This window comes from Ascidia mentula, chromosome 6, assembly GCF_947561715.1.
Source record: "Ascidia mentula chromosome 6, kaAscMent1.1, whole genome shotgun sequence".
NCBI lineage: Eukaryota > Metazoa > Chordata > Ascidiacea > Phlebobranchia > Ascidiidae > Ascidia > Ascidia mentula.
In genome coordinates, this window is record NC_138571.1 from 6,398,527 (window position 1) to 6,467,440 (window position 68,914).

Sequence of the window (68,914 nt, forward strand, 5' to 3'; positions counted from 1 at the left end):
GCGTACATGCGTGGTATATTTATATGGACTCATGCGAGCCATGACACGTAATTCCCCTATAAAACCGACGCCCAACAATTCTCTTAACGTTATGGGCGGAATATATGTAAATGCCTAAGCGTATGACGTAACCTTTCCACGCTTCATTGTAACAATTTTGCATTGCATTTCTATCAACACAAATGCATTGTTTAACTTTCCATACTCGTTTAATTGCAATAATTTTTTGTTTTGCAACAAACGTCAAAATCGTTTTTACGCCTTGTTGGAAATAAATCTTAAATGCCGCACAATTTCTATCAAACGATCATCTTTGTTTCGGCCGCTTGGCTTTTTTATCATCGTGCACGATACAAACTAAATGGTTTGATTTTTGAAAAAAAATCAAAAAAATAACACCATTTTGCAATCGTCATGCAAAAGCACTGTGGTGGCGTCCACAAGAAAAACGTATATTCTATAAACTATCATTTGATAAAAAAATAATTTCTTATCGCATTCATTTATCAGTGGGTGCCATCTATATATCAGCAATGCATTTATATTCAGCAAATATTTCAGAAGTAACTTCACGACGCTTGCAGATTGTTACCTGGAGGTTCGACATGACGTTGAGTGTAACTGTCTTCTTGTTGATATTCGGTTTCAAACTGAACCTTTGCTTCTTAGAATCCTGATTACTGATCTGTGAGCGTTTTACGAATGATGGTTACGCTCGCACCCGCACCCCTTATATACACTCACGGTTGCCTGGCAAAACGCCACCGAAACTAACATAATTTTTTTTAAAACACCTCCACTAATTGTTCGTTTCCTGTGGCCATCGGCCCCTTCTACGTTTGTGGAATCTTTGCCAATCTTTGCTATCTCACCTAAATTGCCAGAGGGCAAATTCAGTGCGTTTTTCACCTTGCTCTTGGGCGGCTGTTGGGAGATTTTTGAATATTACAGCCATGGATTTTTTCGCCACTTTCTGCGCGCTTCGGTTGTGGGCAATTGAAAACAACAAACAATCCGGCGATTGTGTGGATGCTCGCCACTAAAATCCACGCAAAAAAAGTTTTTCCATTCGCTGAATTGTGATTAAACTATTAAAGTTGTGACGAATTGCGTCATCTAATCGGATATCAGATTTATTTTCGGGTCTTGTGTAAAATGGAACAGTGGCAGCATTGATATTGCATAATTCTAATGTTTAATATAGACTTGCTGTGGTGTTGGATTATCGACCTAATCTGCAATTATAGCATTGGAATGGGTTTGGCGACATGACCACTTGTGCATCTGTTGTCAGTTTGAAACAAATTCCCTCACCTCAACCTAATTATCAGGTTATGTTTTATTTAGATTTGAATATGTTTTAGGCGGATACGGAAAATGCAAAATCTCCATGATGAAATCAACCAATATTTTCACGTCCCCGTAAATGTAACAAATAGGTTTCGATCGCCTACAAAGGGTCTTCTTCCCCGTGCTAAGCACTCTAATTGGGTGGGCGGATGTGTTTAGTATGATTTTCACTTTAAAATCTCAACGCGACTTTCCTCGGTTCAAATTGAAGCTTGGTTAACTGTATCCCCACATCGCGTGTTCACAACGGGTTGTGGACAATAATTTTGCCGTGAATATTCGTTATTAATGCAAACGATACTGGAGAAATAAACAAGACATCTTCCATTAAAGGTCGCACTAACCCCCACCCTGGTTCGATTCACGGAGTTTCGGAGTAATTTTCGGCGCTCATCGTTGGAGAAAACATGTTGCCACGCAACAAGTGAAACTTTCCAGGACATATTCGGTCATTTTATCGCTCCTGCATCTTTTTAAGGAGTTGCCTCATTCCACTTTGAAGCAAGTTGATATTTGCATGTCAGTGTATGTTGTTTTTACACTTTGCAAGTAGAAACCGTATGCCCTTTGCTACGGGAAACCAATGCATTAGCATAAATTTTCTGTGCGAATTAGTTTAAAAATGGATGATATTTTTACCAATATACAACATCACCAGACAAATATACGCGACAGTACGTCAGTGGCAAGCTGCGGAACAGTTGCGGAAGTTTCTGCTTGGTGACAACCTTCCTTGGTTGCGCACAGGCATACCACGTCACGTGCACGTTGGCAATAATGTATTCGCAAAAGACAGGTTATGTATGTCAGCTTTACAGTTTTAAGCCGTTCAAAAATGTTGGTCTCATTTTTTGTTAAAGCTGCAGCTTTTGTGTCTGTGCAATATTTCTTTTTAGTAGTTTGCACAAATCGTGTAATTTCATTTACAATCAGTATCCAGTTTTATATAAATGACCGACAAAACCCATGTAGTACCTGGTGTTGTGCCGGTATACGATTTTCAACAGTGACACTGTCGATTATTATGGTTGGATCGAATAGTTTTAATTTCTTCTGGTTTTGTTATTTTTTTCATAGCATTTACTTGTAAAATTTGAACGCAAATCAAATTCTTATCAAAACGAGGTTAAATTTGACAAAAATATTTTTTGCAATATTTTTGCGTTTTCAAATGTCCGATTTTATTTTTATGTCAAAAAGAAACAGGCTACGTCAAAGTTTAAAGTGGCGTGTCACTATAAGTAACCGAAGGAGGGGGAAAGATTTATCCTACAAGCGTAGAGCAGACGCACTTGGAGCCGCCGGTCGCAATTAAATCAACACGTACCATTAGATCGCGAACGCCCGAATTTCTCGCGGGTTTTTCAAACTGTTGCCAGCAGTTTCACTGGCCCGGTTTCGTGTTTCGCCGCACAGAAAGTGTGAGCACATATGGAAATTTAAAAGTGATTTGAATATGAACGGCCCAACCCCAATCCGGCAAAATTCGAAAGACTATCGTTATGGAGTTGCACTCAGATCGATTAAAACACAAATCCAGGGGCGAATGTCTTCCTATTGATTTTACTTCGGCAAAGACGAATGTCGCCTGTCTCGAGTGTTCGTGCTCCTCAGCTGCATTTAAAGTGGAAAAAGGCTGTTTTTTCGAATGAGCAAAGTTAACATGGCTGATTATTTTTCCCTGACACGACATGTGCAACTATTACCACAATTTTGTTAAAAAATGAAGTACATTTGTATCGAGAACCAATTAAAGGCATGTTTCAAAACCGTACCAAGGTTATTCAAATGTGCATAACTTACTAGATCCAAAACAATCTTACGCTTTCACTTATTTTGCGTAAAACGGTGCAATGATTTGAATGCCGTGTAGACGAAAAATACAAAACTAACACTCTGATGTACACTGACTGTTTGATGTTATCCTTGAACAACATTTGAACTAACACACGCCTTTGTTAACAGACATGTCGCACGACATATCGATATTGCAATAAATGTACAGAAATTTGTGAAAGGCCAGGAAAGTAACACGGAAAGATTAAAAATTTCTTCAAACTTTTGCAGAAAACTTTAGGACACACTGCGATGTTCTGTGTTGCGTAAGAACACAAGAACTTAAATAGCTTTTCTAAAAATAAAACTGTAAGCGAAAACTTGTGTTATATTTGGTCTGTTGAAAGGAGATTAGACGGAAGATAATAATGCTTGAGGCTTTACGTTGACCCCACGTATTTACGTTGCCATTTGCGAATCGTATGTCTGGATATTTTGACTAAAAACCTGTTTTTGAAAAATGGATCATGAGATAAAACTGTGTCGTAGGTTGGACAAATTACTCCATGTTTTTGTCGAAAGTCTATAGAAATATTTGCATTCAGTGGCTTGGTGACAAATAGCTGTCTGTATACTGTTGTTTTTGTCGTCGCTGTCCCGTCCGAGTCGTGAAAAGTGGTGTCGAGATTTTCAAAAATAATATTTACTTTCTAAGTGTTTGTGCTCTCATTAGAAACAGTCAGGATAAGACAATTTATTTGCAATATTCACGTTGGATACTTTTCTAATTGCCTTAATTGTGCTTTCTGTAGTGATGGTTTTGCTCATCACTTTGGCGGATCTAACAAATTACAAACAGGCTTGGCAAGCTCCCAACCAACTATCCTTTGGTGTCAAAGGCTTTTATTTGTTCCAAATATGTTTTGCTGAGTTTTACAAACAAATCATAGCTTATGATTAAAGCCTACGCACAGGCTTGCCATAATTTATAAGGCAGAACTATTTTAATCATTAGATAAAGTATCGCTATAGTCGTTTACACAACAGAAATGGAAGTATTGCCCTATGTAATTGTTTGAAGTTTGACCTTGAAACAATTTCTCCAATTCTCCTGTTTCCATCAAACGTTGTTACTTATGTACAGGAAGTTGCACAGATGTCGCTTTATGCTAATTCCATTATTTCATTGGCATCAAATCCAAAAAACGTGGACACGCTTACCCTTAACCCGCCCATCAAACCTATGTTAGAAAGGCAATTAATTTCATTAGGAACAGTTGATGCTCCGCCAACGCACTGCACCCAGCGGTGTTGAGAAAATGATCTTTGGAAAGCAAACTGAGTTGAGTCACAGCGAGATGCCACAACTTCATGAGCTTACGTCACCACAGATGCTTTATCTTTAACGGGCGGTATGTAACAGCGGTTTACGTCGCGCGAGGCTGCCGAATTGTAATTTGCTTGCAACAGTTTACCGCGGGAAGTTCGACACCAGCGTCAAATCGCGCGTTTCCACAACAAACAAAAACTATTGTTTCTTTTCGTGCCAGGTTTGTGGCCAAATTCCCCACTTTTTAAATAGTGACTAGCTTATCCACGTGTCTTTTGGCGTGACGTCAGTTCACGACAGCTAAAAGCAGGCGAGACACAGAAGTCGGGTTTCATCACAACATGTGGTGACGACACGCAAGTTTTTACTCACAGTAAAACCAAATGAGGTACAACATGCCTTCAGCATATATCGCTCCGAGTTTTTTCGGACATTCTGTTCTGCTTTTATTCTTGTAAATAGATATGGATGGCTTATCAATGGCGTCAACACATTTGTACTTCGAATAAGGGATGTTGAAATCCAATAATTTTCTTTGACGCATTTAGTCATTCACAATTACTGCAACGAAACATTGCAAACAATTTCATTGGTGTTGTGAACTTTATTTGTTGCGTGCAACATTTTGTGTTGTTTGTTATGCTTGCGTTGGGCAGTTTACATTTTGCTTTAGTATTGAGATAGTAACGAATTCACGTAGTGCGACCTTTTCCAAACCCATTCCTCTTCCACTTTTGGTTTTGCATCGTACTGAGGTGGATTGCAGCGTTTGGCAATCTACAAAATGTAAACCACGGCGACGTTAAGTGCGCGGCATGTAATTTTCTCATTCCAGGCACGCTCCACTGCAGACAGCGGTATTAGGAGAAACGGCGAATGACGTTTTGATGCCGATTTGCCAGCAGGAAGGCTTACCTCTATATATTATGCGCAAAGGATTTTTTGCGGCCATATTCACTTATTCGCGCATGAGAAGGTTACGGATTGGGAAGTTTTCATCCCAAATCGTGACATAAATTTGCTCGGAAGGTTTAGGAATTGGAATTGACGGCGAACGTTGCATACGCAAGGACACCACTATATTTTCGTCACATAAAGTTAAACAAAGTACCACCGCATGGGAAAATGTATTTAAGAATTGCGTAGAAATTAGAATATTCACATATACGTTCATTACGTTTTTTTCTCATTTTTAAACACATTATCTCAGAAAGTGTTACAAGCGTCATCACTTCAAAATGTTCCAAATCCAAAAACCTCTTTTGTAATTAAATTTTTGAGGTTCAAATGCTACACACGGCACCAACATAGCGTCTGCAAAACTATCAACGCCTCAAAGCTTTTGGCTGGCTTTGAACCAACAGCAAATTTTCAGAGTTGCCGCAATAGGTTTTGCGCAGCATGGTGTTTCTGATTTATCCTATATGCAGTAGGATTATAATTGAGCATTTAGAACAATTGGGGAATGGCTTCTGGAAAGAAGCTACGATGGAAAAACGACAGTTTTGGGTAGATTTTGTACATTTAGCATCAAATACTCCTACTTTATAACAGGTAAAATATAACACATCGCTTTCCAAACCACATTTGTTGAAACATATGCAAAGTTATATCTGTTGAGTTTAATACAAGACAATTATATTTCGCTAAAAACACCGTCAGTGTTTTGTTCAAATATAAATTCTTTACCCAAATTATTTTTTTCTTGCACTTATTGATATCAGAGGTTGTCCACAATTCTCAACACGTTTTGATGCATTTATTTTTTACATTCAAGTTGATGCATTTGTTTAATAGGGTTAAGTATAAAACGTTAAAAGTTTCAAAACGGGGTTAAATGTAAAAAAGGAAGTAATAGACGCTCAGAACACCTTCACAACCGGTTAAACAGAATGTGAGAAAAACGCCTTGGAACATGAGGCAATTTCGACATCGGTTTCCTGAATGATGTGCAATGCAGCGAGTAATAGTAGAGTTAATAAATGGAACCAGTGTTTTTCTTGCATTAAACCCGAGAGAAGCTGCTTATTCTCACTGCACTACAGACGTAAACACAAATAAACAACACGTGTAATTTCGGGTCTTAAAGTAAGCGGGAAGAAAATACCGTGTTGTTTTTTAGAATCTTGCATGTTGTAAAGTACGTTGTTGCTAATATTATCAAGGCCAAAATAGTGGCCATCTGTCTGCAGCTTATACACATTATCAAGTCCGTTCAAGGGATTTTTTTGCCAGAAAATTTTAATGCGGTGCAAGGACAAGAAAAACATCGGCAAACCTGAAGGCAGTTAAATGGCTTTGAAGTGAAAATACGCAGTATCTTGTACATTGACCTTTCAAAATGGGTTTGTCTGTGGTAAACATTTGCAGCGCTTTAGCAACACCCTTCCGTTGTTTATGTAATATGACAAATGTAACATTCGCCCACAAGCATCTGGCTCCCGTCGGGGTTTCTTATACATTACAAACGCCCTAACGGGAGAAGAGCTTAAGCGCCCATTATCTGCCACACCCGATGGCTGGTCATTGTGTTCTTCTCATAATGACCACTTTGCTGTTGCTCGACCCAAACACGTTTCACATTGAGAAGGGAATTTCTTTGTTTGACAGGGAGCTCCCGTTTGACCGCTGACCGAAAATAATTCCCATTCAAATTCCCATAAACAGTTACACTATAACGAGCGGCTAACGTAGCGACGTTATTTCCTGAAGGTTCAGACGTCAGGTCGGACTTTCTGTTTCACCCACGGGCTTTTTACATATAGGGGTGCAAAAATTTTTGAGTTGCGAAACAGTTACGGATCAAGAGATATTTGGGTGTAAGGAGACGTCCATCCGCCCTTTTTACGTGAAACTTGTCAACTATTTCCGAATGCGAACTTTATACCCACTTCGAAAAAGTTTAAAAATGACCCCCATGACAGCGCAGACAAATTTATTTGCATTGTGTATTTGCTGTATGGGTAATTGAAAGTTTTCAGCGAAAATGTTTGCCGGATTCTGTTTAACTTTGGTTTTAAATCTATTTGTAAATTGACCCAAAACTGCTGGAAAGGAATTTTATTACATTTTTGCCAGACATTATTTTTTTTTTTTTTTTTTTGCTTTGTAAGGAGGTTTGGTAACATTTAAGTTGAATATCCGGAAAACAAATTGGTTTTCTGAACAATATATCAAACAAATCAAACATTAGACAAGAAAGAAAGTAATAATCCGTCTTTAGAACAAGCATTTATTGTATTCATCATACTTTCATTACTACTGACGTAAGCACATTATGCTCAAACTCGGAAAACCGCAAAGAAAATCGCAATTATTTCTGACATTTTCCGATCGCTCACGCCCGGCAAAAGTACAAGTTGCGACGAAATTTGAACGTTTGTTTAATGTTCGTACCTGCTAATATATGTATATCTCTATCCGTTTGATTAGTTGGGATTTTTGCAAATTAAATTTCAACACGTATGTCGGTGTCAGGAATTCAAGTATAAACCGCCGTCACCATGATTGACAACAGCACTGCAACCTGCTGTGCGGTTTGCGAAAAATTTTGCACAGCGTGATATGAGGATTCAACTAATGGTGTAAAGGCTTGGGTGAGCCATTTATTCTTAGGTTTGCTTGAACTTGGTTAGGTATTGGTTACGCGGTGTTGATGAATCGTACTTTTCTCATCTGGCAACAGTTTGCAAAATTTCGTTCTCCAAGAACTTTTTCCGAAAGTTGGAAAAAACATACATTCAATGAATTCCTAATGAACAGTCGAAATCGAGTCGTGCCAAGCTCTTAAATATACGCATCGCATTGCAAGAAAGACATTGATGTTTTACTTATATTGGTTTAAAAACGCATTTCCGTCGGAATTTCCGTTTAATATTTTTGAATGCAATTACTAACAAAAGGTTATAATAATAATAGTGGTTATAATAATGGTACTTAGCGTTGCTAGGTAGTGGCCACATTCTAAGAACAATCCTGGGCCTCCCAGAGGACTGGTAAGTCCTCCGAGGCAAAGAAACAACACCGACTGAACAAGCGAGTCGTGAAATGAAGAAAAAAAAATAAAAAATAAATGGTACGTACCATTTTTACCTGTGCAAGGTATTAATCTTGTGGTTCAATTCTTCAAAGTCCAAATAGTTGCAAATACGGTGACACGAACGTGAAATCAGATATGCCCTGTATATCTGCTATATTGGTTTGAAATCGTATGAGCTAATCGATGTTTGGAGGTACGAAAATGAAACTCGGTTCTGTTTACCCACTCAATATTTACTTTGCCGATATGAAAATTGATCAATTCTCTAACAAATATGAATTGATTGGTTTTATAGACGGTTTCAATGAATGTGTGTTGTGGGGTTTCATAAACACGTGTCGTAAGCATTGTAAATTTGTATGGGTTATTGACGACTTTTAAGGTTTACTTGCACTGTTTGACTTGAAATTTCACCAAACGTTTCATCACGTCACAAGTATAAGCTCTTGATTACTTCCTTTGGAAGTTTAAAACATTTAACGGCAACGTTGCTGTTAGCGTGCACAAGCAAAAATATTTTGGCAATGAAATTTATGGATTATTCGCAGTGTTGAAAGAGAAACAACGTTTGGTTCACCAGCGTCATTTTATTGATTCGGCGTGCGAGAAAAAAATGACATTGGTAATAAGTGAAACCAAGCAACAGCATGCGTATAACTACAATAATTCTAACCAAACAAACACTCCGATTCTCTACAGTTTCTACATATACGATATGTACAAGTTCGGGACAAAATAAACCCAATATGTGATATTTAACTTGACTTTTTGTAAGATGAGCCATAAACCAACTCTGTTTAGGAAAGTAACGTTAAGAGCAACAGTATTTCGAAACTTGCGCATTTTTTCCGAACTGTTTCATTACCAATTTTTACCATTTCTAGTATTCACTAGTTTGAACTCGCCAAAAGCAAAGTAGCAAAAGTGCAAAGTGTGATTAAGCCGGCGGCGTTTTTCATGCGCGAGGTGGCGCCATTGATCAAACCGCTGTTGCAGAGATTGTCGGAACAACAGATCGAACATTCCGTCTTGTTATTTGCTTTTTGGCAACTTTCTTTCATAGTTTCATCTGTACATGAATCTTGGCATCCGCGCCGATACGACATCACCCCATCATCTTCAGTCCTCCAAGTCTGGAAAAACAACTACTAGTGAGAATCACTGACGCAAGCAACAAATTTCGAATACATTCTCGGATTCACGCAGATATAATTATTAAGAAAGTCAGGGTGTTGGGATGGCAACAGAAATTTTACCCAGCATCCTTGAGAGTCCTCACAAGTCGCTTCATCATGCGTTTCCTCCTCTTGTTCCTCACTACAGGCATCTTCGCTATCGCAGGTAAAGCACTTGAGGGCATCCTTCAACAGAAGCAAGCTATTGGTTTAGGTTGGCTGTGGGACGGCGTATTGCACCATTTTATAATAGGCAGTTAGCAACTATCTCAATTCAATATGTATGATGATCTGCACCATCGGCATTAAAGAGTTTTGGACACTCGTTAGTAGAAACTTCTAGTGTCAAGCAGAAGTAAACCGTGTAAAATTATAAAAAATACACCCAAAAGTGCACTAAAAATCAGTAGAATATTTTACGATGGTGGATGGAACAAATCAGTACTTTAAGGAACGACACGGGCAATTTCTATCAACACTTCCGGCTAATGTTGCCTTTTATTCAAATGTTTTTAGCGAAACTTCCATACTGTTTCGTTTCCATCCTGCTCTTCTGCTGGTTCCGCGTCGTCATCTTGCGCATGCGCGTGATGGTGAAAGATCACGTGACCTGGTGATGGTACGGCATGGTTTTGATTCGTGAAATTTTAATTGAAATTATTAACTGTGTGTTTTGGGTCAGTTGATTGGTCGTAAATTGCTTTAAAAGTCGCAAAAACATGGTAATTTTGTTACGAAACAACACTCGCGATTTCGGCACGGACAAATTACATTATCAACGCGCAACAAACTTGCTAATTCATCCCTGCGCCTTTGTCGTGGGGACTAATGGGTTTGTAATTACAGGTCTATCACTCACGACTGTCGGCCTACCGTAGAGGACAATGGCGGCACTCAAGAAGAAAAGGAATTTCCGTTGGAACGTCATCTCGTGGTCTTGTGAGGGTTTGCTTCTTACAGTAGAGCAAAGCAAAAGAGAATTGACCTAAACCTGAAGTAGAGAAATGCAATTCGTGACAGACCGTGGTCAAATTAGTGGTTTCACGCCTGGTCAATAATTTTTTTCAATTAAATGTGTTGAAATTCCAAAACGAATGTCGCATTATTCCCTACTATTAAAAGTAAAATGATTTGACTTGTGGCTTGATACCTCAGCAGGAATAATGTTTCAGACCTTTTTTTTAGAAAAATGAGCTGCTTTTCAAAAATTGTTGGCTTGTATGAGAAAACCTTAAATTTGGAGTTTCATGGCACGTATTTTCCACAATGTCTGATACAATGGTGAACAAACACACATTCGATCGAAACTTATCGTTAAACGTCCGTAAGTCACAGATTGTCGTCCCGCAAATTTACCAGTCATAAGTCAATAGTTGTAAGTGCTTAAGTTCAAAAGTCTATATCGCCAGGAACACAAGTACAGTCGCTATTACGTATAGGCAGCGAGTCGCGACAATCTTCCAATTAATTTCTCTTTATTCGTTTGCTACAACAGTCGTTTGTGAAGCATTTTGCGATTTAAGTTCTGCGTAGGTTTCAAATACACCTGACCCGAGGTTCTGCTCAAATCATAAAATGTATCCTTTAGAAAAGTCTTCCGAACCAGCACTTTTGACAACAACATAGACCACTGGTACATCAACAAATTCATGTAAGTACACGGAATGTTTTCACCTTTCAGCACACAATATCTTGCTTTAACTTCAGCGAAAATTTTCAAATGCAGCCAAGCTTGTGAGTCGAATTTTAACTTCAAATTATTCTTTTCGCCATGATTACCATTTGGAGTATATTGGACGGTTTCGTTGGTGATTTTTATTCATTATTCATTTTGTCACAAAACAAAAGTTACATTTTGGAATGCTCGTGTTGAAAGATAATCTATTCTATGCAGTGTTTTAGATTTTTGCCATGAACCCATGAGCCATTTCCCTGCTGCAAAAGGTAAAACATCACTGGTTTCTTTGAGGCGTGAATTTAATTTTAAACCACCTGTTGCTTGTCAAAAAATTGTCAGGCGTCGAATTAATATTGGAGCAAATATGCGCCCTTTCTTCGAATAACCAAAAGTAATTGAATAAATATCTGCTGCCACCCAGCGAGCACCAATTAAAAATATTTATTTCATTATTTCAAATTTATTTAAAAATGAAGTTTTTACATAAGGTTTATAAAGTTCAGTGCCAACAGTGGAAAAGAAACACTGAAATCACCTTACACAGTGAGGCAAAAACCGTAAATGAAACTCTTTCTGAAAAATAATACCCTACAGAAAACAAAATAAGAGCGCCTGTTGGTTTTACTTTCGCTCCGTCCAAGTTAAACCCGAGATTCTGCCAGCTAACCATGGATATCAACAATGAAAAACATGTCTATCTTTTTAAAACATGAGAAAGCTATCATTTACAGCTATCTCTTTTTACTTGATACAAATCTCCTTTCCAATTTACCAATGTCGATTCGACTTCAAACAACAAGCCAAACCCTGTGTGTGAAATGATTAACGAAATACGATCGATTCACTTTCGAAGTTCGGCCTTGTTTTGATGGTCCTTCATGCCACCCCCTTTACAGCTCAACAACCACTCGTCCTTTTGAAAAACGCTACCGGACGCGCAGTTTCTTCTTATGGTCACGAGATGCGACTCCTTGCGCTCTTGAAATTTCTGTCGCAAGTTGTTTCATTGGCTGTTCCGGATTTGCTTTTGTGTTTGTTTGAAATCTCCACGGACGCGATCGGCGCTCGTAGAAAATAAACCGCGCTATGTTTGGACGCGTTTTAATTCCTTACTGGCGGGTAAAACGAGTCGGTACCAAAAAATGCGATTTTGCCACGTGCTCACTTGAGTTCCCCACGAGATATTTTTCGCGCGTCAAAGAAAGGAGAGTCAGCATTAAAACATCTATAAACGTGTTATATTGTCATGCTTTGAGATAAGTTTTACATTCAATAGATTATGTTAAGCAATATCATTAAATTATATATTTTATCATTTCATGAAATGGAAAAAAGCACTCAATCGAACATTACGAAATGCGCAATTTATCGCCCTAATCATATTGTACAGCAAATGTAATGAAGCAATATTTCTATATTTTAGGAATTCCAGTCAGTTTGGACATTCTCGCGGCAGGCACGACATCCCACCTTGAATTCCTTACGAAGCAAGGTCGTGATACCCCGCAAAGTAAGCTGTATAAACAGCGTCCAATTTCCTTGTTCCGGCCACTTCTTATATCTAAACACCATTAAAATCGTGCCAATGTGGTTAGCAAAAGTTTATTTAATCCGTCGTTGGTTTTGCATAGAAAAGAGACGCCAGTCAGTAGAGACGAGGTGGTATTGCCTTGTGACTCAACGTTTAGAAATGCTCCTGGGCCGGTTTTTCGATTCGATAATTACTCAGAAAGATAGGACGGCAAGCGACTTGGTAAGTGTTTTGTCAAACCTGTTTGGTTCCAGGTTCTGGTTGGGCACAAATTTAGTAACCCTTATAGTCAAATCTTAGTTTTTGATCACAAAGGATTTAATGGATGTGGATAACTTTTGTTGAAAACGATATTAAATGTAGAAATTGCAATATAGTCTTAATCTCTAAATAACCAGCAAATTTTACATCTTTTTCTGTTTTTTTTATCGGGAGCATTGACCGATCAGCCAATCGTCCGCTTCAAGGACCCTTTTTACTACACCGTGACTCCACAACACAGGATATCCCGGCCACAAATCCCGATCAGGTTTTCTACCAGGTATGTGGGTCGGGAGCTTGACGAATGTTGCCAATCGCGCGCCTCGATTGTCATTTGAGCAAAAATGATCATATTCTGAACACGACTGCCATCTGGTGTTAGCATTTGTCTGAACTACTTGACCTGAAGATGTCGCACTCCCATAAATTTGTTTACTACCAGGCTTGGTTAGGGCGGGAGATTGGGAGAAAAGGTCAATGCATGAACCACGCACAAAACATGATCCAAATTTGATCAACAGCATTATTGGTTCAAATTGTAGGATGATAAACTCAAACAATTGTTAATGAACGAATCAAATCAAAAAGTTTTTGTAACAAGTTGGGGTGTTATTTTCGGATATTCAGAAAAACCGAAGTATCTCATGGAAATGCATTATTTGTCTGGTAGAAACAGCCACAAAAATTAAATATTTGTCCAGTTATCGTAATCACACAAGCTAAACAGGACACTTTAACATGGTAGCGCTATTTAACATTGTCGTGAAATGCAAAGTAAAGAAAAAATAATCTCGCATGAGAATAAATATAATATGTTGAATAACAAACAGATCAAGTAGAACGTGCTACAGAATGATAAAATGATTTCATCCACTATTCTACACGTTCTTACTTTTCTATTGAGAAAAAAGGCTAAAAGTAGCGAAATTACTCAAGTGTTGAAGCAAGGAGAAAACCCTTTGCTACAAATAAAGTAGCTGATGGCATAATCGTGCTTGTTTTGGTAAAGCCAAACTAACCCCACTCTTGTAACATAACAGATACGTTTCAGTCCGAATATTTCAGTAAAACTTTGCAAAAAGGAAATTTGAACTTAATTGTATCTTACAAATATTAGTAAAAGCAATATTTTGGCCATAAAGACCTTTCAGGAATGTTTCGTAGGTGAAACTCCGAAACGTCATCCCCTTCAAGTTGTCACGCGAATGACAAGCGTCACATTCCAATTGCGGCACAGAACAGGAAATGTACACACTTTCTCTACGTGGGAAATCGTTATAGCGAAGAGTCTGACCAGCACGGTATTGGGTGAGGCTGGGTCGGGTTCACCGGTTCAATGAATTTCTTTGAAAGCTATTTTTAGTTGGACGAAAAACCGCAATCAGTTTTAATGTTATCTTTATCTAACCGAATACCGGTTACAAATAGATAGCAAACTAATGCCCGTGAGTGAATACATACGTTAAACCTAATAAAAACAATTTGGTAAGTGCCGCATCACCAATGCTTCAAGCAAGATTTTTGTTAGCTGAAATTGTAGCATTTCATTCAGTGTTAATTTTGTTTCAGTAGAAACTTCATTCAAGAAGTCAATCGAGAACACAACATCTAAAATAACCCGTGAAACCTTCTTTCCAATGGAAAATTTACTCGATGTTCACATTTCTTGGTCTTTTCATCGTACATCGTCCATGACGGCGCGCCCATATCTGATAGTCGTGTTTGAACATTGGAGCTTTGCATGACAATGTTAAACCACGTGTTGGGGATAATCCAGATGATGTATGACATGGGGGTGTGTCCTAATTCCCTTGTGACGTAACTATGAGTTGAATGTTATGCAACAAACGCATTTGTGAGGTCCACGTTTAAATTGTAAAAAGGTACGAAAAGTTGGCGACAACCAGAAGAGTTTTTAGTGAAAATCAAACAAAACGGATTAAATTGAAAACCAACCTGTTATTTTGTTCTTTTAAAATTCCTTAATTTACCAAAGTTTTGTGTAAAATATGTATTGATTACTGAGTATAAATAGACTGGCCCATATTGTTATTAACACTGTCATGTTAAAGACGTTTCGACAAAAACTTTTGTCATCATCAGTTTGACTGACGCGATTGGTAGAGCTCCATCAATATAAGGAGCTGACCTGACCGACGTCACAGATAAGGCCTTATGGAGAAAACCCGTGAGTTGTGTTCCTATGTATTGATTAGTTTTCAAACAAGCACTACGTACTGACAATCATTATATTTGTACCACTAGACGTCGCTAGAGCTGTTAAAATATTAGTTTTTGACGGCGCCACTAACATCGCAATAGAAAACAAAACACAGGTTCCGAGAAATTTCTCTCCACAAAACCGCCCACGTAGAATTATTTCGGGCTATAGATCCTCAATTCCGTGCTTCGAGTTACCTCCAAATTACCCCCACAAAATGCCACGTTCGTCCTTTGTTTTCCAACGGCAATCATTCAACCGACGAGCGAAAATACCACGCACAAAAACAGTTTCGATGCGGGATTTTCCTACTGTACCTAAAAGGCCTTCGGAACGAGCAAAACACGTCGATCCACCAAGAGGGCAGATGATGTAAATACCACCTATTCACAACTACAAAGACAAAAAAGACGAATTTGACATGTTGACAAAAGGTTGCGTTATGGAAACTTAACGTTGCTCATTGGAGCTGAAATAAGCGGCAGTGCTATTTACAGTTCTATCAATGTTTGTCGATCCAGAGCTAGATCTACAAAAGATTGACGGATGAGTTTTGCTACCAAACAAACAGATCCAGGTACTGTTTTAAGGTTGCCTTTGTTTTACAGGCAACAAAGGGGTTTCCACCAATTAACGCCTGGGAATTTCCGATTGAAGTATCAGCTTTACACATTTGTGTTTGCAGGGGAACTCTGCGAATTACCACATTCCGTGCAAAAATATGTTTATGTGTTATTGCATTTCGTTACTTTATTTTGTTTGTGCGAATAAGTTTTTCTAGATAAAGGACCGTTAGACTTCCTCGAAAAAGCCCTCACATGTTGCCCGTCAACGGTCCATTGAAATCTACATGTAGCGACACATCATTGCCACTAAATTTCCCAGCAAGTCTCAAGAAGTTCTCTGTCGGAATTTCGTGCGCCATTGAATATAAATAATGGCACCCTGTTCAACCGCCCGAAGTGATGGTCTTTAAAGCATTAGAAACATGTTTGGTTGATATTTTTAGGCGGTGAAGATAGCTTTTTCGCAAGAAGGACAGTTTATGGAAATTATACCATGCCTGGGCGCAACAGAAGCACAATATCTTACAAACGTTCAATACCCAAACACGAGTAGATGATTTACATGTTTTGTTTCGAATTAATACGTCAATTATGACTTAATATTATATTTTTTTTCTGAAGTTTGTTAATATTTTCAAAAGTGTGTGCATTGTTCGTGATTGTCAATCGCTTAATTTTGTGTGAATGCGTCTTTGTGTGTTTTGTATTGACAGCTCATTTACGGCCTAATATACGGATCACGTGATACGTGTATTGAGAAAGTATGTGGCAACCAAAAAAGGATAATCGCGACTTAGCTCCGCCCCGCTGCGGTTTAATTAAGTTCACTACGAATGCGCTAAGCTTAAATTCCTCTGGGTCGTGTTTTCTATCGGTTCAGCGCAGTTCCCATAACAATCCTAATCCTTACGCCGTGAAACTGCATGCGATATTTTAAATCCGTGAGGTAGGGGTCAACAATGTCGCATGGGGAACAATGAAGGGCGTTTGTGAATGTTGTCACGACTGAACTATAGTTTTAATGCATTGACGTTCAACTCGCCCGCAAGCACACTTTGTAATTACTGCATCTCTTTAAAACAATTAAACCGCGTACCCCGGGGACAAGTTGCAAAAACTGATTTAACGCATCGCTGTGAACTGGTGTGATTATATGTGCTATGATTATAATTTATTGTTCTTTTCGCGGAGTAATTACAGGCGAAAGCGAAATACCGAAACACAAATATTTTAATGTCCCTCTTCAGATGACTTTTTTGCCCTTCTAAGGTGACATGAAAATCGTCGCAGATAATATCAAAAGAATGAAACTTTGCCTGTGATAACAAAGTCAGAATATGCCGCGTGGTTTGCTGGTCTGCAAAACGAGTACTTAGAGAAAATACTCTTACAACCAAGTTGTGCTTGATAAAATCAGTTCGAGGAATGTTTTATTGGCAACAATTTCGTGGCGGAACACCAAAAAACAGAAATGCTGTGAGTAAATTGGTTGCAATAATAAATTGCACAAACACTCTTTCATCGTCAAAGGCACCTGAATCACTAACAAACAAAATAAGCGCCATCGACATTTAGGGATGGAAAATATTTCAACGCCTAAAACGCGCGCGCAAGAAGTAAACAATGGCGTCTGTCGTGCCGAGTTGTTGAAATTAAATGCGGTTTCGCGTTTGGCCGAATCTCAATGTTTCGCTGCCGTGGAACTTTGCAGGGAAATGCCACTCGTTCCGGGTCGTCTTTGTTACCACGCTTCCAATAACAACGGAGAATCTGGCGGAACCAAAAGTGCCTATTCCCGAAAAACAAATTATTTTTTGGATATACCGTGGTCTAACACCGAAAATCATTGTGTCGTGTTGTACATTCCAGGGCTCTTTGCCAGCAATCTGAAGAATCCATTGACCAAGTAATGTTAATTTTAAGTATTCAGATGAAATATTTTGATAATTCAAAACTGTACTTCACTGCATGATCCGATAGAATAAAATCAATCAGATACGATAAGCATTGGTTATTGCAACCATAAGATGTTTTCGCAAAAACCTTAAGTATCGACCAGCGTCAACCAAACAACTCGTTAGCTTATCTACCCCGTACACTTCTACTAGTACCTACTCGAGTTCCGCATCATCAAAATCTGCTGTCGACGGTCAAAAGCAACTCAAACAACACACAAGTTACCTCGCCGAAACTAATATTTGCGACACACACAAAAGGGGGGTATATGAAACAACACTGTTGGTTCCCGCCAATGACGGCTTGACATCGCAATAGCCTTCTGGCTAGAAATAAAATATCCAGCGCTTGTCAGTTGCCAGCGGGAGGGCGCGCCGGTTTGATAAGGTTGTTGAAATAGCCGATAAAAAGTCACCCCGAAGGGGTAATTACTAATGCAACGTGCACGAGCAAAGATGTGCCTTATCACCATGAAGGTTTGCCGCGAAAAAAACGACATCCAACCAGTTTTGTGTGTTTTGTCCCATCAATTATTATACTTAATGACAGATTGTTGGTAACGCATAATGTACATTTAGTTGTTGGAGGTAACATATAACCCAATATTGTGGTATGGGAATCAGATTTTATGCATTAACGGCAGAAGTGACGTAATCCTTAAACTCCACAAGCACATAACCCGCTGTCAATTACACTGGCTTTTGCAAACTTTTTCCAATTTTAAACTGATACCCTTAACAAACAAAACGATGTTCATCTTTGCGTCGTTTGTTAATTTTAGGTTGTCATCAATTACCCATATTTGTGATAACTTGTCAAAGTAAAATGCGAGCACAACAAAACAGTTTAACGGCAGGAAAATGGCGCAGGTGGAGGGAGCAGAGGTTTCAATGAACCTTCACAATTCAGGCACATTCTTCTTAAGCCCAGGGTGGATTTAAATTGCGGGGTTCCCAAAACCCCACAAACAAAGTGACGTTCTTTCAAAATCCCTGGATTAACTTGATCACAGTCTTTATCCAGCGGCATGTGCGCGGAGATTTCGGCAACAAAGAAAAACACGGTTTATGTTCACGCAGAGAAACACGGACCTTGTGAGGATAAAGCCGGTACAAACTATAGGGCTGCAATTTACCCTCGCACGTAATATCGGTTTGCTTGGATTTTGTTAGGATTTAAGAAGCTTCTCCAAGTACTAGTATCGTCAAACATTAACCATACAAGAACATACAAACAGTAAACAGTTTTGAAACATCAAGAGTAAGTTTGAAAACAATGCGTTGGGCTCCGGTAAAACCTTAGCGCTTGTCAAATCAGGCGCCCGTAATTCCTGTTTGACTTTTTTATTCCTAGAACTTTCTTTTATGTAACTTACATATTTAAATATAAACAGGATATGATTGTAGTGCGAATATCTTGTATTTTGCTTGTACTCAAAGAATATCGATGGTTTAAATGCATTGTATTTCCACAAGGTTCCACATCTATCGCTCATTTGGTTCAGAAAAGCATTTCCGACGAATTTGCACGAACGTTGCGGAAGTGTTAAGTAAATGTAGACTTTTAAATTAACGCCGCCAACCAAATGTCCCTATTTGGTCAAACAAGGGTACAGCCAATAGCGACGGCGAAAATTAGGTACAAGTGCTCTCTTATCTTTAGTGTAAACAGAACATAAGCATCATATACACTGCAGTCTGCGATGCGTTACCGAATTTCCATGAATCAGAAAACCATATGGATCTCCACAGGGCCTGCTTACACAACAAATACAGAAGATCTCTGTTTCAAAATGACGAGCTTGTGCAAACATGAATCAACTGAATACGGACACACTTTCGAATGTTCAGCAAACAATATTGTATCATGGGTTCCATTGTGATGGTATTGTGACGTTTCTATAAATCAGTCATGCGTTGACGGTAAACGTTCTCACTGGTACTGAGTTTGATTTTTCGATTGCTTTTGCGACGCCCATGTGTGTTATTGCTATGCTGAAGATGTGTTGAGCAGTTTGTATGGGCGATCATTTATGTGACAGTTCTTGGTATGCAAGTCCATAGCAAAGCATTTCAATTTCTGTCAAAATGCCGACCTTTTTTTATTACGACAGGTTTTGTGTCCACACAAAGTTACTAATTTGTAAACCGGTTACAGGAAAGATTATTCTGACAACACGGTAACTTATGACCAAGTATGTTATTCGCAAGCGTGTGGTCATAGGTCATAGTAATGTACTTAGGTCGCAGGGAGGGAGTATACAACTGGGTTTCTAATCTTGGATAGCCTGGATATTCTCACAATTACGTCAAGCGGTGCAAATACGGCGACAGCCACCAGCGTCAATCGCCTTTGCCCTAAACGTTATCGCTTAACATTCGACCGCAAATTTCACACTAAGCACTTTTAGTTTAAAGGTTAGTGGCAGTGAAGGATCAGGCCAACACCCCTGCTGTGAGGTTAAACAGTTCCCGCGCCAAGCTTTGGGAGGTTGGTGAAAACCTTGATTCAGCATCGCTTATTTCGACCCGTCTTTGACGTTGCGACTCATTGATTTTGAACCAAGAAAATATCTTATGTTCATAAGAGCAGCTGTCACATAGGTTAGCTTTTGGGTTTGATAAAGTAACCAAAATCGCATTTTTGTCAACGTAGTTCAGTAAATGCTTAAAAACAATCATAAAATCAGTGTTTTCGTAACCTTTCTTGCAGTATTTGTACATAAGTTGGGAAGTGGCCGTACGTCCATCACCTATAAATCATTTCATTTCTGCTATTGACGACCAACTTGAAAGGACGTTTCGGTCTTTGAATTCAATACACAAAAATTAACCGCCCTCGCCATATCCTTCCCACGACGATGAGAAACGCAAACAAAGTTCTACAAATAAGTGGGGAATCCCCAGCATTGCAGACTTCATAGACCGCATTTAAAACCAAAGCATTGCGTTGAAAAATGAATTCCTCTTGTGTTGGAAGGTTGTCTTAAAAATAGAAGTCAAAATAAAACCTATTACATGCTAAACAAAAAGCGAACCGAATACGTTGTTTAAGTACTCCTTATTCATTAGATAATGTTTGAACCCAACTTAAGAGCAAAAGAAAACAGGAGTGTTGAAAGAAAGTAAAAAGGTTTTGAAACGTAAATGAACTGCCGTTATCACTGTCGGTTATACTGTCAGAAAGACGGAAGCCCCAGGTAATCATTTTCCCTAGGTCACGTCAAGGTTGTATGACTCACAGCCCCAGTGAAGTCCCACACCCGGGACCGCCCCTTTATCTGGGGTCTGGCGAGCAAAGAGGGGGCCACAATTTCCGACCACATGACCCAATTAGATACGCATGACAGCACACGCTGTGCAATAATCATAATCGGGCATAACAGCGGCCTTGGATCAAAATCCGTTCAGAATTATCTTACTTGAGATGTATATTAACTAGCTGGTTCTTTGCGCTGAGGGATTTTGTGTTCTAACTGTCTATGGAACAACGAAACAACCAAGGTTTTGTTGCCTGCCATCCTAACTGTTGTGTGCAAGTAATGTTTGCGGGGTCTCAAATTCGCGGCCCGGCTGTTTTTTTGTGCGGCCCGTGAAGCATTTTAAATCACCGGTTGTTTTAACATGATTGCGTTATTCGAAACGAAGAAGATGGAGCTAGAAACATATACAAGACAGTACAGTGTTTCAGCTTTGTTTAGTAAGCTTGAGCTGTCGGGAATATTACCGTTGTAAGTTAGTCTTCAAAGATTGCGACTGATTTACAGATGTTTCGTCTGCTTTGCTATGCAGTTCCTCCGTTTATAGTCTATATGGAAGCACCATTATGGCAAATAAACAATACCAAATTTAACTTATAACCCAATAGGTTGGAGGCCCCTACTTTACTGGCCTACGTGATAATGTACGCCTAATATGTATAATGATGCTTGTTCGATTAAACAAATAAATTAATTGACCATTGTTACAACATATTAGGGGATTAAGATCACAGGATTGGCTCAAATACTTCAAAGGCGTGGGTGTGTTATTGTACGCACACTACACCGTACATTCGCTTTTAGGACGAAATAAACCGAGAAGAAAACGCCTAGGGCATCGAGTGACGATTTGGTGACTGTTGTGTCTGAGTCTCCAGTACATGATGTTGTGTAAAGAGCATACGATAGCCAAGGAATGCAGTTTACTCGCCTTAGCATATAAGAGGTTTACATACGCAAGTTAGCGCGAAAAGCGAATTTACTTATACTTTGTAATATGTGGGATAATTACAAATGGTGGAGGTATTTATTACAGGCTTCCTACTTCAAAGAATAGTAACAGATAGCGGCAGCTTGCAAGGCATGCACGCAGTGCCTTGTAATTTACTGGCGTTAGAAAAAAGGAAGTGGTTCGGTTAAAAGTCTAGCGATCATAGATGTTTTTCGACCAATCTTGTACAGTTATACTGGGATTATGATGTCCAACAATTTAAAAATGATATGCACTAATAAAATAGCAAAGCTCATTCGCGTAATGCCGATTTTATGCGTTTACTGGTATATTGTTTTCACAGGCATATTAACAAAGCAATAATGTCGTTTCAGTATAATTAATTACGTTCCCACTACATTCGCTAATGTCACATGATATTTTTGGGATTACAACTAATAGCATCCTACTTGTTTACTATTAAGCACCCGAAACAAACTTGCTGACGAGCCATTTCGATGACGTCAACAAACTTTCCTACGTATCACGTGGTAGAAATGCGCAGATTTGTTTTGACGTACATAAGATACATGAATGTGGTTAGCTGCTAATTCCTGCCAAGTTTGTTGTTATGAATTGGGAACTCAAGGTGCCATTCTAATGTAAACACTGTAATACTCCGAACAACAATATCATTGGACTTTCATAGTTTACTGCGAACAAGTTACTTTTCAGTGACAGCTAGATTTTCAACTAATTTACCACAGGGTTATTATTTTGAACCAAACTTCAAATGCGGTGATGAAAACTTGTTCTTTGTATCGAAACTTGTTGTCACCCAACACCACCCAAAACACGAACGGAAATTATGGGGGATTTGAAATACACCCACAAACGCAGGTTTAACTTCCTCCCTGTCACAACAGTTGGTTTAGGCTAGGGTATCTAAAAACGTTTTAGTTTTGTTCATAAAGGTCATGGTAAATTTAAGGATGGAGATGTGTTATTTGTTTAGTAAACGTGAAGCAATAGTTAGGGTGATTTTGACTTGTTGTTCTGCTACACTTTACTGACGTTTTCTACCGCAAAAATTTGACCAGAAAAACCACACAATGAATCACTTGCCACAACACTATCACCCCTTTTAAACTTGCCCTTTGTCTTGTTGCGTAATAATTGAATGTCAATTAGTATTTTTTATTGATTGGTTCTGGTGCCTAATATCAAAACGGCTTCCAGACTTGGCCGTACATTATTAATCGATGTGTGTACAGCACATATTACAAAACCACTATTGCGGACATGGACATATTGCGCGGGTCGAAAAATTACCGAAGACACACTTTTAGTTTTTCATTGTTTGCGTGCGGTTTGAACGTCATTTTATTTTCATAGTTTAGTGAAAGATAACATATGGCAGACACACATAAGGCACTTCTTAGCCTCTGGCATGGTGACAGACTTAAACCACGTACCGGGAAAAATGTAAAATACAAACTTCGTTGGTGGCCCGGACGGATAATTATAGTCAAACCACGTGCGTGCATATTATTATAACTATAATGTTTTGTGGTTTAAACCATTTGGCCTAAAGTGAAGGAGAGAAATTCAGGGGCTTTACAAATTATTGCCCATCCCCGGAGTAGAGCTATCACAACATACTTGGCCTTTCTGTGATGATCATGTAACGTAGGTGACGAAATGTGATTAAAGGTGAAATGCCATTGCGATTAAAATGGGCATAACGAAAAAGCGGAACTTGGGCGTGTTAAATACGTTATCGCCATTTAAAGTTACGACAGCCATCGTAATATCCACGCAACCTACGTCAGTTGCTGCACTGTGACGGCATAAAAAAGAACCTTTCGTAACTAACGATGCGCAACTGGGCGTGACAGCGCGCGTTGCCGTGGCAACTGCTAGTAAATATTATCAATGTTGCGTGAGCTCCTTAGTATTTCCTCCGAGATACTTTTTAAAAGGGGTTTGTGCGTAACGACGCGCTATCGAAAAACCTTCTATGCAGTCTGCGATATTGGCTTTGAGCGTACCTATAGGTTTAAAAAACAGGTATTGGGTTACACCATAGGCGTCGACTTAGGGGTGACTGGGGTGACATGTCACCCCTCACAAACAAACAGGGGTGACAACGCATGCATTGTCACCCCTGGATTTCGTTTAAATTTACGTTGTTTACCGATGTTTAGGGTGGTACGACTGACGAAATGTTTTTTGCGTGTTTCAAAAACCTGAAAAAGTCACCCTTAATATTTTACAAAACGGTAAAAAATCGACGCCTATGGGTTACACGTAATATGCTGTACGCATATTTATTTTTAATATATCCAATCAATCTCAGTTGATTAGCAGAGACGCTAGTGACTGTATATTTCATCAATCGCCCATTAAATGTCCGGTGTAATTTACGTAGGCGGCTACGCAGATAACAACGTGGTGTAATTCCCGTGCAATCACTATAGCTAATAATTCACAAACCCTTTTATCATCCGTTATATTAGCGATAAAGCTTCTGATGGTGCCTGGATCGTTTTGTTTGTTCGCTGCTGCCAGAGTGACCCAATAAAGGTCAGTTGAATGAGTGACCACTGCCTGACCAATGACCAAAGTCTGAAAAATGTTTTGCGTAATGTTGCACGTGCTGTGAACACTTACATTCCAAAGCAGACTCATCCGGCGTCCACCATAGTTTAGTTTCACTGTAAGGTTGTTTAAAAAATGTGTAAATTTCGAGCTTAATTTGTTGTTTAAAGGGCGCACTATTTTCATATCATACCATATTTGGGAAATGAATAAAAATACCTTTTTGGGTACTTGGAACAGAAAATAACCCATCATGTAGATGTGCTTGGTTCAAGCTATAGTATTGCACACTTCAAAATATGTTGTTTTGCGTAATATGAATGTGAAAGAGGGGCAGCGTAAATGCAGAAGATGCGACTGATGCGCACATCGTAACGTGAGCTGTCTATTAAAACATCGTTTCTCAGTAGTCAGCGATATCGCAGTAGCCTAGTCACGAAGTCTGCCTCGAATGCCTCGGTAATTAAATTAAGTCTGTGTTGCGTAGCAATGCCAAACACGGTAAATCGGCGCAACTCCAAACAAAGGCTTGGACATGAAATGGCTCCCCCGCGCCCTATGCACCTGTTTGTTACTCCCTAATATAGAAACTATTAACCACATTCAAGCGATGCCAAACACAAGGTTAATGTGACTTTATCGCTTCTACAGTCGCAAATTTCGTAAATTTACTACTTCGGTTGATGAAGGGGGGGGGGGGGGGGGTAATGTTGCTTAAATTTGTCAAGTTGACATACATGAGAAAGGTTGGTGCTTCGCACAAGGTTTTGTTGTTATCGTAAACACACTTTTAGCGCTACGAATTCGTTTTCTGTTCAAGGCAGTTGAGGTACAACCTAAAAATCAACGTAATTGTTAAAAGAGTAAGACGATTTTCGCAAAAAATATGTTCTGTGCGATTGTAGGGTTTGTTGGCACTCGCGACTATTTTATCCCTTCTGAGTAAAAAAAGGCGACCCCCGATTTGTGACAATGGGATAGAAGCAAGCAGTGTTGCGTGCGTGCAGCGCAAGTCGTGCATCTCACTTGATTGGTCACACAAGAGGCTGCAGCATCTGCAAATGTTGGCAACCGGTTTAAGACGTGTTGGGATAACACAAGAGGAGCGACCACGTGTAAAGTGGATCCACGACTGGATTGTTGACCTCGGTTCTTTTGTTGCATGATTTGAATAGACGGAACACGGTTACCGGACACTTTTGTTTACGCTGTTAGAGCCCGGTTTACGGGCTCTCAACTATACCAGGTTCGGGGGTAAGGGTTTGCAATGGGACACAAGTAGCTCTGTACGATAAAATGTGACTTAATAATGTCTTTTTTATTGCCATTTGCCAGAGCGGTGTTGTCGTTTCGGTAAAATGGTAACTTGTGTAAAATTGATGTCCATTACACGATGTTTGTGTATTACGTAGCGCGATTTGTAGATGCTTTTGCCTGACCAATGTCTCACCAATGGCTTTGGCTGACCAGGAGATACCTTAGCAATTCCGTTGAAATCGTAATCTTCGAAACTAGACCCAGCCCCGGGATTGTAGCTCCGAGCTGATGGATACTCTAGCGTAGCTTTTGTCACCCTACCCTTGCCAATCCCTACGCCCCCCTTCTTTGGATGACTTCACGTGAAAGATTAGAAGCGTGGGGATGCGAGTGCCCGAGACCGTCGTCCCTATTGATGCCTTGGAGAGCAAACAGCTCCTTCCGTAACCCTACACATGCCCTGGCCCTGTCAATATAAAGAGACCGTTAAAAATGAGGATCTAAAGCTAGATTAAGTGCAGGTCGGCAAGGCTTTTGTGCTGCCGTGTTTTCGGTTCGGTAATGGATCTCAGCAGCTCAAGTTAGGTCGGACTTTTTTCAGGAATGTGTTGCAATAACACACACTGGCCTACTGTGATTGTCAATCCAAACGACCCACCCCTAGTACGACCAGATACGGTCCACGGGTTCAATCTTTCACGCCTGTCGTTGCGTTATTTCGACTATGTCGCCTAAGTGTGGACACGATAAAAACATAGACGTTTAAATACATTTATAGATAGTTTCACGCCATATTGAGACACTATTGAAAGTTGTGTGTGCTCACGCGCCATTGAATTTGTGTATTGGCATTTCCATGGTAAAGGTTTGTTTCCTAGTTAAACGCATCGGCGTGTTGTGCAGGCTTGCATAGAAATAAACGGTTAGGTTTAGTTCTGAATAGCGTCTCCGGTAGGTATAATCTGTGCATCAATATGCTTTAACATTTAACATGCCAATTCAATTTTGTAAAGGATTTTATACATGTGGCCCCAAATATGGGACTATCAGGTTTCATGTATGGCGGCATGGGCACTCTATATCGGTGCCAACGATTGGACCGCAAACAAGGCACTCGAAATGCACGACTTTTATGGCGTATACTCCGTGCCGAACGCTTAGAATCGAAGTCCCTGGGCTTTGTTTTCAATTGCTGCCACTTTGCCGTCTGATCTTCCCATTTGCCGTACCTACAAGGGGCTAACGGTTGATACAGGTTGAAGCCAACGAATTTGGTTCCTTATCAAAGTGCCTGGCGACTGTCAGGCTAATGGAGGGAGCTGTTAAACCAGCATTGAGCATGGGGTCTTTTAACCTCACATCAGGTACGGTGATGACTTTTTGCTTTGGTGACTGATGGACCGGTCTTCGTTGTTTACTCTGGTAGGAGAACTGTTGGTGCAGTGGCCCGGTGTATTTTATTTGCACCTTATGCTGTGGTGCCACATTTCGGTTGACTCGTTTTGTGGCATCCGCGTAAAAACATCAGTGAGTGTTGGGAGCTGCAAGTTCCGGAAGGGTACCGATATGAATATGACGTCGTTATTTTTGTAACGGAGGCACACGTGTGAAATTAAATATTAGACATAATTTATGAGGGATTATGGCAGAAAAAAAGGCTTAAAGCTTGAGGACAGTAGACTGTCAGTACAATAAAATTCCTAATTTAAATTTTTCAATACTCGATATTATAGTGTGCACATGCACTCCGTTTATGCGCGTGGAGGTCCTTGAATATGTTATGGAACCAATGATGGAAACACCCAGTTTCTTGTCACGTGGTTACAGTTCAATGAGTTCGGATTTTCCGTTCGCCGTTTGTAGTAAAACTGTGAGAAGTAACTTGTCAAAAAAATTCTGACAGAATCGTCGGCGCCCGACCGTAAATAACAGCAACGGAATTGAGGGAAAGGAAACAATAAACCCAGAACCCCAGAAGACAAAAAGCGCGACCTTTCCGAAACCCGAGAATCTCACGGTTTCTGGTGACGTCAATAGTAGTAACGCGGATAGAGACTCAGGTTTTCCCACTAGAATGCGTGATTCACAAACTGCTTCGAGGATTTATAGAGTTAGATAGAATGCTGTTTCCTGCGAGAAATAATGTTATATTGCTTACGTTTCAAATCGTACCAATAGGATTTCCTATTACTTTAAAATGTCCATGCTGATGTTATTTAGTGGCAGGAACGAAAAATCGAACGTTATTTGATTCAACGCTCCGTCGAAATCCCTCAGTACCTTCGCGATCGAAGCTAATGGAAGTCAGTCGCAGGGGAAATTAAATTTTCATCCCTCGGCCTATGGTCCGTCTGCCTGGATATCATGCTTTGCTTTGAAAGGGAAACACAGGCAGAGTCGTTCTTTGTTGACAAGAAAATCACTCGCATTACCAAGTTAATCAGCGTAAGATTAAATCAGTTGAATATGATTGTGGTTGTGGATTTGTTTGTACATACGGCACGGTATAACCCGGTAATGATTGAAACACGCGTGTTAGGGAATGTTTCATCTCATCGTTTGTGTCAAGCGGTGTAAGTTGCGTTTTGACTGCTTTTAACAGGCTGCAAATCACATGGTCGCGGACGCGCGTAAAGTTTACGATCCCTTGTGTCACGCAACGATGTAACGAGAACTGCGATTTTATTGCTCGTTTTATCGTTTGTGTCCCGATAATTTAGCGTTTTAAACCATAGCAAACTTTAGGTGCCAGGTACTCATTGGATCTACTAACTTTGTGTACTTATACCTTAGCGCCTGTATGTGCTCCGTGGTAATTCCTCAATAGATTACTGGTGGCATACAGTTCTGGCTTGAATCTGCGCGTTTCAAAAACGTTGACTTTTAACTTTAAGTAATATTACAAAATCCGTATGTGATGTTCACGTTTTGTTTTCAATGTGTCTTAACATTGCCACCGATAGGATGATCAAAACGCCAAAACCTCGCGTTCGTAACAACACCCAACATTTTGTCATTACATCATATAAAAGCAGGAAGAAATTATATGTTCTTAATTATTGGCACTTTGTTCTTAATTATAGGCACAATAGGATGAATACGCCTGGACACGTGAATTAGGTGCACACACTTCCATGTCATGATTTCTGCCACGCGCCCGTCTATCGCAGACTTGTCGGCTGAAGAAAAAGGAAAAGGTTGTGTAGGTTCATGCGGAACCGGTCGATTTGAAAAACGCGATGTTTTTTGCTGGGGCCCAGTGTGGCAGTTCATACAAAGCAGTGTTCCGATGCACACGGTCTGATTGCTGGTGTCCATTTAAAAAAATCTAAAGCTAACATGAAGGTAATGCAGTTTGCAGAAAGAAAAAGCCAGACAACTTTGTAGGAAAGGTTTTGGCCAGACATGGTGTACCAATACTTAATAGGGAAAGTGTGTTATAACGCATACGTAATAAAATACTTTGTTTTCGGCCTCGCAAGTCAACAAATTTACTGTAAAGTATTGGCAGTGCACTTGTTAGCTGCAAAGATCGCAATGGTTTGCATTAATAGCTTGTATTTGTTTGTTAACAAATAAGAGTATAAGTTATTCTTTGTTTAGCAAAGTTTCGAATCAAACACCGCTTATAAACCAGATCGTAGTCAAATAAAAAGAACGATTCATGTTTAACAAAATAAACATAAACTCGATGAAGTAAAGTCAGCGTGAAGACCACTAACGAGGTTTTAAGACAGCTTTTGTGTCTGACTGAAACAAACCAGACCTTTATTGCGTCATACTGTTGCATCTTAGCATGAAGATTATTGGTTTGTGGTAATTCTTGTCTGGCATTTGTATCGCCAAAAGCACGTCAGAAGGTCCTTTCATTGTTTGTCAAGTTGATCAAAGCAATGAGTGCAAAGCTAAGACACACATGTAACCTGTTAAAAACTGGGCCACATCGGCAAGGGATCAGGAACGCGTGGTTAAACTTCTACCAGTCAGTCGATTTTTATTGGAGGGTGAAAGCAGTGAACCAATCCACAAGGCGTTAAAAGCCAGACGGCGATTTTATTAATGACTCGTATCTGGTTTCAGCAGAAACGGCGTTTCTTCTAGACTTTTGCTGGCAGGCATGCTTGTTGGTTCTAACAGGAACCGCACCCTTGCGTAGAACAAGTCCCTCCCATCTGCTGCCCTAGCTAGTCAAGGTGCGGCCCTTGCATCTCTGTACGGGCGTGGACAGGGTATAGACGCATTCAATCACCTTGGAATTCAACAACTTTAGAGAAATCACCTCGAAGATAGATTCATGCCAGTGTTAAAACTATTTTAAGATATATATATTAGTATTAGTTATATTTAAGTTGTGTTTTCACATGGTATGCAAAATGCACTACGGTTATTTTTTTGGGGAAAATCCATGGTTATGCCACAAGTTGGATCTTTGTTTTACTCCACCGACCTTTGAATCACGTGACATGCGAAAAAATGTCAGTCGAGGCGAAATTGATGTAGAGTTCGGCACTCTCGTCGTCCTGGACCAGAAAGTCATTACGTTGCGACGCTTTTGCGGTCGGGCCGTCTTTTGGCCCTCGGGCTATTGAAGCGGCATGTTTGGTCTGTCATGATGATTTGTGCGTTACCTTGCAACATACACCTCGGGTTATTCCGCATTTGACACAACAATGTTATATTTGTAATGGTAAAGTCCGTGCCATTGTCATCGAACGCTGCATGGCAGTAAAGGTTGCGTTAGTAATTTTAAATGGTTCCAGCTGTAATTATGGTTTCAGGATCTGTTCTATTACCGACCACACATGAACAATTACGCACCCTTCCCATGGTTGTTCGTATGCGGCCCCTCCCGTAGGTTTAATGTGGGCGGTTTGTATTGATGCTGTGGCACGCGCCAATGCTAGTAGCTTGATGTGGCAGTATCAAGCCGTCGTCGCATTCAAGCGTGCATTGCACCTCAGGCCTCGCTTCACTGGCCGCAGTGCCTCAGTGGACAGCCTGCATATGCTCAGTGAAAGTCCTTCGGCAAGCTATGTATATTTTTTCATTGTATGGTCATTACTCATAGTTTGAAAGGTGCCGTTTTGTTTATAGCAGAATAATTCGAATTGTTTGGGGGCATTTTTGTTCAGCTTTGAGTACTGTAATATGTGAAATTAAGCTTTCACAGCAAAATTAAACCACATACAAATATATTTGTAAAATTAAGGAAAGTTCTTAAGATTTGTTTTTGTATAAAAATTACCGATATTGTGTATTTCAAAGAGGCTTCAATTTTATGATCTTTGTCTAAATCTTATTCTTTGGAAATTTTGGTAACTACATGTTGTTTTCGAAACGTATGACTTTCAAGGCAAGTGTGGCTTGGCACGGTTTGTAACACTAACTAACAAAAACAATCAAGTTTTGCTACGGTACGGTTGAATTACCAGTTAACAGTATGGGCAGATTGTGAGAAAACTGACTATGTCACGTGACCAACAAACCGGTGGAGCACAACAGGCAGTGGTGCGTGCGATTTTCAGGGGTAACACGTCGCGACAATTTAAGTGTAACCTTTGACGGCGTTGCACATCTCGGTTTGGGGTTTCGTTACGTAAGCTTCGCCTTTATCGAAAGTCAAGTTTTCAGCGTCTGACAGATTATGTTTACAAGATAAATCAATTAAATGAGCGGTTATTTCAGAATAAGACTAATGTGGCGATTTGGTGTTTTTGACTTAAGTGTGACTCACCAAATACTGAACATTTTAGGTCAGGAATCCAGGCTGGCCTACATACGAAATCGCATTCTACAAGGTTGCTGCCTGAATCGGTCTGTTGGCAAAAGTAAAGGGTGTGGCAGAGTACAACAATACCCGGTAGGTTCGCCTCAAACCTTTTACCAATTACCACCGGAATCTTGACTTTGAAAGGTGGACACGCATCGTTTCGATTGCTCGCATATGTTGGCACTGAATGGCCGCTTTTGATAAAGGGCTTTCTGTGGGAACTTATAGGTTAAGTTTGTCCTTTGTGATCAACGGGTGTTCAAAGCAGGCTGTTGCTTAAGAAACTGAATTTATCGTATTGCTGTGTAACGAATTCTGAGATATGCGTGAAAGAAAAATAGCAAAAAGACTTTTCTGCTTTGTTTATTTCTGGTTCTTTTTACAAAGGCTGCTGAAACTTACACGTTTCAATAAAAGTCGTGTTTGGTGAACACCATCACTTGCCTGCTAACGAAGAGACGTAATTCCCAAATGGTTCGTCGAGTCGATTAACGACGTGTCTCGAACTGCTACGCGTGCTTCAAACTGCCTGTCGCCATTGTTTCGTCATAATTCGTCTTGTCGTGATTGTAATCATGAAAGTGAGGTGCGACGAACTGCTTTGGATTTTAGAAAGTTGTGGTTTGCCAGGGGACGACCTCTAAACGACTGCCGATGGATTTGGTGGAACGGTTTACGGGAAGTCATAACAGGAAAGATGGATTTCAGTCCCATACGTATAACCACTATTAGAAATACAGTCAGCTGTTTCAGTCTTCTGGTAGTGCGTAGATACAAGATACTGTATTAAAGTAATCAACGCCTTTAAAAATACCTTTATTTTCAACAGATAGAAGAATGGTTAGAAAAATGTAAAAAACAAACAAAACTTCAAGGAATAAAAAAAAACGCAAAATGCTCTGAAGCAAATCAACCAACAACGCAATGGATTTACGCAAAGGCGACCTGTCATTGGATGAGATCCACAAGTCCATCGAGTCAACCCTAAACTCGATCAAGCAACAGCACCAGGAGGTAAATCATCAATAATTTATTCACAAACCAGGGTGGAAATATAAACCACAACGTTGCAGTGCTTTGCTGAATAAAAAAATGCGGTAATGTTTAAATTTAGGAAGTTGTTTGATGTACTTCAGCAGGAATTTGGTACCTGTTTAGTAACAGGTAAAATGATGTTAAATCACGTACCTGTGTTTGTCAAGCAATAGCGAATTCAACGTACAGCCTCATTAACAAGTTTACTTGCAAACCGTATTTCACCCAACATTGTAAGCTTACTGATGGCGAATTGTGAAAACGATTTGTAAGGTGGTGATTAGCGGTCGTTGAAAGTTAAACAGTGTGTTTTCCCAACATAATTAGACCCCGACTAAGGTTGACAGGGTCGAGCGTGCTATTGTGTACAATGCACTTAAAGCTTACTACAGTATGGGTGGCAGCGAACGTGCCGTCAATATTTACAATGTGCCGGTGTCAGGAATCACACGCTGTAAAGTTGAGACAAGCTCCGGGATTAAGAAGGAAGGGCTGGTGTAATGCGTGTATTCACAGAAACCCTAATTTTTGACTTAATGGTTATGTTTTAAACTCCATCTTTCTTTAAAAAAAATACGACTACGATTTCAGTATCAAAAGCATTTAAATGTATCACATATTACGCAGCAAACACTTCAAAATAAATTTTAACATGTATGGACATTAATGTGCCACAAAATGGTTTTGGCTTCTTGCGTTTGCTGTTTGTAACGTATTTACAAAACAACTGATCCTGCTGTTTATTTTTGCCGCTGGTTTCGCGTTTACTGTAAAATCCTGTGATAATCGATCAAAGCGCGCCGCTGCAATGCCAGACGCGCGGTATCGCCGTGGGAATTTCACCATCCACCCTGTCTCCCCGCAAACAGTTTCCTTGTTTTGCGAGGCCTCGAGGGACATTTGCAGGAGCATAAAAACTGTACGGAACAGCACAAAAGGCTGTCCACCGTTTCCGAAGGCGCGGTCTCCGTTGCGCCATATGTCGCTGAAGTCTAAACCCTTTCATCGAACGTGCAGATCAACCTGCCTCGATTCGGTCCAATCGCCGTGTATCCCTTGGCCGCAAAGTTGGCTTTCTTTGAGCGTAGTAGAGGGTTTTCCGGCTTTCCGACATTTTCCCATTACTTTCGGCTTACAGATGTGTTGAGATATGTAGGGATTCAGATTTTTCGCCTACTTGCGGCTCGTTTGCCCTGGGCGCGTTATAAAGTAGGCGCTGGTTTTCACACGATTATTGTGTGCGTTTAAAATCACAGCGTTATTTCTTTTCTGCTCTTCATATTTGGCGAAAAACAATAATTGATATAAAAAACAAAGATGGCCGTCGCACATATGGCCAATTTCAACGTGGTCGTCTTAAAAACTGTTGTGAATTATTTGCGAATGTTCTCACATCAAACAATGATCAAAAGCAAAAAGTTAAATTTATTTCAATCAAGTTTTTATCAAAACATGGCAAAAAAACCACTAATAAATCAATTTAATTTTCAGATTGAAGACTCTGCATGTGACGTCACCCACTTGAACAAGATCGCCGAACAGATATGTCTACCCATCAGCGACACCGTGCGGAAGAATTCGGCAACAAGTCTCGACGCTCTTCGTCTTATGCTCTCCCTCCACGAGTCTGTGGTGCGCGCCACGATTACTGGAAGTCCGATAAGCGAATCAATATCGCGATTAAAGCCATATAACAGGGAAGAAACAAACAGAAGAAATGTAAACTCTGGTGTTTGTATACTCCCTCCAGTGGTTGGATCCACAAATACCCCCAAGCAGCGATCATCCTTTCCTTTGACGCGTTACCCACCTATCGTAAACCCAACCCTATCGACTTCCGGGTCACGTGGTAGCACACGATTGACGTCACCACAGCGCCGAAAAACTCCGCCTACGTCAACGGTTGCCGACGCGGCCGAAGTAAGCGAACGTCACGACGCGTTACGTAGATACGTGGATGACGTGGAGAAGTACGTCCGAACATTACAGGGAACGTTTTCGACATTCACGCAACGAGTTCTCGTTCCTCTTCAAACCTTCTGCAAACTTCAAAGATCGAGGTGAATATATTTTCGTGCTTTTAATTCGACAATCGTTTTACAGACCAAATCGCTCACAATCTGTCAAAACAACAATAAAAAAAATATTTAGGCATAATATTTGTGGAGTATCGTTTGAAAACCAGCACTTTAGAATTATGGTCCCACCTTGATGCTGCTTAATTAACCGTTAAATTGTTCTAGTTTCGTTTACCCTGGGGAAGCCTTGTTGGATAACAGGCGAAACGTCGGTCAATAAAGTTACGTTTTTAGTGTGCCAGAAAAACAGACTATTAAATTATAATATGCCTGGCAGCAACAGAAACATTATATTTGTTCTAGTTTCGTTTTGAGAAAATAAAACGGTGAATTATTCAATTTATCTAAGTTTTCGTTTTGAGAAAAAACGTATATAAATGACGCCCAGCATATCTACGGCTGCGCACAAACGTTCGACTTAAAACAACTTTTTGAACAGCGGCAAAACCCAGCCAAGAGACGGAGGTCGATCGAAGGAGAACACAGAGGACAATTTCTTCCGCACAAAGAGCGGGGATCTCCATCAGAGCGAGTTCGCGATCGTCCAAACTATGAACCGGATCCGGAACTTGCTGTGGCCTCCGCAGGAAGGAATAAACTCTGAATTGTTCACCAACACTGGGTTGTCCAAAAAGGTGTGCAGACGATTTTTGATTGGTTCGTTTCCTATAATCAACCATGCTTTCTAGTGCAGCCTATAACTAGCGTTTGTTTCCAAAACAGTTAACGTTGTCTGTGGCTTTGACATACTGTATGGGGGTTTTGTCTCAATTTTGAAACGTGACTAATAAACGTGTAAACAATCATGTTATTCACAAATGTAAATTTAATCAAATGTTTCTATTTAAACTAAAGTTTAACAACTGAATTTAAACTGGTAAAAGCAAAAAAACATTCAAAACATTCAAAATATTCTGATTTTTATTTTTTATCATACCAGGTTGCTGACTGTGTAGCTGAATGTAATCGCTTTCCCGTCTTACGTCTTCTACCTGATGTTCTTGGCAAGTTTGCGGAAGTTATACAGAAATCCAGTTTCTGGCTGAAAAGAGACGTGTTGTATACACAGAACGCAAAATCTGCATTGCACCGAGCTCACAGACGTTACGTGAAAACAGAACGTCTTTGGCAAGAGGTATATATTCTGAGAATGATCGTCTGTAATTGATGTAGTTAAAACAATAAAAACGCCTTAGTTTTATTTCTCATTCCAAAGAAATTTAAAATAAACGACCATTTTCAAGGATTTTATGTTACAAAACCCAAATTCTATATCCCTATTTTGTGGCATGCTGTTTGTTACATTAAATTAAAAATATATAATATAATGCTTCGTTACCAGGCTCGTCAGTCGCACCGTCAGCTGCTGAGCGAATGGGAACACATGAATGCTGAAGTCCACACGAATTCCACCCGCTTGGAGACACTAGAGCACGATATTGATATGCTACGAGAGGTAAGGGAAAGTAACCATGCGACACCATGGGCATTAGACTGCGTGGATACAACCGTTATAAGTAATTACCGAACAGGAAATTTGAATGTAATATTGGTTAAAATGTGAATTTTTATTGGCTAATTGCTCAAAATGCTTGATAACCTTGGCAACTAAAGATTTGTGCAAGGAAATTTTGTACAACGCGACAGATTTCTGCAATCACTTTTTGTTCATGAAAAATTTTTTTTTTTTAAATGTGCTGGCAAATTAGAAATATTAAAATTATTCACGATTTTTTGATTTTTTGCTCGCAGGACTTGGATCGATCGCAGGACCAGCGTCGAACTTTGGAAATAAAACTTCGCAACACAAACGACAACATCGACCACTTGAGGGCGCGCCATCGAGCATTGAGAAAGCGGATAATTATGCTCGGAACTAAGATCGAACAGCGCGAGCGAAAGTGAGTAAAAAAACTTTAAATCCGGACTGAAAAGAACTCTTTTTGAAAATGTCCCGAAACGGTAAATTTTTGCAAGCGAATCGAAAAAATTGCCCACCTCCTGGTTTAATTGAAATTCCAACACAACGAATATTTTCCTTGGCTTTGTCTGCGCTGAACCTCCATCTTTAAAACACCATCATGTGTGTAGTTACGACTTCATGGAGTCACGGGTTCGATCCCAGCGCGCTGACCAAGACGCGATGCAGGAGAAAATCAGGATAAGTGAAGAGTATGCCGGCTCACTGCAGGCCAAAATGGAACAATTCTACAACAGTCGTGCGGCGTGGAACCGAAGGTATTGAGCTGACCCAACCGTTGTATTAGATTCGTACAATATATGTTGTGAATGTTTTGAACACTTGGAACCCCAACATTGCGTTTTTTCAGGTACTTGGAAAAATCTGACCCTGAAATATTACGAACTCGATTGCAATCCGTTCAGTTACGAATTCCTCTTCCAGCCGTGAGAGAAAAAACCTTTATTCTGAAGTCCAGACTAGACAGTACGTTTTTTTAATAATTTTCCAGCAGAGCATTTGCTCTTTAGCATTATGCCATTATGTAAATTGTTAAAAAAGTAACAACTTATTTCATAAAGTGTAGTTTATTCATTAGGGAAAGCTATAAACTAATATGAATATAATTTAAGAACTTTTCTCGTGAGCCTTTTAATTATTCACTGTTGTTTTGGATTTAAGATCTTCGAGAAGCTTTCAGCTACATCGAAGACGGCCTGGAAGACAGTAATGTACACTGGAGTTCTCTATGTCGCCACCTGAAATGGCCTGAAGAAATATTTCTAACATTACCCGAGATCAACACGCAGAAAAACAAGGCAGCGGTAAAACCAAAAGACCTCACAGACAGCGACGATTCTTCATCCACTACGTCAGCATCGTCTACGTCAGCGGGCAAAACGGCGCCGTCGGCCATGCGGTCCGAATGGCGAGCTGCCCAACGAATAGTTGAACATATCAAGCGTCGATTTCCAAACCAAGAAAGTCAACAACGCTCATTTATGCTGCGAATGTGGCTGAGGTGTAATGGTCGTAAAGCTACCATCGATGATTTGTCAAACGGACTTCGGGCCGTTAAACTGCATGATTTGGCAGCGTACGTAGAACGCTTGGTATCTTAGGAAACTAATCATAGAGAACAAACAAAATTTGGTAATTAAGAGCAATCTTACAAAAACACGGTATTAATTACGTTCGTTGGATTTGAAAAAATTTAGCAAAAATCGTTGGACCCTTTCACAAAAAAATTGGGAAAAAAAACGTTTACAAAATTAATTCTGGTTAAAAATTTGCTCGTCATACCGCAAGACTTACATGTCAAGCACACTGCATCCCATTAAAATTTGTTATGCAAACAAACACCACGGGTTGGTTGATAAAAAGATCAATATAATCTTCGCAAATCATTTGCCCTCTTCGTACTAAGTGTTAGTGACCGTGACTTCATACTGTGGGTGATCTGTGTTTTATTGTGTTTTCGTCTTTTAACATGCTCTGCGTCTGGATTATTCTACAAAGGTGTGATAATACTCCAAACCAAATTCTAGATTTTTTTTCGTTCTGTTAATTGAATGTAAACTTTTTTGAATTGACGCGTTTTTTTTTCATACGAAATAACCCAAGTCGCAGTTTATGTAAAACTTCATTTTGCAATTTAGCAGTAGTTGTTAATACCGTAATTGTGTTTCCCATTCTTACAATTCACAAACGTGATGCTCTAGTGATCGATTTGTAGAAATTAGATATTTTTCATCTGTTTTTAAATCAGTCATTGCATGTCTAACATATCCTGCAACTCATCATCAAATTCCATACATAGGAAAATGGCCTTAAGGAACAATTCAGAACTCCTCGTCTTCCTTTTTGTGTTGTGAAATTTAAGCGAAGCCGGAAACTGCCCTCATTATTCAACACCCTTTGCCAAGATAATAGCATTCATATACCGCCTGTTGTTAACTTTGCTGCTAAGAAGAATCATCTGCTCAAAAACTGCTGCTAGTGGTGGACCGAATTTCTGCCTACATAGTATGCCTATCACCGCTGCCGTCCCCACTGAACCGTGCAATCACGTGGCATTCGCCGTAACCAATTCTCCAATGTCTTCCGGTAATAGGTTACCTCCTAATAGAGCTGCAGTCTTGGTATGTAACTGCATCGCCCACGCTATGTTATACATTTTACTGCAGACGAGGCGCAATTCGTTTTCAACCTGCTTTTCAAATTTTGTTTCATGGTGTCGGAACTTTTTGATTTCTTTCGTTATGGGTGCTGATTTCGAAAAAAAATTAAAACCATTGTCATTTTGTATAAGCTGCAGACAGATGGCCACTGTTTCGACCCAAAAGGTCTCATCAGTGCAGCTGGTGTGACTATAAGACGACTTTGCTGACCAAACGGCCAAGCAAAGACTTCCACTTTGTGGTGACTATACAATCACCGTCATCCGTTGGGCACCAAGGTGCAACCAAAACGGAGAAAACAAGGTGGAAACACTATGGCCAAGCAAAGCTCAACCAATAGTGCCGTCAGGCCCCGTGTCACATTCATATTATTGGCTCCACATTGCTTATCGTTGTCATTTTGTTGAAAACGTGCTCGATCAGGACGTAATCGACAAATATTTCCGTGCACACGAAATATTTTCTTGTCAAGAAACGATGATACAGAATTAGGTAAAACAAGGTAATATTTTCAGGCAACAATATAATCAAATCAACATTTTGATAAGTTTCGAAACAAAAACATCCAGGTCTGCAATGCACTGTGCTTCTTGTATTGTAGAAGACTGCAAAGTTGACATTGAGTGTGTATTCTGTGTACTCAACATTGGTACGAATTTTGAGTTCTTGTCTGAAATTCACAGGTGCTGTAAAATATAACAAGGCTGTTTTCGATGATAGCTGTCAATGCCACCATCCACACAGGGATCGTTAATTGGGTGTAAAGTAATGCATGTTTACGTTAGAGAGGACCATAGTCTTATCACATTATGACAACTTTTTCTAAAAATAGCCGGTAGGAGTAAACCATCAAAAATAGCCGGATTCCGCAGCAGTGGCCATAAAGTGCTTAAGTCATGTTAGTTAAAGCAATAGCAACATCGACAGGGTTTTCAATCAAATGAAGAACAGCTACTTCAATACCTGGTAAACGTCAAAGGTGTCAATATTGCTTCTACATGATTTTGAAGGCCTTCTCAATGGGGCGAAATACAACAATATGTGAAATCACAACCACACAAAAACTGGAGCAAAAAAATACGCGGATCTTCACAAACACAAAAATGACCAGCATATAGCAAAGCCGGAAAATCAATCTATTGGAACTAGCATTAATGTCTACGACAGGTAATACCCTGCTGGACATCAAAATCGTCAAACATAAACACATTGATTTCTATTATTTAAAGTGAAGTATCGTTTAAATTGTCTCTCGCTGTTGGTTGAGTTCCTTCCAGATGGACCACAGCATTATCACGTGACCTTGACACTTCTTTCTTCGAATTTTCCGTGCATTTGTTTTGTTTTCCACAACATTCCTTTGTCACAAATGCAGAATAGAGAAATGGATTGATGGCACTGTTTAATGGCAGAATGATGACTGCAAAAGTGGAAAGATTACGAGTAAGTCTGTTCAAATCCCTTCTGTCAGAACACTCAGAATTTAGGTTTTCGAACTTTATCCAGTGGGCTAATGTTGCCAAAGAGATCGGAATCCAACAAAGGAAGTCGGTTAAAATGATGAAGAAAATGCGTCTGTACATCCTCCTATTCTCCCTATCCCGTTGACTCTCCTCAAAAGATCCACCGATGTATTTGCGCAAGTTTGAAACGATGTTGGTTGAACACCAGTTGGTGTCGGATGTAGTTCGTCTACATATCATCAGATACGACACCAGCATGTAAACGAACGCCATTACGTTGAACAAAATTATGACGTGGGAAAAAATGATCGCGGGATCTTCTTCATCAAAAAACAAACATAATGTGCACGTCGTAAGCTTGTTGTAATAACCTGTTTGGGTTTCTTCAAACATTTTTTCGGACAACCCAAAATCAAGCGACTCTTCTATAAAGAAATTGAGGTCGTTTTCATTGGCATTGCAGTTGCTTCGAGCCAATGTGGCGTTGAGTATGTCGACAACGTCATCGCGTGGTACATACCAATTCTTGCAATTATCAAAGTTTAGCTGATAAGAAACATCTTGGTCTTCCATGAAAGGAAACAAAGCCACAATAATCCAACCAACCCACGTGACAATAATGCTGATTATGATGCTGTGAATGGAGATTGTCTTGTAAGGCCGCAATACGCTGTACAGGCGACATGAAGCTATGATAGCCAAGATGCTCAAAGAAACTTGACTGGAAATAAAGTTTAGAATGGCCACAGCAGTGCAGGCTTTTGTATGTTTGAACCGAAACTTGTTTAAAACTCCATGTTTTGATTTACCCTGAGTGAAAACAATGCTCATAGTCAAAAGGTAAATTCCCATTAGCAAGTCAGCTATGCTTAGATTGAACAGAAGAATATTGTGTATTTTCTTAACCTCTGACCACTTTTTCGAGCGTCGTCTATAGTCACGGGTGCTGTAAAATATAACAAGACTGTTTCCACTGATAGCTGCCAATGTCATCACCCACAATGGGATTTTGACATATGTTTGATTAAGAATTGTACTTTTATTTGTAAGGTGATAAAGTTTACGCAGGTTGCATGGTCTCAAATCAGTTTCACAACTTTTGTTTAAAAATGACCGTAATGCTTTAAAACTTTGCAGGGATTCGGCAGCCGTTGGACAGAGTAAATCATCAGTAACTTTGAAACATTCTTCTTGAGTTATCTGGTCTGATCCATTACAAACAGTTGTGCAGAATTCCGATTGCGCGCCTAAAAACGGGTAAGTTGTAGTAATTTTGCAAGTAAAAATTCATACATGCACTCACCAACTGCAAAGAAAATGAATGCTGGTAAAATGCTGAAATAAGCTGAGTAAAAACAATTCAGTTTCATAATTCCATCTCTTTCTGATCCTTTTAATTGTCTGATGCTGTATTGCTATTAATAATACTGTGTAAAATTTTAAAGCATTCCTGTTATTATAAGACAACGCGGTTTCCAGCTTGTTTCTATTTTTGTTCAGTGCACAAGCCTGAGTCATTGCCAGGGTGCATTGTTGAGGAAGCAGAGCAAACAGTGTGTCGAATGCGTTACATGTCACCAGATGTGTCTAGGTGCATGTCATTGACTGCTCATTGCTTGGGTAAATTTAGCATTTCCTCCGATTGCGACAGTTACAAATACACCATTTGGAACAAAAAAATATCAATTAATTTGATTTAATTGTCACATATAATGTAAGGAAATGAGGAAACGTTCATCATTCTGTCTATAAACCTGCCAAACAACGTGGGACATGAACCAGAATATCTCAAAAACGGGGTTTTTGCCTTTTGTGCTCAAATGTCAAGACATCTGACGAATTTTAATCCACGCCAAGAAATTTTCATTAAAATTTTTCTGGTTTTCTCCAATATAAATTACTGAATGCAACTTGCTTCAAAAAAGCTTTCGCTCTAATTCATTTTTTCGGTGAATGGAAAATTTGTTTTTGAACCTGAGATGACATGTAGATGACGAGTTTCCATATAATGTAAAGACGTAAATCACAAAATGAATTACGGAAGTGTGAAACGTCGGTGACCCATGCATTGATAATCGAAAAACTCTCAATTCTTTGGCAAAATTATTATTGAGGTTTGTGCCATATGTAGCCTGCTTTAACGTTTCCTTTTGCTGCGGTTAAAGTAAGCCGATTGTATTTGAATAAGATGACAATAAAAAATGAATAATTTGTGAAAGCAAGCTGAATCTGTTTTGCTGATGTCTTAAATCCTGACAATTTTATTCAGCTTTGTGTCATCGGCAAATCAGTGAATTCGTGTTCTCGTTCGAAATGCGTTACGTAAACCACGTGGTCCCTTTGTGATTGTGATAGTGAATGTGTGCAGAAAACGATGTAACTGGATGACAGCGGGGAGACCAGGTGCGCAGAGTGTTTACACATGTGGCTGAATAACAGCTATTATAAGTCTCCTACAGATTTCCAAAAATATTAAATGTTTCTTGAGGAAGGAAAATGTGTTACAATCACCATCATCTGTATTATCTTGACTCCAGCACATCTGCCCATACGATTCCCCAGCTGAAAGATGTTCTCGGATGATGGTAAAATTTAGACACAGTTTGATAAAGGTTTATGTCTCGTTTGTGATTGGTGGTAAAGTGAATGCAAATTCGTCCACTCATACAATAAAAATTAATTAATATAGTTTTATGGTGACGCCCAGGGTTGTATAACATAAGTGATCGAAATTATTGCAGTTGTGTCGACTTCGGCAGACATAGATTATGACCGCGTTTCCACCTTCAATAACATGCTGCGCTTAAAACATGAGATTATTTTTGCCAACAAAGCCCGTTCCTGTTATTGCAAACAAAATTACAGCTTTCATGTTTGTTTGAAGTGAGTATCGCGTTGTTTTATGTTCAAACACCGATAACAACCAGTGTTGCTTAGAGTCGAAAATTTGGAGGGACAAATACTTTGAAGATTCAACTGTTCAAGATACTTTTGCTTTGAAATATCTTATTACAAGTTTTAGGAAAAGACTCAAGGCGCATTTGAAGGCAATTGGTACGAAAACTCATCCACGGTTCTTCAGCATGTATACAGTTGGGGATTTAGGAGATCGGATGTGTATGTATCATAAATGCTGTGAACTAAACCGACTTGACGCGTTTTTAACTGAAGTTTTTCAAAACACAATTTGTTTAATCCAATTTGCTGCAAATTTCTAGAATTCGCATTGAGGTCATCCAATATACATTATTGTGCCATAATTACATTTATACGGATTTCACGTTTTAGTAAAGGGTTCATACGCGGACAGTGCACAAAAACTCGGAAAGTAGAAATGCGGGGGCGGTTTTAAAAATATCAAAGATATTTGTACGAAAGAAGGAATAAATAATATTCTGTTCCAATAAGACTTACCAGAAATTTATAGCTAAATTCCTGGTGTTTAACTCTTTTTTTAAATTATTGGGGTCTAAAACAAAAGTTGGTGAATTGCAGACCTCTCTTTTCAAGTGCGAGCCTGATTAAATAAAATTGGGCGAATGTTCCAAACACCACTGACATGCATGAGAATTAACGTGGATTTTACTTTAGCGTAAACGCGCTGTACGACACACTTCTCAAATGAAAAGAACGTGAATCCATGATTCTGCATGTCTATCACTATATCACTAACACTCGAGGGTTTCAAGCTTATAGTGAGATGGAAAAAGAGACGCAATTACTTCCTGAACTGTGCGCATCATTCGCACTGTTGCTTTCTTCCTCTTTGCGTTGTAAAATTGAAACAAAAATGAAAAATCATTCTTCGACACCCTTTGCCAGGATACCATAATGTATAGGTTACGTTCGTTATACGTATTCTACAAAGAACAAAATCATTCGCTTTCAAACTAATACTAAATATGATGGAATACATGTGTATATACCAAATTTATTGCCGCTTCTGCTCCAATTGAACCGTGCAATCACGTGGCATTCGCGGCAAACAGATTTTTCAATTTCGTTCAGCAACGTATAAGACCCTGTTGTTCATTTCGTAATGCAGGTGCATGTTTTGCACATAACCGTATAACCCTTTCACCATAGCATACATTTGGCCAAGATAATGATAATATATCACTGGTAAATGCGTCCCTCTGATTTTGTTTAATTGTGCCAGCAACGTTTGATGAAATACACGAAGTAATTTCTTGTAAAGGAACGACAAGCTGAAATAGGGAGAGTAAATAATAAAATACTTCCATGCCAAAATGTAAAGGAATCACAACATTACATAGACTTCATAAAAATATCAGTCATACAGAGACAATCTCCATTTTCCAGCATGGCTCAATTTCGCATGTGGATGTGTTTTTTGCGGAAACACATCAACCGCAAAGTGTCGCATTCACAATGACATGACTGGCGTTGTGTAGGTCGCATTTAACAAGGGAAAAGGAAACCAAACCACATAGCTGAAAAACAACGTGATTTAAACTCCATTGTGTGCAATCATAGTCGTAAATATGATATCGATTTTAAGAGGTTAAATCGAAGTTTCGTTGAAATCGACTTTTGAAGTTGGTTGTGCTTCATCTAGCTCGACCATATCTCCACGTGTAAGTCTCTTTGTCTTTTTCCGCTTTCCACAACATTCATTTGTCACAATAGGGGAGTAGAGAAAGGGATTGATGGCACTGTTTAATGGAAGAATGATGACTGTAACAACTGAAAGACTGTTAGTAAGGCTATGGATCGAATCTGAGTTGTTTTTAAACTTTATCCAGTGGGCTAATGTTGCCAAAGAGATCGGAATCCAACAAAGGAAGTCGGTTAAAATGATGAAGAAGATTCGTCTGTACATTTTCCTATTCTCCCTATCCCGTTGACTCTCCTTCAAAGATCCACCGATCCACCATTTGCGCAGGTTTGAGACGATATTGGTTGAACACCAGTTGGTGTCAGATGTAGTTCGTCTACATATGATCAGATACGACACCAGCATGTAAACGAACGCCATTACGTTGAATAAAATTATGACGTGGGAAAAAATAATATTGGGATCCTCTTCATCAATAAACAAACATAATGTGCACGTCATAAGCTTGTTGTAATAACCTGTTTTTATTTCTTTAAACTTTTTGTTTCCGAACAAGCCAGAAGCAAGCGCGGCATTTGTAAAAGCATCAACTTTATCGTTGCTGGCATTGCATCTGTTTCGACCCAGTGTAGCTTTCAGTATGTCAACAACGTCATTGCGGGATACATACCAATTACTACATTCATCAAACATAAGAAGATAAGAAATATCTTGGTTTTGCGGGAGAGGTACCAAAGCCACAATAATCCAACCAATCCACGTGACAATAATGCTGATTATGATGCCGTGAATGGAGATTGTCTTGTAAGGCTTCAATACGCTGTACAGGCGACATGAAGCTATGATAGCCAAGACGGTCACAGAAACTTGACTGGAAATAAAGTTTAGAATTGCCACAGCAGTGCAGGCTTTGGTATGTTTGAAAATATACAAAATCTCTTCCCTTTCTTGTGATTTGCCCTGAGTTAAAACAATGCTTGTAGTCAGAAGGTAAATCCCCATTAGCAGGTCAGCTATACTGAGATTGAACAGAAGGATATTGTGTATTTTCTCTACCGTGGACCGTCTTTCGAAACGTCTTCTGAATTCACGGGTGCTGTAAAATATAACAAAGCTGTTTCCACTGATAGCTGTCAATGCCATTATCCACAATGGAATTGCCATTTTTGTGTGAAGAAATGCATGTTTCCTTGGTATGCGTCCATGGCCTCGTAGCCCGCATAGTTGTAATACATTTTGACATACTTTGCTTGTATTGGTTGGCTGAGTTAAACGAAAATTTTGCAAAGATTCGGCGGCGTTAGCACAGATTAGTTGATCAGTTACGTTGAAACAGGCTTCATAACGTAACTGGTCTGATCCATTGCAAATCGTTGTGCAGAATTCCGCTTTTGAGTCTAAAACACGGGTAAGTTTTAGTTTGTTTGCCAACTACGTTTAGTTTATCTTCATTGCATCCAGTTACGCAGTGGGACCTAAGTTACACATAAGTACTCACCAACTGCAAAGTATATGAGTGCTGGCAAAATGTAACATCCTGTGGAAAAGCATTTCAGCTTCATAATCCACGTAATTATCTTGCAACAACAGAGATGCTCGTTTGTTTCAAAACTTCTAATGTACTCCCTTCTAACTAAATACTTCAGTAGGTTTTCAGGTTATATGGCGGTTAATTTTCATTCTGTGGCAAAGAACTAGTACGTGAGTTTTTGCTGAAACAAATTGGGGTCTGAAAATAGTCAGAAACCACATTGAAACAGCGGCAGAAAAAAATGCAGCATGGAAACAACCACAAGAGCAGTATTACGACTGAGTTTCATGTCACAGTTATTGTCTGTACGACTGAATGCCATTTCCTACTACAGATTGCTAAACCGAGTCAGATAACGTTTTCATTTGCTTTACTAGGTATCGATACCAAGTAACAAAGAAGGAGAAATCGCTGAGCAATTTTACAGACAAAGTCGTCGTCAATCAAGGTAGCCTACATCTGCAACGAGGATATATCCGACACATAGCACACGTGCCCTTTTGTTAATTTAGTAAGATGTGACTAATTATACTCGACGATGAACAAGTATAACGATCAATTGTATTCAGTTAAATTGTTCTGGTTTGCATAATATTTGCTTGACTGCATTTAGCTTGAATAAGTATCGGCTGTATCGTTCGTCAGTTTAAAAAAAACATAGTTTGTTATCATAAACAATAATTATCACAACATAACCAAAGTCGAGCCAATATTGCTTGGCCATAGTGTTTCCACCTAGTTTTCTCCGTAAGGTTGCACCTAGTTAGGTGCCATACGGATGAGGGTGATTGTATAGTCACCACAAAGTGGATGTCTTCGCTTGGCCGTTTGGTCAGCAGAATCGACTGAAAGTCACACCAGCTGCACTGATGAGACCTTTTAGGTCGAAAGGGTGGCCATCTGTATGCAGCTTACACAATAATTACTAGTTTCAATAAAATGTAAACAAATACTGAATAAGTAGAAAGGAAGCACAATGACACTTACCCCATGTGCACATGTATTGTAGTCGTGGTACTGTGGTAGAGCGACCACTAAACGTGCTCCTATCATTTCCGTATAAATACTGATAAACAACAACGAATCAACGAGATGTATAGGTAACGTAGTATCGGTATATGTGAAATATAACACAATTCACCTAACTTGAGATTCGAACAACAGCAACACTTCACCTTCCAGTAGTTCCACTACCTGTGACCCACCAGATAAGGGGATTTCTGTGAGCATATTAGCTGTTACATGGAATACTGATTCGACAACGCGTACGGGTTAATCGGTGTCATGCCATTATTTGCATTATAAGCAAAAATATTTGCCTCAAATAAGAAAGCTCACAAACTTCAACCGAAATATAAACGTTTAAATGCTTGTGGTATCACGTATATAAGTTGGAAATCGCCACAGCAATTGTAATAGAATGGGGAATGAGTCCCAGGATCAATTCATCAATACAAGAATTTATGTACCGCCTGTTGCTCATATAACAACCAGCAATTAAATTTCCTTTTAAACTGCTACTAATTGTAGAAGGAATTCATGCCAAAATAGGAGTTTCTATAACCGCTACTGTCCCCAGTGAACCGAGCGATCACGTGGTATTGGCATTGGTAACCTTACAAGATGCAGATTCTGTGTTAACCTGCACCGCCACACTATGGCATGCATTTGATTACAAGCAATCCCGGATGATATTTTCATGTTAAATCTCCTCTTCTCAGTTAATCGGTTAATATTACATGGACTATTTGAATAAATTGGACGTGGAATCTAAATACAACAACGCTGACTTGGCTGCAAAGCCTGTCAACCTAAATACAAAAGTAACAAACATTGTCATTTTTTCGGTAAAGGTGGCAAAGTTTTTTTTTACGCAAAACCTTTTAGTGTAAAAACACAATTAACAGGCCCCGGAAGCAACGAAGATATTTTATGGTAAACATGGCGTCATGACATAATTTAGAGTTAAACAAAACCATATTTTTGCCAAAAACAAATATCAGTTTCAAGTCTTTCGACGGTACATGCGGTATTATTGTGGAAACACATGAACCTTTTAAAATCTCATTCACAACAACGCCTGTGAGAGCGATTATGCAAGCCGCGATCAACAACAAAGGAATAAACACAGCACTTAAATGAGCAATATAATTAAGCAGTAAAACTCATCAAATTTAAAGTACATTGTGTACGATATATCCTGACCATGAAAGCGCACTCGTGTAACACATTGATTGCATTCTGTTACATTAAAGTTTCGTTGAAATCGACTTTCGCTGTTGGTTGAGTTTCTTCTACAACAGCATTATCACGTGACCTTGACACTTCTTTCTTGGGATTTTCCGTGCATTTGTTTCGTTTTCCACAACATTTCTTTGTCACAAATGCAGAATAGAGAAAGGGATTGATGGCACTGTTTAATGGAAGCATGATGACGGTAACATAGGAAAGATTACGAGTAAGTCTCTTCAAATTTCTTCGGTTAGACAGATCCGAATTTAGGTTTTCGAACTTTATCCAGTGGGCTAATGTTGCCAAAGAGATCGGAATCCAACAGAGGAAGTCGGTTAAAATGATAAAGAAGATGCGTCTGTACATCCTCCTATTCTCCCTATCCCGTTGACTCTCCTTCAAAGATCCACCAATGCATTTGCGCAGGTTTGAGACGGTTGAACACCAGTTGGTGTCAGATGTAGTTCGTCTACATATGATCAGATACGACACCAGCATGTAAACGAACGCCATTACGTTGAATAAAATTATGACGTGGGAAAAAATGATACTGGGATCTTCTTCATCAATAAACAAACATAATGTGCACGTCATAAGCTTGTTGTAATAACCAGTTTTGGTTTCGACAAACATTTTTTCGGACAACCCAAAATCAAGCGCCTCTTCCATAAAGGCATTGAGGTCGTTTTCATTGGCATTGCAGTTGCTTCGAGCCAATGTGGCGTTGAGTATGTCGACAACGTCATCGCGTGGTACATACCAATTCTTGCAATTATCAAAGTTTAGTTGATAAGACATTTCTTGGTCTTTCGAGAGAGGAACCAAAGCCACAATAATCCAACCAACCCAAGTGACAATAATGCTGATTATGATGCCGTGAATGGAGATTGTCTTGTAAGGGCGCAATACGCTGTACAGGCGACATGAAGCTATGATAGCCAAGATGCTCAAAGAAACTTGACTGGAAATAAAGTTAAGAATGGCCACAGCAGTGCAGGCTTTTGTATGTTTGAACCGAAACTTGTTTAGAACTCCATGTTTTGTTTTACCCTGAGTGAAAACAATGCTCATAGTCAAAAGGTAAATTCCCATTAGCAGGTCAGCTATACTGAGATTGAACAGAAGGATATTGTGTATTTTCTCAACCTCGGACCACTTTTTCGAGCGTCGTCTACAGTCACGGGTGCTGTAAAATATAACAAGGCTGTTTCCACTGATAGCTGCCAATGTCATCACCCACAATGGGATTTCGACATATGTTTGATTAAGAACTGCACTTTTCTTTGTAAGGTGATGAAGATTACGCAGGATGCATGGTGTAGATTCATTTTCACAACTTTTGTTTAAAAATGACCGTAATGCTTTAAAACTTTGCAAGGATTTGGCTGCCGTTGGACAGAGTAAATCATCAGTAACTTTGAAACAGGCTTCCCCTTGAGGTATCTGGTCTGATCCATTACAAACCGTTGTGCAGAATTCCGCTTGTGCGTCTAAAACACAGGTAAGTTTTAGGACTTTTCAAGTAAAAATTCATACATGCACTCACCAACTGCAAAGAATATGAATGCTGGCAAAATACTGAAATAAGCTGAGTAAAAACAATTCAGTTTCATAATTTCATCTCTTTCTGATCCTTTTAATTGTCTGATGCTCTATTGCTATACTGATAATACTGTGCAAAATTTTAAAGCATTCCTGTTATTGTAAACCAATGCGGTTTCCAGTTTCTTCTGATTTTTGTTCAGTGCACAAGCCTGAGTCATTGCCAGGGTGTGTTGTTGAGGAAGCAGAGTAACCAGTGTGTGAAATGCGTTACATGTCATCAGATGTGTCTAGGTGCATGTCATTGATTGCTCATTGCTTGGGTAAATTTAGCATTTCCTCCGATTGCGACAGTTACAAATACACCATTTGGAACAAAAAAATTGTCATGTAATGTAAGGAAATGAGGAAACGTTCATCATTCTGTCTACAAACCTGCCAAACAACGTGGGACAAGAACCAGAATATCTAAAATACGGGGTTCGTGCTTTTTTGCCTTAACGTCAAGATATCTGACGAATTTTAATCCACGCCAAGAAATTTTCATTAAAATTTTTCTGGTTTTCTCCAATATAAATTACTGAATGCAACTTGCTTCAAAAAAGCTTTCGCTCTGTTTCATTTTTTCGGTGAATGGAAAATTTGTTTTTTTGCCTCGGATGACATGTAGAGTTTCTATATAATGTAAAAGCGTAAATCACAAAATGAATTACAGAAGTGTGAAACGTCGGTGACCCATGCATTGATAATCGAAAAACTCTCAATTCTTTGGCAAAATTATTATTGAGGTTTGTGCCATGTGTAGCCTGCTTTAACGTTTCCTTTTGCTGCGGTTAAAGTAAGCCGATGGTATTTGAATAAGATGACAATAAAAAATGAATAATTTGTGAAAGCAAGCTGAATCTGTTTTGCTGATGTCTTAAATCCTGGCAATTTTAGTCAGCTTTGTGTCATCGGCAAATCAGTGAATTCGTGTTCTCGTTCGAAATGCGTTACGTAAACCACGTGGTCCCTTTGTGATTGTGATAGTGAAAGTGTGCTGAAAACGATGTAAGTGTAATGACAGCGGGGAGACCAGGTGCGCAGAGTGTTTACACATGTGGCTGAATAACAGCTATTATAAGTCTCCTAGAGATTTCCAAAAATATTAAATGTTTCTTGAGGAAGGAAAATGTGTTACAATCACCATCATCTGCATTATCTTGGCTCCAGCACATCTGCCCGTACGATTCCACTACTGGTCAGTTGGGTTTGCGAGGGAGCCATGTAAGGCACGATTTACATTCAAAACTATTTTATATCCAATTCCGTTATAAATTGTCAACGATGCTGGGTTCCCCTCCTACGAAATTTGTTTGCACAACGTCTAATTTCCCGACTTGACAAAAGACTTGAAGAAGTTGATGGTAAACATTTGAAACAGTTTGATACCAACGCTTCTTCCACAAAAGTTTATTGCATGAGTATAAACCATACTTATTGCCATATCTGCTCCAATTGAACCGTGCAATCACGTGGCATTCGCGGCAAACAGATTTTTCAATTTCGTTCAGCAATATACATGGGCATGTTGTTCATTTCGTAATGCAGGTGCATGCTTTGCACATAACCGTATAACCCTTGTACCATAGCATACATTTGCCAAAGATAAAGACAATATATAACTAGTAAATAAGGAGAGTAAATGATAAAATACTTCCATGCCAAAATGTAAAGGAATCACAACATTACATAGACTTCATAAAAATATCAGTCATACAGAGACAATTTCCATTTTCCAGCATTGCTCAATTTCGCATGTGGATGTGTTTCTTGCGGAAACACATCAACCGCAGAGTGTCGCATTCACAATGACATGACTGGCGCTGTGTAGGTCGCCTTTAACAAGGGAAAAGGAAACCAAACCACATAGCTGGAAAACAACGTGATTTAAACTCCATTGTGTGCAATCAATAATCCTAAACATGATATCGATTTTATCAGGTTAAATCGAAGTTTCGTTGAAATCGACTTTTGAAGTTGGTTGTGCTTCTTCTAGCTCGACCATATCTCCACGTGTAAGTCTCTTTGTCTTTTTCCGCTTTCCACAACATTCATTTGTCACAATAGGGGAGTAGAGAAAGGGATTGATGGCACTGTTTAACGGAAGAATGATGACTGTAACAGCTGAAAGACTGTTAGTAAGGCTATGGATCGAATCTGAGTTGTTTTTAAACTTTATCCAGTGGGCTAATGTTGCCAAAGAGATCGGAATCCAACAGAGGAAGTCGGTTAAAATGATGAAGAGGATGCGTCTGTACATCCTCCTATTCTCCCTATCCCGTTGACTCTCCTTCAAAGATCCACCGATGTATTTGCGCATGTTTGAAACGATGTTGGTTGAACACCAGTTGGTGTCGGATGTAGTTCGTCTACATATGATCAGATACGACACCAGCATGTAAACGAACGCCATTACGTTGAATAAAATTATGACGTGGGAAAAAATAATATTGGGATACTCTTCATCAATAAACAAACATAGTGTGCACGTCATAAGCTTGTTGTAATAACCAGTTTTTATTTCTTTAAACTTTTTGTTTTCGAACAAGCCAGAAGCAAGCGCGGCATTTGTAAAAGCATCAACTTTATCGTTGCTGGCATTGCATCTGTTTCGACCCAGTGTAGCTTTCAGTATGTCAACAACGTCATTGCGGGATACATACCAATTACTACATTCATCAAACATAAGAAGATAAGAAATATCTTGGTTTTGCGGGAGAGGAACCAAAGCCACAATAATCCAACCAATCCACGTGACAATAATGCTGATTATGATGCCGTGAATGGAGATTGTCTTGTAAGGCCTCAATACGCTGTACAGGCGACATGAAGCTATGATGGTCAAGACGGTCACAGAAACTTGACTGGAAATAAAGTTTAGAATTGCCACAGCAGTGCAGGCTTTGGTATGTTTGAAAATATACAAATTCTTTTCCCTTTCTTGTGATTTTCCCTGAGTTAAAACAATGCTTGTAGTCAGAAGGTAAATCCCCATTAGCAGGTCAGCTATACTGAGATTGAACAAAAGGATATTGTGTATTTTCTCTACCGTGGACCGTCTTTCGAAACGTCTTCTGAATTCACGGGTGCTGTAAAACATAACAAAGCTGTTTCCACTGATAGCTGTCAATGCCATTATCCACAATGGAATTGCCATTTTTGTGTGAAGTAATGCATGTTTCCTTGGTATGCGTTCAGGGCCTCGTAGCCCGCATAGTTGTAATACATTTTGACATACTTTGCTTGTATTGGTTGGCTGAGTTAGACGAAAATTTTGCAAAGATTCGGCGGCATTGGCACAGATTAGTTGATCAGTTACGTTGAAACAGGCTTCATAACGTAACTGGTCTGATCCATTGCAAATCGTTGTGCAGAATTCCGCTTTGGAGTCTAAAACACGGGTAAGTTTTAGTTTGTTTGCCAACTACGTTTAGTTTATTTTCATTGCATCCAGTTACGCAGTCGGACCTAAGTTACATATAAGTACTCACCAACTGCAAAGTATATGAGCGCTGGCAAAATGTAACATCCTGTGGAAAAGCATTTCAGCTTCATAATCCACGTAATTATCTTGCAACAACAGAGATGCTCGTTTGTTTTAAAACTTCTAATGTACTCCCTTCTAACTAAATACTTCAGTAGGTTTTCAGGTTATATGGCGGTTAATTTTCATTCTGTGGCAAAGAACTAGTACGTGAGTTTTTGCTGAAACGAATTGTGGTCTGAAAATAGTCAGAAACCACATTAAAACAGCGGCAGAAAAAAATGCAGCATGGAAACAACCACAAGAGCAGTATTACGACTGAGTTTCATGTCACAGTTATTGTCTGTACGACTGAATGCCATTTCCTACTACAGATTGCTAAACCGAGTCAGATAACGTTTTCATTTGCTTTACTAGGTATAGATACCAAGTAACGAAGAAGGAGAAATCGCTGAGCAATTTTACAGACAAAGTCGTCGTCAATCAAGGTAGCCTACAACTGCAACGAGGATATATCCGACACATAGCACACGTGCCCTTTTGTTAATTTAGTAAGATGTGACTAATTGTACTCGACGATGAACAACTATAACGATCAATTGTATTCTTTTAAATTGTTCTGGTTTGCATAATATTTGCTTGACTGCATTTAGCTTGAATAAGTATCGGCTGTATCGTTCGTCAGTTTAAAAAAAACATAGTTTGTTTTCATAAACAATAATTATCATAACATAACCAAAGTCGAGCCAATATTGCTTGGCCATAGTGTTTCCACCTAGTTTTCTCCGTAAGGTTGCACATAGTTAGGTGCCATACGGATGAGGGTGATTGTATAGTCACCACAAAGTGGATGTCTTGGCTTGGCCGTTTGGTCAGCAGAATCGACTGAAAGTCACACCAGCTGCACTGATGAGACTTTTTAGGTCGAAACAGTGGCCATCTGTCTGCAGCTTACACAATAATTACTAGTTTCAATAAAATGTAAACAAATACTGAATAAGTAGAAAGGAAGCACAATGACACTTACCCCGTGTGCACATGTATTGTAGTCGTGGTGTGTGGTAGAGCGACCACTAAACGTGCTCCTATCATTTCCGTATAAATACTGATAAACAACAACGAATCAACGAGATGTATAGGTAACGTAGTATCGGTATATGTGAAATATAACACAATTCACCTAACTTGAGATTCGAACAACAGCAACACTTCACCTTCCAGTAGTTCCACTACCTGTGACCCACCAGATAAGGGGATTTCTGTGAGCATATTAGCTGTTACATGGAATACTGATTCGACAACGCGTACGGGTTAATCGGTGTCATGCCATTATTTGCATTATAAGCAAAAATATTTGCCTCAAATAAGAAAGCTCACAAACTTCAACCGAAATATAAACGTTTAAATGCTTGTGGTATCACGTATATAAGTTGGAAATCGCCACAGCAATTGTAATAGAATGGGGATGAGTCCCAGGATCAATTCAACAATAAAAGAATTTATGTACCGCCTGTTGCTCATTTAACAACCAGCAATTAAATTTCCTTTTAAACTGCTAGTAATTGTTGAAGGAATTCATGCCAAAATAGGAGTTTCCTTAACCGCTACTGTCCCCAGTGAACCGTGCAATCACGTGGTATTGGCATTGGTAACCTCAAAAAAAGATGCAGATTCTGTGTTAACCTGCACCGCCACACTATGGCATGCATTTGATTACGAGCAATCCCGGATGATATTTTTATGTTAAATCTCCTCTTCTCAGTTAATCGGTTAATATTACATGGACTATTTGAATAAATTGGACGTGGAATCTAAATACAACAACGCTGACTTGGCTGCAAAGCCTGTCAACCTAAATACAAAAGTAACAAACATTGTCATTTTTTCGGGAAAGGACGCAAAGTTTTATTAACGCAAAACATTTTAGTGTAAAGATACAATTAACAGGCCCCGGAAGCAACGAAGATATTTTATGGTAAAAATGGCGACACAACATAGTTTAGTGTCAAAAAAAACAATATCTTTGCCAAAAACAAATATCAGTTATAAGTCTTTCGACGGTACATGCGGTATTATTGTGGAAACACATGAACCTTTTAAAATCTCATTCACAACAACGCCTGTCATAGCGATTATGCAAGCCGCGATCAACAACAAAGAAAAAAACACAGCACTTAAATGAGCAATCTAATTAAGCAGTAAAACTCATCAAATTTAAAGTACATTGTGTACGATATATCCTGACCAGAGAAAGCGCACTCGTGTAACATATTGATTGCATTCTGTTACATTAAAGTTTCGTTGAAATCGACTTTCGCTGTTGGTTGAGTTTCTTCTACAACAGCATTATCACGTGACCTTGACACTTCTTTCTTGGGATTTTCCGTGCATTTGTTTCGTTTTCCACAACATTTCTTTTTAACAAATGCAGAATAGAGAAACGGATTGATGGCACTGTTTAATGGAAGCATGATGACGGTAACATAGGAAAGAATACGAGTAAGTCTCTTCAAATTTCTTCGGCTAGACAGATCCGAATTTAAGTTTTCAAACTTTATCCAGTGGGCTAATGTTGCCAAAGAGATCGGAATCCAACAGAGGAAGTCGGTTAAAATGATAAAGAAGATGCGTCTGTACATCCTCCTATTCTCCCTATCCCGTTGACTCTCCTCCAAAGATCCACCAATGCATTTGCGCAGGTTTGAGACGATGTTGGTTGAACACCAGTTGGTGTCAGATGTAGTTCGTCTACATATGATCAGATACGACACCAGCATGTAAACGAACGCCATTACGTTGAATAAAATTATGACGTGGGAAAAAATGATACTGGGATCTTCTTCATCAATAAACAAACATAATGTGCACGTCATAAGCTTGTTGTAATAACCAGTTTTGGTTTCGACAAACATTTTTTCGGACAACCCAAAATCAAGCGCCTCTTCCATAAAGGCATTGAGGTCGTTTTCATTGACATTGCAGTTGCTTCGAGCCAATGTGGCGTTGAGTATGTCGACAACGTCATCGCGTGGTACATACCAATTCTTGCAATTATCAAAGTTAAGTTGATAAGAAATTTCTTGGTCTTTCGAGAGAGGAACCAAAGCCACAATAATCCAACCAACCCAAGTGACAATAATGCTGATTATGATGCCGTGAATGGAGATTGTCTTGTAAGGCTTCAATACGCTGTACAGGCGACATGAAGCTATGATAGCCAAGACGGTCACAGAAACTTGACTGGAAATAAAGTTTAGAATTGCCACAGCAGTGCAGGCTTTTGTATGTTTGAACCGAAACTTGTTTAGAACTCCGTGTTTTGTTTTACCCTGAGTGAAAACAATGCTCATAGTCAAAAGGTAAATTCCCATTAGCAGGTCAGCTATACTGAGATTGAACAGAAGGATATTGTGTATTTTCTCAACCTCGGACCACTTTTTCGAGCGTCGTCTATAGTCACGGGTGCTGTAAAATATAACAAGGCTGTTTCCACTGATAGCTGCCAATGTCATCACCCACAATGGGATTTCGACATATGTTTGATTAAGAACTGCACTTTTCTTTGTAAGGTGATGAAGATTACGCAGGATGCATGGTGTAGATTCATTTTCACAACTTTTGTTTAAAAATGACCGTAATGCTTTAAAACTTTGCAAGGATTTGGCTGCCGTTGGACAGAGTAAATCATCAGTAACTTTGAAACAGGCTTCCCCTTGAGGTATCTGGTCTGATCCATTACAAACCGTTGTGCAGAATTCCGCTTGTGCGTCTAAAACACAGGTAAGTTTTAGGACTTTTCAAGTAAAAATTCATACATGCACTCACCAACTGCAAAGAATATGAATGCTGGCAAAATACTGAAATAAGCTGAGTAAAAACAATTCAGTTTCATAATTTCATCTCTTTCTGATCCTTTTAGTTGTCTGATGCTCTATTGCTATACTGATAATACTGTGCAAAATTTTAAAGCATTCCTGTTATTGTAAACCAATGCGGTTTCCAGTTTCTTCTGATTTTTGTTCAGTGCACAAGCCTGAGTCATTGCCAGGGTGTGTTGTTGAGGAAGCAGAGTAACCAGTGTGTGAAATGCGTTACATGTCATCAGATGTGTCTAGGTGCATGTCATTGATTGCTCATTGCTTGGGTAAATTTAGCATTTCCTCCGATTGCGACAGTTACAAATACACCATTTGGAAGAAAAAATTGTCACATGTAATGTAAGGAAATGAGGAAACGTTCATCATTCTGTCTACAAACCTGCCAAACAACGTGGGACAAGAACCAGAATATCTAAAATACGGGGTTCGTGCTTTTTTGCCTTAACGTCAAGATATCTGACGAATTTTAATCCACGCCAAGAAATTTTCATTAAAATTTTTCTGGTTTTCTCCAATATAAATTACTGAATGCAACTTGCTTCAAAAAAGCTTTCGCTCTAATTCATTTTTTCGGTGAATGGAAAATTTCTTTTTGTGCCTGAGATGACATGTAGAGTTTCTATATAATGTAAAAGCGTAAATCACAAAATGAATTACGGAAGTGTGAAACGTCGGTGATAATCGAAAAACTCTCAATTCTTTGGCAAAATTATTATTGAGGTTTGTGCCATGTGTAGCCTGCTTTAACGTTTCCTTATGCTGCGGTTAAAGTTAACCGATTGTATTTGAATAAGATGACAATAAAAAATGATTAATTTGTGAAGGCAAGCTGAATCTGTTTTGCTGATGTCTTAAATCCTGGCAATTTTAGTCAGCTTTGTGTCATCGGCAAATCAGTGAATTCGTGTTCTCGTTCGAAATGCGTTACGTAAACCACGTGGTCCCTTTGTGATTGTGATGGTGAATGTGTGCTGAAAACGATCTAAGTGTAATGACAGCGGGGAGACCAGGTGCGCAGAGTGTTTACACATGTGGCTGAATAACAGCTATTATAAGTCTCCTAGAGATTTCCAAAAATATTAAATGTTTCTTGAGGAAGGAAAATGTGTTACAATCAATCACCATCATCTGCATTATATTGGCTCCAGCAAATCTGCCCATACGATTCCACTGCTGGTCAGTTTGATTTGCGAGGGAGCCATGTGAGGCACGATTTACATTCAAAACTATTTTATATCCAATTCCGCTATAAATTGTCAACGATGCTGGGTTCCCCTCCTACGAAATTTGTTTGCACAACGTTTAATTTCCCGACTTGACAAAAGACTTGAAGAAGTTGATGGTAAACATTTGAAACAGTTTGATACCAATGCTTCCTCCACAAAAGTTTATTGCATGAGTATAGACCATACTTATTGCCATATCTGCTCCAATTGAACCGTGCAATCACGTGGCATTCGCGGCAAACAGATTTTTCAATTTCGTTCAGCAATATACATGGGCATGTTGTTCATTTCGTAATGCAGGTGCATGCTTTGCACATAACCGTATAACTATTGTACCATAGCATACATTTGCCAAAGATAAAGACAATATATAACTAGTAAATAAGGAGAGTAAATGATAAAATACTTCCATGCCAAAATGTAAAGGAATCACAACATTACATAGACTTCATAAAAATCTCAGTCATACAGAGACAATCTCCATTTTCCAGCATTGCTCAATTTCGCATGTGGATGTGTTTCTTGCGGAAGCACATCAACCGCAGAGTGTCGCATTCACAATGACATGAGTGGCGCTGTGTAGGTCGCCTTTAACAAGGGAAAAGGAAACCAAACCACATAGCTGAAAAACAACGTGATTTAAACTCCTTTGCGTGCAATCATAGTCGTAAATATGATATCGATTTTAAGAGGTTAAATCGAAGTTTCGTTGAAATCGACTTTCGAAGTTGGTTGTGCTTCTTCTAGCTCGACCACATCTCCACGTGTAAGTCTCTTTGTCTTTTTCCGCTTTCCACAACATTCATTTGTCACAATAGGGGAGTAGAGAAAGGGATTGATGGCACTGTTTAACGGAAGAATGATGACTGTAACAGCTGAAAGACTGTTAGTAAGGCTATGGATCGAATCTGAGTTGTTTTTAAACTTTATCCAGTGGGCTAATGTTGCCAAAGAGATCGGAATCCAACAGAGGAAGTTGGTTAAAATGATGAAGAAGATGCGTCTGTACATCCTCCCATTCTCCCTATCCCGTTGACTCTCCTTCAAAGATCCACCGATGTATTTACGCAGGTTTGAAACGATGTTGGTTGAACACCAGTTGGTGTCGGATGTAGTTCGTCTACATATGATCAGATACGACACCAGCATGTAAACGAACGCCATTACGTTGAACAAAATTATGACGTGGGAAAAAATAATATTGGGATACTCTTCATCAATAAACAAACATAGTGTGCACGTCATAAGCTTGTTGTAATAACCAGTTTTTATTTCTTTAAACTTTTTGTTTTCGAACAAGCCAGAAGCAAGCGCGGCATTTGTAAAAGCATCAACTTTATCGTTGCTGGCATTGCATCTGTTTCGACCCAGTGTAGCTTTCAGTAAGTCAACAACGTCATTGCGGGATACATACCAATTACTACATTCATCAAACATAAGAAGATAAGAAATATCTTGGTTTTGCGGGAGAGGAACCAAAGCCACAATAATCCAACCAATCCACGTGACAATAATGCTGATTATGATGCCGTGAATGGAGATTGTCTTGTAAGGCCTCAATACGTTGTACAGGCGACATGAACCTATGATAGTCAAGACGGTCACAGAAACTTGACTGGAAATAAAGTTTAGAATTGCCACAGCAGTGCAGGCTTTGGTATGTTTGAAAATATACAAATTCTTTTCCCTTTCTTGTGATTTGCCCTGAGTTAAAACAATGCTTGTAGTCAGAAGGTAAATCCCCATTAGCAGGTCAGCTATACTGAGATTGAACAAAAGGATATTGTGTATTTTCTCTACCGTGGACCGTCTTTCGAAACGTCTTCTGAATTCACGGGTGCTGTAAAATATAACAAAGCTGTTTCCACTGATAGCTGTCAATGCCATTATCCACAATGGAATTGCCATTTTTGTGTGAAGTAATGCATGTTTCCTTGGTATGCGTCCAGGGCCTCGTAGCCCGCATAGTTGTAATACATTTTGACATACTTTGCCTGTATTGGTTGGCTGAGTTAGACGAAAATTTTGTAAAGATTCGGCGGCATTGGCACAGATTAGTTGATCAGTTACGTTGAAACAGGCTTCATAACGTAACTGGTCTGATCCATTGCAAATCGTTGTGCAGAATTCCGCTTTGGAGTCTAAAACACGGGTAAGTTTTAGTACTTTTGTCAACTACATTTAGTTTATTTTCATTGCATCCAGTCACGCAGTGGGACCTAAGTTACATATAAGTACTCACCAACTGCAAAGTATATGAGCGCTGGCAAAATGTAACATCCTGTGGAAAAGTATTTCAGCTTCATAATCCACGTAATTATCTTGCAACAACAGATATGCTCGTTTGTTTCAGAACTTCTAATGTACTCCCTTTTAACTAAATAGTAGGTTTTCAGGTTATATGGCGGTTAATTTTCATTCTGTGGCAAAAAACAAGTACATGAATTATTGCTGAAACGAATTGTGGTCTAAAAATAGTCAGAAACCACATTGAAACAGCGGTAGAAAAAATGCAGCATGGAAACAACCAGAAGATCCTATAACGACTGAGTTTCATGTCACGTTTATTGTCTGTACGACTGAACGCCATTTCCTACTACAGGTTGCTAAACCGAGTCAGATAACGTTTTCATTTGCTTTACCAGGTATCGATACCAAGTAACGAAGAAGGAGAAAGCGTTGAGCAATTTTACTGGCAAGGTCGTCAATCAACGTAGCCTACATCTGCAACGAGGATATATCCGACACATAGCACACGTGCCCTTTTGTTAATTCATTAAGATGTGACTAATTATACTCGACGATGAACAACTATAACGATCAATCGAATTCTTTTAAATTGTTCTGGTTTGCATAATATTTGCTTGACTGTAATTAGCTTGAATAAGTATCGGCTGTATGGTTCGTCAGTTCAAAAAAAACATAGTTTGTTTTCATAAACAATAATTATCATAACATAACCAAAGTCGAGCCAATATTGCTTGGCCATCGTGTTTCCACCTTGTTTTCCCCATAAGGTTGCACCTAGTTAGGTGCCCAACGGATGACGGTCATTGCATAGTCACCACAAAGTGGAAGTCTTTGCTTGGCCGTTTGGTCAGCAAAGACGTCTGAAAGTCACACCAGCTGCACTGATGAGACCTTTTAGGTCGAAAGGGTGGCCATCTGTCTGCAGCTTACACAATAATTATTAGTTTCAATAAAAAGTAAACAAATACTGAATAAGTAGAAAGGAAGCACAATGACACTTACCCCGTGTGCACATGTATTGTAGTCGTGGTGTGTGGTAGAGCGACCACTAAACGTGCTCCTATCATTTCCGTATAAATACTGATAAACAACAACGAATCAACGAGATGTATAGGTAACGTGGTATCGGTATATGTGAAATATGAATCATTTGAGATGCGGAAAATAGCAGCTCTTCACCTCCCAGTAGTACCACTACCTGTGACCCACTAGATAAGGGGATTTCTGCGAGCATATTAGCTGTTACATGGAATACTGATTCGACAACGTGTACAGGTTAATCGGTGTCATTCCATTATTTGCATTTCAAGCAAAAATATTTGCCTCAAATAAGAAAGCTCACAAACTTCAACCGAAACATAAACGTTTAAATGCTTGTGGTATCACGTTTATCAGTTGGAAATCGCCACAGCAATTACAATAGAATGAGGAATGAGTCCAAGGAACAATTCAACAATACAAGAATTTATATACCGCCTGTTGCTCATTCAACAACCAGCAATTAAATTTCCTTTTAAACTGCTACTAATTGTTGAAGGAATTCTTGCCAAAATAGGAGTTTCCTTAACCGCTACTGTCCCCAGTGAACCGTGCAATCACGTGGTATTGGCATTGGTAACCTCAAAAAAAGATGCAGATTCTGTGTTAACCTGCACCGCCACACTATGGCATGCATTTGATTACGAGCAATCCCGGATGATATTTTCATGTTAAATCTCCTCTTCTCAGTTAATCGGTTAATATTACATGGACTATTTGAATAAATTGGACGTGGAATCTAAATACAACAACGCTGACTTGGCTGCAAAGCCTGTCAACCTAAATACAAAAGTAACAAACATTGTCATTTTTTCGGGAAAGGACGCAAAGTTCTATTAACGCAAAACCTTTTAGTGTAAAAACACAATTAACAGGCCCCGGAAGCAACGAAGATATTTTATGGTTAAAATGGCGTCATGACATAATTTAGAGTTCAACAAACCATATTTTTGCCAAAAACAAATATCAGTTTCAAGTCTTTCGACGGTACATGCGGTATTATTGTGGAAACACATGAACCTTCCAAATTCTCATTCACAACAACGCCTGTCATAGCGATTATGCAAGCCGCGATCAACAACAAAGAAAAAAACACAGCACTTAAATGAGCAATCTAATTAAGCAGTAAAACTCATCAAATTTAAAGTACATTGTGTACGATATATCCTGACCAGAGAAAGCCCACTCGTGTAACACATTGATTGTATTCTGTTACATTAAAGTTTCGTTTAAATCAACTTTCGCTGTTGGTTGAGTTTCTTCTACAACAGCATTATCACGTGACCTTGACACTTCTTTCTTGGGATTTTCCGTGCATTTGTTTCGTTTTCCACAACATTTCTTTGTCACAAATGCAGAATAGAGAAACGGATTGATGGCACTGTTTAATGGAAGCATGATGACGGTAACATAGGAAAGAATACGAGTAAGTCTCTTCAAATGTCTTTGGTTAGACAGATCCGAATTTAAGTTTTCGAACTTTATCCAGTGGGCTAATGTTGCCAAAGAGATCGGAATCCAACAGAGGAAGTCGGTCAAAATGATGAAGAAGATGCGTCTGTACATCCTCCTATTCTCCCTATCCCGTTGACTCTCCTCCAAAGATCCACCAATGCATTTGCGCAGGTTTGAGACGATGTTTGTTGAACACCAGTTGGTGTCGGATGTAGTTCGTCTACATATGATCAGATACGACACCAGCATGTAAACGAACGCCATTACGTTGCATAAAATTATGACGTGGGAAAAAATGATCGCGGGATCTTCTTCATTAATAAACAAACATAATGTGCACGTCTTAAGCTTGTTGTAATAACCAGTTTGGGTTTCTACAAAAATTTTTTCGGACAACCCAAAATCAAGCGCCTCTTCTACAAAGGCATTGAGGTCGTTTTCATTGGCATTGCAGTTGCTTCGAGCCCATGTGGCGTTGAGTATGTCGACAACGTCTTCGCGTGGTACATACCAATTCTTGCAATTATCAAAGTTTAGTTGATAAGAAATTTCTTGGTCTTTCGAGAGGGGAACCAAAGCGACAATAATCCAACCAACCCAAGTGACAATATTGCTGATTATGATGCTGTGAATGGAGATTGTCTTGTAAGGCCGCAATACGCTGTACAGGCGACATGAACCTATGATAGTCAAGACGGTCACAGAAACTTGACTGGAAATAAAGTTTAGAATGGCCACAGCAGTGCAGGCTTTTGTATGTTTGAACCAAAACTTGTTTAAAACTCCATGTTTTGATTTACCCTGAGTGAAAACAATGCTCATAGTCAAAAGGTAAATCCCCATTAGCAGGTCAGCTATACTGAGATTGAACAAAAGGATATTGTGTATTTTCTCAACTGTGGACCACTTTTTCGAGCGTCGTCTACAGTCACGGGTGCTGTAAAATATAACAAGACTGTTTCCACTGATAGCTGCCAATGTCATCACCCACAATGGGATTTTGACATATGTTTGATCAAGAAATTCACTTCTATTTGTAAGGTTACGCAGGTTGCATGGTCTCAAATCATTGTCACAACTTTTGTTTAAAAATGACCGTAATGCTTTAAAACTTTGCAGCAATTGAGCAGCCGTTGGACAGAGTAAATCATCAGTAACTTTGAAACAGGCTTCCCCTTGAGGTATCCGGTCTGATTCATTACAAACAGTTGTGCAGAATTCCGATTGCGCGCCTAAAAAGGGGTAAGTTGTAGTAATTTTGCAAGTAAAAATTCATACATGCACTCACCAACTGCAAAGAAAATGAATGCTGGTAAAATGCTGAAATAAGCTGAGTAAAAACAATTCAGTTTCATAATTCCATCTTTTTCTGATCCTTTTAATTGTCTGATGCTCTATTGCTATGCTGATAATACTGTGTAAAATTTTAAAGCATTCCTGTTATTATAAGACAACGCGGTTTCCAGCTTGTTTCTATTTTTGTTCAGTGCACAAGCCTGAGTCATTGCCAGGGTATGTTGTTGAGGAAGCACAGTAACCAGTGTGTGAAATGCGTTACATGTCATCAGATGTGTCTAGGTGCATGTCATTGATTGCTCATTGCTTGGGTAAATTTAGCATTTCCTCCGATTGCGACAGTTACAAATACACCATTTGGAACAAAAAAATTGTCACATGTAATGTAAGGAAATGAGGAAACGTTCATCATTCTGTCTACAAACCTGCCAAACAACGTGGGACAAGAACCAGAATATCTGAAATACGGGGTTTTTGCTTTTTTGCCTTAACGTCAAGATATCTGACGAATTTTAATCCACGCCAAGAAATTTTCATTACAATTTTTCTGGTTTTCTCCAATATAAATTACTGAATGCAACTTGCTTCAAAAAAGCTTTCGCTCTAATTCATTTTTTCGGTGAATGGAAAATTTGTTTTTGTGCCTTAGATGACATGTAGAGTTTCTATTTAATGTAAAAGCGTAAATCACAAAATGAATTACGGAAGTGTGAAACGTCGGTGACCCAGCATTGATAATCGAAAATCTCTCAATTCTTTGGCAAAATTATTATTGAGGTTTGTGACATGTGTAGCCTGCTTTAACGTTTCCTCTTGCTGCGGTTAAAGTAAGCCGATTGTATTTGAATAAGATGACAATAAAAAATGAATAATTTGTGAAAGCAAGCTGAATCTGTTTTGCTGATGTCTTAAATCCTGGCAATTTTATTCAGCTTTGTGTCATCGGCAAATCAGTGAATTCGTGTTCTCGTTCGAAATGCGTTACGTAAACCACGTGGTCCCTTTGTGATTGTGATAGTGAATGTGTGCTGAAAACGATCTAAGTGTAATGACAGCGGGTAGACCAGGTGCGCAGAGTGTTTACACATGTGGCTGAATAATGAGGCAACTTTTATAAGTCTCCTAGAGATTTCCAAAAATATTAAATGTTTCTTGAGGAAGGAAAATGTGTTACAATCAATCACCATCATCTACATTATCTTGGCTCCAGCACATCTGCCCGTACGATTCCACTGCTGGTCAGTTGGATTTGCGAGGGAGCCATGTAAGGCACGATTTACATTCAAAACTATTTTATATCCAATTCCGCTATAAATTGTCAACGATGCTGGGTTCCCCTCCTACGAAATTTGTTTGCACAACGTCTAATTTCCCGACTTGACAAAAGACTTGAAGAAGTTGATGGTAAACATTTGAAACAGTTTGATACCAACGCTTCTTCCACAAAAGTTTATTGCATGAGTATAAACCATACTTATTGCCATATCTGCTCCAATTGAACCGTGCAATCACGTGGCATTCGCGGCAAACAGATTTTTCAATTTCGTTCAGCAATATATATGGGCATGTTGTTCATTTCGTAATGCAGGTGCATGCTTTGCACATAACCGTATAACCCTTGCACCATAACATACATTTGTCAAATATAAAGACAATATATAACTAGTAAATAAGGAGAGTAAATGATAAAATACTTCCATGCCAAAATGTAAAGGAATCACAACATTACATAGACTTCATAAAAATATCAGTCATACAGAGACAATCTCCATTTTCCAGCATGGCTCAATTTCGCATGTGGATGTGTTTCTTGCGGAAACACATCAACCGCAAAGTGTCGCATTCACAATGACATGAGTGGCGCTGTGTAGGTCGCATTTAACAAGGGAAAAGGAAACCAAACCACATAGCTGGAAAACAACGTGATTTAAACTCCATTGCGTACAATCAATAATCCTAAACATGATATCGATTTTATTAGGTTAAATCGAAGTTTCGTTGAAATCGACTTTTGAAGTTGGTTGTGCTTCTTCTAGCTCGACCACATCTCCACGTGTAAGTCTCTTTGTCTTTTTCCGCTTTCCACAACATTCATTTGTCACAATAGGGGAGTAGAGAAAGGGATTGATGGCACTGTTTAACGGAAGAATGATGACTGTAACAGCTGAAAGACTGTTAGTAAGGCTATGGATCGAATCTGAGTTGTTTTTAAACTTTATCCAGTGGGCTAATGTTGCCAAAGAGATCGGAATCCAACAGAGGAAGTCGGTTAAAATGATGAAGAAGATGCGTCTGTACATCCTCCTATTCTCCCTATCCCGTTGACTCTCCTTCAAAGATCCACCGATGAATTTACGCAGATTTGGAACGATGTTGGTTGAACACCAGTTGGTGTCGGATGTAGTTCGTCTACATATGATCAGATACGACACCAGCATGTAAACGAACGCCATTACGTTGAACAAAATTATGACGTGGGAAAAAATAATATTGGGATACTCTTCATCAATAAACAAACATAGTGTGCACGTCATAAGCTTGTTGTAATAACCTGTTTTTATTTCTTTAAACTTTTTGTTTTCGAACAAGCCAGAAGCAAGCGCGGCATTTGTAAAAGCATCAACTTTATCGTTGCTGGCATTGCATCTGTTTCGACCCAGTGTAGCTTTCAGTATGTCAACAACGTCATTGCGGGATACATACCAATTACTACATTCATCAAACATAAGAAGATAAGAAATATCTTGGTTTTGCGGGAGAGGAACCAAAGCCACAATAATCCAACCAATCCACGTGACAATAATGCTGATTATGATGCCGTGAATGGAGATTGTCTTGTAAGGCCTCAATACGTTGTACAGGCGACATGAACCTATGATAGTCAAGACGGTCACAGAAACTTGACTGGAAATAAAGTTTAGAATTGCCACAGCAGTGCAGGCTTTGGTATGTTTGAAAATATACAAATTCTTTTCCCTTTCTTGTGATTTGCCCTGAGTTAAAACAATGCTTGTAGTCAGAAGGTAAATCCCCATTAGCAGGTCAGCTATACTGAGATTGAACAAAAGAATATTGTGTATTTTCTCTACCGTGGACCGCCTTTCGAAACGTCTTCTGAATTCACGGGTGCTGTAAAATATAACAAAGCTGTTTCCACTGATAGCTGTCAATGCCATTATCCACAATGGAATTGCCATTTTTGTGTGAAGTAATGCATGTTTCCTTGGTATGCGTCCAGGGCCTCGTAGCCCGCATAGTTGTAATACATTTTGACATACTTTGCTTGTATTGGTTGTCTGAGTTAGACGAAAATTTTGTAAAGATTCGGCGGCGTTGGCACAGATTAGTTGATCAGTTACGTTAAAACAGGCGTCATAACGTAACTGGTCTGATCCATTACAAATCGTTGTGCAGAATTCCGCTTTGGAGTCTAAAACACGGGTAAGTTTTAGTATTTTTGTCAACTACATTTAGTTTATTTTCATTGCACCCAGTTACGCAGTGGGACCTAAGTTACACATAAGTACTCACCAACTGCAAAGTATATGAGCGCTGGCAAAATGTAACATCCTGTGGAAAAGTATTTCAGCTTCATAATCCACGTAATTATCTTGCAACAACAGATATGCTCGTTTGTTTCAGAACTTCTAATGTACTCCCTTTTAACTAAATAGTAGGTTTTCAGGTTATATGGCGGTTAATTTTCATTCTGTGGCAAAAAACAAGTACATGAATTATTGCTGAAACGAATTGTGGTCTAAAAATAGTCAGAAACCACATTGAAACAGCGGTAGAAAAAATGCAGCATGGAAACAACCAGAAGATCCTATAACGACTGAGTTTCATGTCACGTTTATTGTCTGTACGACTGAACGCCATTTCCTACTACAGGTTGCTAAACCGAGTCAGATAACGTTTTCATTTGCTTTACCAGGTATCGATAC

General features: G+C 39.2%; 3 protein-coding genes across 3 annotated transcripts in view; 1 reads left to right on the forward strand and 2 right to left on the reverse strand.

Moving 5' to 3' along the window:
• The window catches only part of LOC145907041 (uncharacterized), a 3,397-nt gene extending 3,250 nt beyond the window's left edge, over nt 1-147 (reverse strand). Inside the window, exon 1 of the mRNA XM_082994480.1 lies at nt 133-147. Within this exon, the coding sequence (XP_082850606.1) occupies nt 133-147 (15 nt within the window). The remainder of the gene's footprint in view (nt 1-132) is intronic.
• Nucleotides 148-9,385: 9,238 nt separating this feature from the next.
• LOC145907042 (uncharacterized) lies at nt 9,386-10,598 on the reverse strand. Its single transcript, XM_082994482.1, has 4 exons — nt 10,544-10,598; nt 10,201-10,280; nt 9,752-9,856; nt 9,386-9,628 (listed from the first exon to the last, which is right to left on the reverse strand). Exons 1-4 carry the CDS (start codon nt 10,596-10,598, stop codon nt 9,386-9,388), a joined length of 483 nt encoding a protein of 160 aa, XP_082850608.1.
• Nucleotides 10,599-29,245: 18,647 nt separating this feature from the next.
• Nucleotides 29,246-39,071, forward strand: LOC145906077 (uncharacterized). The gene is made up of 10 exons (XM_082993459.1): nt 29,246-31,791; nt 32,531-32,715; nt 34,228-34,796; nt 35,254-35,449; nt 35,755-35,949; nt 36,157-36,270; nt 36,567-36,715; nt 36,906-37,052; nt 37,145-37,260; nt 37,456-39,071. The coding sequence occupies exons 2-10, from the start codon at nt 32,626-32,628 to the stop codon at nt 37,893-37,895; spliced, it is 2,016 nt and encodes a 671-aa protein (XP_082849585.1). The 5' UTR covers nt 29,246-31,791; nt 32,531-32,625; the 3' UTR covers nt 37,896-39,071.
• Nucleotides 39,072-68,914: the final 29,843 nt, after the last annotated feature.

Bases quoted from the DNA above. Each gene is read 5' to 3' on its own strand.
- LOC145906077 (XM_082993459.1), top strand. From the start codon at position 32,626: ATGGATTTACGCAAAGGCGACCTGTCATTGGATGAGATCCACAAGTCC. The intron at 32,716-34,227 runs GTAAATCATCAA...TTTAATTTTCAG, and splicing joins TCAAGCAACAGCACCAGGAG to ATTGAAGACTCTGCATGTGA. The intron at 36,716-36,905 runs GTGAGTAAAAAA...TCATGTGTGTAG, and splicing joins ATCGAACAGCGCGAGCGAAA to TTACGACTTCATGGAGTCAC.
- LOC145907042 (XM_082994482.1), bottom strand. From the start codon at position 10,598: ATGACGTTCCAACGGAAATTCCTTTTCTTCTTGAGTGCCGCCATTGTC. The intron at 9,857-10,200 runs GTATGGAAGTTT...CTTCTGTTGAAG, and splicing joins AGCAGGATGGAAACGAAACA to GATGCCCTCAAGTGCTTTAC. The intron at 9,629-9,751 runs GTAAAATTTCTG...TTGTTTTTCCAG, and splicing joins AGGACTCTCAAGGATGCTGG to ACTTGGAGGACTGAAGATGA.